We start from the raw sequence: 72089 nt of genomic DNA on the forward strand, positions 1-72089 counted from the left end.
AGTAGGCTCAGAGAGAAGCTCCCTTTAACATGCACTCGCCTAATAAGTAATAATCAAGATAATCAAGTAAGATAAGTAAGTAAGATAAGTAAAAAAAATAAGTACGATAATCAAGTAATTGTCAAAAAATGAACTGTAAAGATACAGAGGTTGAATTGGAAGTGATGGAGTCCCTAACACATGAGTATAGACAGTCCGTCTCCCTACATCTGTAAAGATGTATTAACAACTATTTATTTCTGCACAACGTATTAATCTGTACTGTAAATACAAATACCCAAATAAAGAAAATATTTTTAAAAAAGGAGCAGTTTTAGTACAATATTGCCCTGTTATTGAAGCTTTTTGAATAGCTACACATGCAATATCGCTCTAAAAGGGCACTTAACCAGCATTAATGGACTTATCGAAGGTTAGTCAATAGGCCCCTGAGTGCTCTATGGACTGGGATCTTTTTTTTGTCATATTCTGACTATCATCCCATCAGAACACCACCCTTTTATACATTATTCTTCAAGTTTATTCTACAGACAGAGCGAAGATACCTCTGTTTTGCTCTTCCTACTGTCGCCAGTGTATTGCTGGCTCATTACAGTGTAACCCCTATCCGGGTCAGACTTCCACAAAATAGAAACGTCTACATCATTAATGTATATGGCAAACATTATAATATTGGCCTCGTCAGTTGAGGTATTCCTGATTTTTGTATGTTAGATTATGATCACGTAAGGCCGCGCTTACAGTAGCGGTGACGTGCTCGCGGCCACTGATGTCACACGTCGCCGTCGCTATAGCGATTGTTGCACTTTTGTGCAGGAGACCTCGGGAGGGTGACAGGGGGCGTGGCGGAGGCGTGGCTCGTGATGTCACACAAGCAGTTCGCCATTATTGGCTGTGGCGGCTGCACCAAGACACAAAATCCACGGACTTCAGCGATTTTGGTCTCCATTACGCTCCGCAGCACCGTCGCGCCCATTATGGACACCCGCGACGGACTTCATGTCTTTGTTTACGCGCTGCGTGTCGTCGCCGATACTGTAAGTGTGGCTTAAGTATGTTGTGCTTTTGTATTTTGTACTAGTTTGCATTTGCAGTTTTGGTGTCGTCTTCATGTATTCATGTTCTTTTATTTTTTATTTCCTTAACGGCCCCACTGCCAGAGCCGGACAGCAACTAGTAAGTAAAGAGATGCTGAAAAAGCAGGGAGGAAATGATGTGTTGTATATAGACCATGCGTGTGCTCCAGTTTGAATATTGTTGGTCTATGCGCACGCTGCAGTTATTATTAGGCTTCATCCAGGGTGAGAGCGCGTGCGCTGGCGCTCGAGCTCCTTGATGTCAGGCGCTCATGTTTCAGTCAAGCTCACAGTCAAACCAATTTGATTCTGCCGCTTACTTGCGTGTCACGTGAGAGGTTCGCCTAATGAGGACGAACCAGCTCCATGTTGTCATTGTCGCACCCGACACCCCCCCCCCCATGTGCGAAACTAGCTGGGCACAAATCGCCCGAGCAAAATGAGCGCCCTACGTCAGAGCTCGAGCGCCAGCATTCACCCTGGCTGCAGCCTTGTCTTATCCACGGTAACAGCGCGCTCGCAATTAAAACAATAAAACTCAATCCCCCGTCCATACTGCGCCCGTGCTTGTGAGCTTGCAGAGGCGCGATGCTTGCACAGAAATATTTTTGTATTTGTAGCGCTTGCCGTGGTCACGTGCACGGTTCAGTCAATGAGGGCGATCCGCTCACGTGACATCACCAGCACGCTCCCCTAAGCGCACAACTAGCTGGCCAGGAATCGCCAATCAACGTCAGACGCTCGAGCGCCAGTGCGCTCGCTTGTACTCTGTGAGAGTGCACATGCTAGTGCTCATGTTGCCCTGGCCAACTAGTTGAGTGTATGCCCGTGACGTCACATGAGCGGTTTGCCCTCATTGGCTGAACCGCGCCCCTTGACCAGAGCAAGCACGACAAATAGAAAAATATTTGTCTGTGCAAGCATTGGCCTCCCCATGTTCATGTGCAGCATGGGCCCTACATTTTACTTTAATTGTTTTGATCACGCTCTCTGGCTTTCACCCTGGACAAGGCTTTACCAGTGACTGATTCACAAGACTATTACTAAAGCACGAGGACACAAGCACCCCGCGTACAGCAAGGAGAGGCGGAAACCTGAGCCGGCCCACGTGCGTATGCGTTCCCGCGCTTCCATGCAACCCGGGGAGAGCGCGAAGTTACAGCGGAGGTGAGCACGTGCGGGACACGCCCCTGTCTTGCTGATAAAAAGTGTCAGCGCGCGGGACACAGACTGCAGTGAGCGAGACGGCCGCGGGGAGAAGGCGAGAAGGCGAGAAGGCGAGAAGGCGAGAAGGCGAGAAGGCGAGATCCCTGATTGGAGGACCCGGGTGTTAGGTTCGGAGCCGGCCGGGTAAGTGACACCCTGCAGGATAACCGCAGCATTTTTTTTTTAATCACCGGAGCATTTTTTGCTGCAGATTTTCGGCCGGGAGACTGATACAATAGCTGCACGCACCAAAACATGGTGTAACGCCACCTTCTCATAGCCTGGGAAGATTTCAACTCCATTCATTTGAATTGAAATACAGTCTTCCCTGCAATGAAAATACCCTCCCCCCTTAGATACCAGAGCCTGCTATGTATGTTTGTGGGGACATAACGGGTCCTAATGCAATAAATAAATTAAAGCTCGGGGGGAAGGTGCATATTGTTACATGTGTGCGGGAGGAGACCTGATTACACACCTGTGCTAATCTCTGTCCCCCTCTTTCTGATGTCTTTGGGCCGATGTATGAAATGGAAAAATTCTGTTTTAAGTTACATTTTGCTTCATGAGGATCCAGGGATGATTCACTTCTGGTCGAGCGGCAGCACTTTAAAAGGGCCAGTATATATGATTTAATTTTATGTTTTATTATTGTGCATTTTTTTCCGACCTGATTACTATTGTGTTGTATTAGTCTGTGCAATTTTTTTGCAATAGCAACACCTATACATTTATTTAGAGAGCGCCCTAGTTACTGTGTTTTAAGTAAAATTGCAGCCAGCAAAATGCTTTTATCATCACAATCAATTTCTGTGTCCTGAACTGAAGTAACGTTTATTTCTGTAGGAGCAAGTTTCTTACAAAAAGGTGTAGTATAAATAACTGCTTATAGTGATTTGTACCCCAGTGACGTTTCATGAATGACATTAAAATGCTATTTCTTGCTATGGAAGTCCCACATTTAATTTGTGTGGCTGCCAAGGTGAAAGAAAGGACTCTGCTGATTAACATCAGGACAACAAAAGGTGAAATTATTCTGAATTTTAAGTGAAAATCCTTATGGAATTTGAAGATAATAAAATGACTCCTGGACAATTCTCACATTACGATGTTGGTTCTGTATTTATTACATTGTAATGATTTTTATTTTAGTAAATATTTGCTCCTGTGCTATTAAAGGAACAATCCAATCTGCCCCCCCCTCCCCCCCCATTTTTTTAATACAGGATTGAAGCATAGGGTCTCTGAAGCAGCACCCCATTAATTTAAGCTCTGGCACCTCCTTTTTCCAGACATACCTGCCTCCAAAGGGGATGCCACCGGTATCTCCTGCAGTTTAAAGCTCCCTTGTCACATGAGCCGCACATGGCTTTGTATTGCCCGGCAGGACAAGGGAGCTTTGAAAATCGGCCATAATGTGAACCCTGGAATGGCTGCGAGTATTTCCTGAAGCAGGACGGCCCGGAGCTGAAATTAATGAGGTTCAGCTCCTGAGACCCCCTGATTCACTACCGTATAGAAAAATAAAATGTCAAAAAACACAGTAAAACATTTAAAATAAATGTTAAACCGTAAACCCATTGACACTGAATACCTAGGCCCTCTCAAAGTGGGCTTAGATTGCAACATTAGCAATCAATGATACATTAGCGGTTAGCAATGAAGTGATCAGTCCCTCCTGCTACCTTCCGCCCCCCTCACCACCTATGTGGGGCAATAACTCCCATCATCCACTCACAACAACAGTTACGCTACACGCAGTAATGGCAATTTTACTGTAATGTATATTTTGGAATTTCCAAATGCTATCCGCTATATTTATAATATCTGTCAAGGAAATGTATGATGGGAGTTCTCTCTTATCGAGACTTCATAAGGCCACATATTGTCTCAATGTACAGGGAAGATTTATACAAAACCACCCAGTATATTAGCATCACAAGGAGGCAACAAACGTACCAATATGTACTTCGGCCGGTCAGCAAGACCCCCCCCCCCCCCCCAAATCAATGGGCACTACTACAGTATACCTTGGTGCTCTGTTTGGACATGCTATGGATGGCTGATGAGTAACGGACATTAATGTGCGAGTTTTCTCCTATTTAACAGGATCACAAAAAAGATAAGATTCTGTATACACATTTCTACAAGTTTGCCAGATATATTTCACTTAGAGGCAATCCAAGCCATCTCTTCCTTCATTTTTTAATACAGTATTTTTTTCATTTTTTAATACAGTATTTAAGAAGGGGGAATCCGGAGCTGAACATAGATGTACAGGAACGAAGCATGCACACAGACTTAAGCAGAATAGTTTTAATGTGCCATAAGATCCAACGTTGCCTTTGTGAAGGTGAGGGCTACAATTAATCACATATAAAACACATTTATACCCCTGGTACTCACCCCACCTCGCTCTGAGAGCCCGTCTCTGTCGACGCTGATGTGCCCTGATGACGTAGGCGCGTCGATATTGACGGCGCTGGCTCCAGGCAGCCATGGAAACACTGCAGACAGAGCAGGGAAGGAAGAGTTTCTGTGAAGTACCCCCACAGTGTGAAAACATGGCTAAAAAAAGTGGAATATCCAAAACACAAAAATGTGTTATAAGCCTGTACAGTGCACACAAGATCTATAATACCCTAATGAATAAAGCAAATTGTATACTGAGAACTGGGGTTTGTTTTTAAACATCAAAATGTCACACAAAGGGCATAAAGAACATGATCATACCAATCTTCTTATACTATATTAGTGAAAGCACTGTATGCCTGCCTGCCTGTCTGGATGTCCGGTGTCCCTAGGGGAAATCTCATTGGTCCCTTGGGCCGCCCGCCCCCGCACACCTCTCATTGGCCTGAGGCGGAGTGACGGGCCAAACACACACACACACACACACACTCCACCCTCCTCAACGCACACACACACCCACCCTCCACCCTCCTCAACACACACACACTCCACCCTCCTCAACACACACACACTCCACCCTCCTCAACACACAAACACACACACTCCACCCTCCTCAACACACACACACTCCACCCTCCTTAACGGCTGCCCGGCCTTGACCCCCCCCGTCCTTCCCGGCGGCTGGCCCGCAACAACGGAACCACCTCCTATCACCACTCCGCGGGACCTCAACATCACCCTCTCTCCCGGTGCTCACCCTCTCCCCCGGTGCTCACCCTCCCGGTGCTCCCTCTCTACCCCGGTGCTCCCTCTCTACCCCGGTGCTCCCTCTACCCCGGTGCTCCCTCCCACAGACCGCTCCCCCCCCCAGAGCACGCTCTCGCCGCTCTCACCTTCAGGCCTAGAGGCCGCGCCCCCAGCTCTCCATCTCCGGGAGCGCTGCTCCGGCTCTCTCAGTCAGGAGCTGTACGGGCCGGCTGCCCACACCACCTCCTGACCTGAGCGTCTCAGCTCCGCCTCGCCGGGGGGAACGGAGACCGCCGAGGAACCCGAGGAGGAGCGCGGCCCGGTGCGAGGTAAGTAACCGCAGGGGAAGGGATCTTTCACCCCCGCCCCCGGCCCTTCACCCTCCCCGGCCCGGCGCTTCACCCCCCCCCCCCCCGGCCTGGCCCTTCATCCCCCCACCCCCCCCCGGCCTGGCCCTTCACCCGGCCGCGCCCCCAGCTCTCCATCCCCGGGAGCGCTGCTCCGGCTCTCTGTCGGGAGCTGTACGGGCCGGCTGCCCACACCACCTCCTGACCTGAGCGTCTCAGCTCCGCCTCGCCGGGGGGAACGGAGACCGCCGAGGAACCCGAGGAGGAGCGCAGCCTGGTGCGAGGTAAGTAACCGCAGGGGAAGGGATCTTTCACCCCCGCCCCTTCACTCCCCCCCCCCCCCCGGCCCGGCGCTTCACCCGGCCCGGCGCTTCACCCCCCCCGGCCTGGCCCTTCATCCCCCCCCCCCCCGCCTGGCCCTTCACCCGGACCGGCCCTTCACCCCCCCCCCCCGGGCCCTGCCCTTCACCCCCCCCCCCCCCGGGCCCTGCCCTTCACCCCCCCCCCTGGCCATGCCCTTCACACCCCCCCCCCCCCGGCCATGCCCTTCACACCCCCCCCCAGCCATGCCCTTCACACCCCCCCCGGCCCTGCCCTTCACCCCCCCCCCCCGGCCATGCCCTTCACCCCCCCCCCCCCCGGCCCTGCCCTTCACCCCCTCCGGCCCCCTCGGCACCGCCTCACCTCTCCCACCCCCCCTCACAGCAAAGCCCAGCCTACACGGCGCCACCTGCAACGCTCCTCGGCACCGCCTCACCTCGAGGCGGAGGCCAGCGGGGGGGGCTCCCGCCAGCCTTGCAGGAGGGACCCCACACATGCCCCGTGCTGCTCTCCCCCCCTCCACATGCCCCGTGCTGCTCTCCCCCCCTCCACATGCCCCGTGCTGCTCTCCCCCCCTCCACATGCCCCGTGCTGCTCTCCCCCCTCCACATTCCCCGTGCTGCTCTCCCTGCAGCTTCCCCCCCCCCCTCCACATGCTCTCTGTCCGGCTCCCGTCCGATCCCTGCCCCTCCGTACCAGATGACTGCAGGGTCCGTCTCCCGGCCTGCACGAGGAAGATGCTGCCGACTGTAAGGTAATCAGCTCCCCCCCCACACATTCCTTCATCTCCAGCCTGATCCCTCCGTACACACACACACACACACACACTATATATATCTCTATACATAAGACACACACACATGTAGGCACACACACACGTACACAGACACACACACGTAGACACATACATACACACACACACACACACATAGACACAGACACCTATGCAGACACACGTATACACACAGCAGACACACGTATACACACAGCAGACACACGTATACACACAGACACATGTATACACACACACACACACACGTGTATACACACACACACGTATACACACACACGTAGGCACACGTATACACACACACACACGTATACACACACACACACACGTAGGCACACGTATACACACACACGTAGACACACGTATACACATACACGCAGGCACACGTATACACGTAGACAGGCACACACACGTACACACGCACATGTATACACACACATGTATACACACACACACATGTATACACACACACATGTATACACACACACATACACACGCACACACATGTATACACACGCACACACATGTATACACACACACACATGTATACACACACACACATGTATACACACACACACATGTATACACACACACACATGTATACACACACACACATGTATACACACACAAATGTAGACATACACACACACACACACTTATACACACACACACACACATACAATTTATACACACAAACATGTATACACACACACAAACATGTATACACACACGTGTGTGTGTGTATATACACACACACACACACACTATCCCCAGCACCACCACATTAGCACACCGGTATCCCATGCCCCCCCAGCACACTGGCATTCTCGGCTCCTCACCATTCCCAGCCCCCATCAACACCATCAGCACCCACACATTGGCACCTTCGCACCTCCCCCATCCGCACCCCCACATCCGCAACAAACCCTCCCAAATCAGCACACCGATACAATCACCATCAGTACAGCCACAGCAGCAGTACCACCGCACACCGCCATGGGCCGCGTGGACCACTCCCCACCCAAATGCCACCCCCACACCACAAACATCCCGGGCAACGCCGGGGCTCTCAGCTAGTTGTACATATACGAAACCTAGAGCCTCTGAGATGGTGCAACCTACTCCGTAACCTCTTTACAGACAATTCGGCATCCATCATTGGTACATAAAAAATTTAAGTTCAAATCCACATTCATCCCACCCTACAAAAATCAATCTGTTGGCATTTACATACGATTTGGTTAAGGCAGATATCTAGACACGCCAATAAAAGACATAGAATTTCATACAGTATGTCCATAGAAGAGAAGAAATCACTTGACACATTAGCTATTAATAATGATATCATCATTAAACGTGCTGACAAAGGGGAAGCCCTAGTCATACAAGATTATGTTAATTATAAAGCAGAAGCCATAAAACAGCTTAGACGCTGACTGCTATATGAAATTGGATAGGGACCCTTCTTTGGACAATGCGTGAGAAATTAAAAACATTATGCTGGGAATAAATAATCGGTGGATAACGAGGCTGAATCAGTTTCTTACCATTGAATAATCCAAATGTCCGGTGTTTTATACCCTTCCCAAAATTCATTAAAGCCTTAGCCTTCCACAAGGCCGGCCCATTAGAGCAGCCATTAATTCTCTACATCAACCACTTGCTATTTATGTGGATGCTTTTCTTCAACCCATAGTCCAGACATCTACATCATATGTAAAAGACACTTCAGATTTTTTTGACTAAATTTAGGAGTATTCCCCGAAATGGAATTAATCATATACTTGCTAGTTTAGAAGTGTCCAGTCTGTATACCATTATGCCTCATGAGGAAGGTCTTGACATGGTCAGGACAGCACTTACTGACCATTACGAAGATACTGTACCCATTGAATATATTATGTTTATCCTACATTTTATTCTTTATAATAATTACTTTAGATTTCAAAAGGATCATTACCTGCAAATCAAGAGAACAGCGATGGGCAGGAATATGGCACCTGCCTATGCTAATTTATTCATGACTCATTTGAACATGTTCTATGTTACTATCGGTATATACATGATCTTTTTCTGATATGGACGGGTACTGAGGGTTAATTAGTCCTATTTGATTATTTAAACAATCATCCCTCATCAGTATGTCTCACTAACGTATGGAGTTCAAGACCGCTTTCATTCCTTGATTTATTGATAACACGGGAATGGTGAGTTGCATACAAATGTGTTTAGAAAAGTTACAGACAGGAATACCATTCTCAGGGCAGACAGCCATCACCCCCCCATCCCATCCCTTATTAGGGCTTTGCCATTTTCCCCAAAAGGTTAGGGTATCGAGTATAACCCGTAGACAGGACAATTTGGTCCCGGCCATTATAGATTTACGTACTAGATTTTTGGCACGTGGGTATCCTGAGGTTTTACTGAAATCCCATGCCATATAAATGAGCCATAATAAGGTAAAGAAAAGCGAAGAGAGTCATATTTACTACAACATACAATCAAGCCAGTGGTTTTGTTAAAGCAACAATTAACAAAAACTGGCATTTACCCCAGAATAACGATATACTATCAAAGGCATGCAGTGCACCACCCATTGTAGCGTTTCAGAGAGGTAAAAATCTGTCTGACAAACTTCTTCACACTGATAACAAACAGAATTATAATGTTCCACACTTTCTGGATATGGGAAGACCAGGTCATTTTTGTTGTTTTAATTGTTCGGTGTGTAATAGTCTCACTATAGGCGATACGTTCTCCCACACACAATGGTAAGAATATCAAAATCTTGAGCCGCATTACCTGTATACATGTTGTATATACTATTAAATGCCCATGTGGTCTACTATATGTAGGAAAGACTACAAGAATGTTTAATGTGTGTTTTATTGAGCATATAAGTGTCATAAGACAGGGCACAGAACCTACAGTATTAGTACAACACTGTGGAGCATAGGCATACCGTTACTTCCTTGAGAATTATGGGGATCGAATCTGTTACGCCCAGGCGCGGATTACCTGATTAGAGACACACATTTCTCTTAAGAAGGGAAGCATGTTGGAACCACTCATTAAACACAAGTAATGGTGGAGGTTTAAATGAGCAACAGAACTTCAAATGCTTTCTTGACAGGAGAACTTTTTCTCCCTATAGGGTTGCCCATCTCTGTGGATCGCACCTGGACTACTTTCTCCATATATTTAAACCGTTTTGTATATGAGTATATGTACAATTCGTATGATCATGTTCTTTATGCCCTTTGTGTGACATTTTGATGTTTAAAAACAAACCTCAGTTCTCAGTATACAATTTGCTTTATTCGTTAGGGTATTATAGATCTTGTGTGCACTGTACAGGCTTATAACACATTTGGGTGTAGTTTTGTATATTCCACTTTATTTAGAAATAATGTTTTCACACTGGGGTGCTTCAGAGAAACTCTTCCTTCCCCGCTCTGTAGGGTTGCCATGGTGACAGGTACACAGACTGTGTGGCGTACTATGTTTCAATGGCTGCCTGGAGCCAGTGAAGTTCGACGTCAGCACGATGCTCAGCGCCGACGAACCTACGTCATCAGGGTGCGTCAGCGTCGACGTAGGTGGGCGGAGCGACTACCAGGTGTATAAATGTGTTTTATGTGTGACTAGCTGAGAGACCCGGTGTTGCCCGGAATGTAATGTGCCCGCTCCTCTCTCCTCCCCCCTCTCTCTGTTTGTCCCCCATTCACATCAATTCAGTCCCCCCCCCTCCTTTACAGCTTCATGCAGCGTGTGTGCGTCAGTCACTGTGTGCGCGCGCGTGTGTCAGTGAGTCTGAGGCAGAAACACAAACACACACAGACTGACTGAGGCACAGCACTCGCATTCAAAAAATACAATTTAATTAAGTAACACAGGCATCGGGGTAATCACAGAAAAAAGAAGCAATGTTTCGGACCTTACAGGGAGCTTGAGAAAGGACCGTAAGGTCCAAAACGTTGCTTCTTTTTTCTGTGATTACCCCCTGATACCTGTGTTACTTCATTAAATTGTATTTTTTGAATTTGTGAGTGCTCCAAATTCTTTGATACTGGGTATTTATATATATTTATATATATATATACAGTGGTCGACAAATCACCAAAAAATCTTCTCGCCAGCTAGTACCGCCCCCAACCCGCCCATGTCCCTTCCTCAGGCCTGCTTTAAAAAAAATCAAATAAAATAAATTGAATAAATTCCTAGTAAGAACAACATTCGTTTTTGACAAGTTTATTTATTGTATTACATTATACTACAATTAGTCCTTGTGGAAGAAAAACCTGTGGCGCTGAGGCAAGGATAAGATTGTTGATAAAGTTCTTCTCTTAGGTGATTACCTCAAGAAAGGAAGACAAAAAATGCAGAAAACACTGCAATGGTGCATTACCCAGGGACAACAATGGATTATATAAAAAGAGCAATTTAATATAAAACAATTAATCCAAACATAGTAAAATAACAATATAATGCAATAAAACGTTCATGTGCTTCTGCACTTGGAAGATGAATCTTGAAACTTGCTCCGCCTTAATAAAAATTGGAATCCTACTCACCAAAAGTGACTAGGACATGCGCATTTGTTTTAGGGTCTTTTCGCCAGGTAAACCGCTCGCCGTGGGTTGAAAATAAGCCAGTCACTGGAGGAGGATCACCTTCTATGCTCGGAGTTTGCTTACTGCCAGAGTCTGGTCGATCGGCTCCTCTGCTGACGTCACTACCTAGATTTCACTGCTACGGTGTCCCTGCGATGGCAAAAAACCTCCAACGCGTTTCGAAACTCCTAATAGTGGGTTTCTTCGTCAGGGAGAGAAAGAGAGAGTTGGGGAGAAAGAGAGAGTGGGGGGGATAGAGAGGGGGGGATAGAGAGTGCGGGGGAGAGAGAAAGAGTGGGGGAGAGAAAGAGAGAGTGGAGGGGAGAGGGGGTGGAGAGGGGGGGGGGGGGGAGAGAGGGGGGGGAGAGGGTGACTGACTGGGTAGGTGACTGGGTGGGTGGGTAGGTGACTGACTGGGTGGGTAGGTGACTGACTGGGTGGGTGGGTAGGTGACTGACTGGGTGGTGGGTAGGTGACTGACTGACTAGGTGGGTAGGTGACTGACTGGGTGGGTGGGTAGGTGACTGACTGGGTGGGTAGGTGACTGGGTGGGTGGGTAGGTGACTGACTGGGTGCGTGGGTAGGTGACTGATTGGGTGGGTAGGTGACTGACTGGGTGGTGGGTAGGTGACTGACTGACTAGGTGGGTAGGTGACTGACTGGGTGGGTGGGTAGGTGACTGACTGGGTGGGTAGGTGACTGACTGGGTGGGTAGGTGACTGACTACTTGTGATGTCTCTCTCCCCCTACACACACACACTCTCTCTTCTCTCTCTCCCTACACACACACACACATACTCTCTCCTCCGCCTCCCCCCCCCTCCTACACACCGTGGGACCGCTGTGGTCTCCGGTATCTCTGTGACAGCCGAGGAAGTGGCAGGCCGGGTGTCGCCTCGGCCTCGGGGTCTGTCGCTGCGGGTCACCGGGTGTCAGTGAGGGGTCCGGACACAGGGGAGAGAGGAGTGGGGGGGCTAGTGATGCGGCGGGTCACCGGGTGTCAGTGAGGGGGTCAGACACGGCGGGACATGGGGACAGCGGCAGCCTCAGCTCAGTGGCTGTCGGTGAAGGTGGAGACCATATTCTTACACACCGACCTGGCGGAGCTGTCACGCGGGGTCACGGAGGCCGGGGACACGGAGTTGGAGGTGAGATCAGGAGTGAGTGGAGAGATTTGGGGTGTCGGGGGGGAGATTGGGGTGGGGGGGTTTACGGAGGCCGGGAGAGATTGGGGTGAGGGGGGGTCACTGAGGCCGGGAGAGATTGGGGTGGGAGGGGGTGGCGGATGGCCCGATGGGAGGAGAGGCGACAGATGGCCCTGCAGGGGCCTGTGGCAAGACAGAGGCGCGGAAGGGGCTGGCTGCCGGAAGGGGGAGGAGGGAAAGTATTGCAGAGAGGCGGGGGAGGAGCAAAGGCACTGCTCAGAGAGCCGGAGGCGGGGTAATCTCCCCCAACAACATGAACCCGCCTCCGGCTTTGTTTTTTTCCCTTTTTCTCGCGCGAGCGGGGGAAATTAAAAAAAAAACACGTGTGCTGCTTGGGCCAATATTTACTCGCCCGGAGGTTAAATCCACTCGCCCCGGGCGTGTAAATGTATATGATTATCGAACTATATATATATATGGGAAGGGTGAAAGCCACAATTAATGAAAAATGGAGATTCTTGAGTGGAGTCATTGCGAAGAGAGTTAAGAGCAAACTCGGCCCAAGGAAGCAGATCCACCCAATCCTCCTGCGTATCGGTTATAAAACATCGAAGATACTGTTCCAAATTTTGGTTGGCCCTTTCCGTCTGCCCATTGGTCTGTGGGTGGTATCCTGAAGAAAATTGAAGTGAAATCCCCAATTTCCGGGAAAAGGCACGCCAAAATCTTGATATAAATTGAGATCCACGATCCGAAACAATGGTTGCTGGCACCCCGTGAAGACGAAAAATCTCCTGAATGAAGACATCCGCAAGCCTGGAAGAATTCGGAAGATCCCTCAAAGGAACCAGGTGCGTTTGTTTGGAAAAACAATCAATGACCACCAAAATCGTATTCCTCCCCTTGGACTCTGGAAGCTCCACAATGAAGTCCATAGAAATATGGTTCCAGGGACGATCTGGAATGGGTAGAGGAAGAAGAAGACCTGCTGGTTTGACCCGAGGTACCTTGTTGCGGGCGCAAGTGCCACACGCTTTGACAAACTCCTCTACATCCTTAGCCCTCTCTGGCCACCAGAAGGTGCGTTGAAGCAGGTCGTTGGTCTTCCGTATCCCCGGATGTCCTGCAGATTTAGAAGAATGGCACCTTTTTGCGGTGTTGGAATGCCGTGTAGAGTCTTCCCTCCGGAACTTTGAGCCCTATAGGAGTCTGGGATTGTTCGGATTGAATCTTGCCCATAATATCAAAGGAGTTGGCGGACAAGATACATCTAGAAGGAATGATTGTCTCTAGCTGCTCTTCAGATTTGTCCTCTGCAAGGAACTGTCGAGAGAGAGCATCCGCTTTAAGATTCTTGGAACCAGGAATGAAGGAGATAAGAAAATTTAAATCGTGAAAAAAATAATGCCCAGCGGGCTTGCCGAGAGTTCAAACGACGTGCCCCTTCTAGATAGTCTGAAAGAATGGTTATGGGTGTCTCTGTACCTTCTAAGAAATGTCTCCACTCCTCTAATGCCAATTTGATCGCCAAAAGCTCCCGGTTCCCGACATCGTAGTTCCGTTCTGCAGATGAATTTTTTTTCGAAAAGAAGGCACATGGGTGCAGTCTGGCTAAGGGAGATGTCCTCTGGGACAAAACAGCCCCAGCCCGATGTCAGAAGCATCTACCTCCAAGGTAAATGGAAGTTTAGGATCCGGGTGTGTGAGGATGGGCGCAGAGACAAAAGCCCTTTTCAGCAGATCAAATGCCTGTATTGCGGTTTCAGACCATGATGATGGATCTGCACCTTTCTTAGTGAGAGCAGTTATGGGAGATACTGTAGAGGAAAAATTGCGGATGAAACGTCGATAATAGTTTGCAAAACCCAGGAAGCGTTGCACGGCTTTGAGAGTGGTCGGGCGAGGCCAGTCCAAAATCGCCTTAAGTTTCTCTGGATCCATATTGAAACCAGAATCAGAAATAACGTAACCCAAAAACGCCACTGATTTGAGATGGAACTGACATTTCTCCAATTTCGCAAAGAGATGGTTCTCCCGAAGGCGTAACAACACCTGTTGAACGTGTTTGATGTGTTCTTGAGTGGATTGGGAAAAAATAAGGATGTCATCTAGGTAAACAATAAGAAATTTGTTAAGAATGTCCCGAAAAATCTCGTTGACAAAATCCTGGAAAACTGCTGGTGCGTTGCACAGGCCGAACGGCATCACCAGGTATTCGTAGTGGCCGTCATGGGTGTTAAAAGCAGTCTTCCACTCGTCTCCCTCTTGTATCCTTACTAAATTGTAGGCACCTCTCAGATCCAATTTAGAAAAGATAGTAGCTCCCTGGAGACGGTCAAATAATTCCGGAATCAAGGGCAGAGGGTAGCGATTCTTGCGCGTGATGTTATTCAAACCCCGGTAGTCAATACATGGACGGAGAGAACCGTCCTTCTTTTTGACGAAGAAGAAGCCTGCACCAACTGGAGAGGAAGATTTTCTGATGAAACCCCTTTCTAAATTCTCAGCGATGTAGGTGCTCATGGCTTTCGTCTCTGGGAGAGAGAGCGGATAGGATTGTCCTCTAGGAAGAGGTGCTCCAGGAAGTAGATCAATGGGACAATCGAAAGAACGGTGCGGAGGTAGTATCTCGGAACGTGCCTTGTCGAACACATCACGGAATTCCCAGTACACAGAAGGTAGAGAGTCGATCTTCTCTGGCAGGGTAGACAACCCACCAATCCTCTGGGAAATCCTGATACAGGTTTTGGCACACGAGGTGGCCCACTGAATGGGTTCCCGATCCGTCCAGTCGATGCGAGGATTATGGAGCTGAAGCCAAGGAAGACCCACAATTAGCTCAGCAGAGGGAGAGTGGATCACATCGAGAGTAAGGAACTCCGTATGGAGATCGATGAACTGCAGTAGGAGAGGCACCGTCTGTAGCGTGATAAATGCCGGTTGTAGAGGTCGACCGTCAATGGCCTCCAGACCTACTGGCGTCTTCTTGGTGATAAGTGAAATATTGTTTCCCCTAGCGAAAGTCTCATCGATGAAGTTACCAGCGGACCCGGAATCAATGAACACTCGCGCTTGAGCGTGAAACCCCTCTCCAGACAGTGTTATAGGCAACATTATCCTGGTGGGGAGTATGTCCCTGACAATAGGAGAAAGGGTAAGAATTCCCAACGAAACTCTCCGGGATTTCATTGGGAGTTGGCGTTTCCTGGCTTGTGAGGACACTGGGGTAACGTGTGACTGGAGTTGCCACAGTACATGCAGAGGCCGGCATTGCGCCGACGTTGTTTCTCGGCAGGAGACAGCTTGTTGCCCCCCAACTGCATTGGTTCCGGAATGTTCTCAGGAGGAGGTAACGGAGGAATGAAGGAAGGAGCAAGGTTTCTTGACACCCGTTGTCGGTAACGAGAACGTTCGTATCTCCGTTCCTGTAGACGCTGATCTACTCGAACCGCCAGGGCGATTAACTCCTCTAAATCAGTAGGACGGTCCCGCGCAGCGAGCTCATTCTTCAGGGACTCCGACAGAGCCTGCCAAAACGCAGAAGATAGTGCTTCATTATTCCAACCCGTCTCACCAGCAAGAGTGCGGAACTCCACGGCATACCCGGCGACGGTACGATCTCCCTGGGTTATGTGATGAAGAGCCGAAGCTGCCGTTAATTTCCGTGCCATCGAAAACTCTTCGGAACTCCTCGACGAAGAGATCGATGTCCTGTGTGAGAGGCCCTTGTTGTTCCCAGATGGGAGAAGCCCATGCCAGTGCCTGATCGGTGAGAAGAGACAGGATATAGCCGACCCTGGAGATAGAAGAGACAAAACGAGAGGGAGAGAGACAAAATTGGATGAGGCATTGGTTAAGGAAGCCCCTACATCCTTGAGGATCCCCAGCATAGTGTTTGGGAGGAGGAATACGAGGTTCCAGGGCAAACGGAGGAGTAGGAAAGGTAGTTGCAGGGGAAGCTCCGGGTGAAAGTTGCCGAGTGAGAGCTCGAACTTGAACCGTAAGGGAGTTAACACTTTGCTGCAACGTATCCGTCCGTCTATCCACTTGTCCCAGATAAGTCTCTAGCCTGGTAAAAGGTGCAGTATGGGCATTAATAGTGCGCTCCACCTCAGCAGTGTCCATCTTTGTGGGGCTGAGCATAATGTCAGGATGTGCTCACCACAAACGAGACGGGACCGCGGTGCTGAGGTGGGAAATGTTATTACGCCACCCACAGCCACAAGGACACGTCTTGATTGAAGACTGGTCTGGGTTTCCGGGATCGGGGTAGGAGAGGTACGGATGGTAGAGGGTGCGGTAGCCAAGTCCAGGGTTAGAGAGAGAGACGTTGTCTTTTACCGTAAGCCAGAATCAGGATGCCAGAGATGAGGAGAGTCGTGATGCCGTATGCCGAGTTCGGGATGCCAGAGGTGCAGGAAGACGTAGCAGAAGCCAGTCCGGTACACGAGGACATCTGTGAAACAGAACTAGGGAGGCAGAGAGTGATGAGAACAACTGGTTCTATGCTCAGCCGACGAGTTAATGAAACTGGAGGGTATATGTAGGTACGAGGAACCAATGGCCGAGTAGCAAGGTGGGGGTGTGTGAATGGGCCAGGCTGAGACAGGGATAGGTCTAAATGAGTTCCTGGAGGAGGAGCTATAAATCCTAGAAGAATTGGTGAGTTGTATTGTGGCATTGGAAAAGGGTACTGTGTCTTTAAAAGGTTGGTGCGCCCCTGTGGCCGCGCCTCCGTGTGGCAGCGCCTGTGGATGCGTGCGCGGTCCCACGCCCTGAACCGAGGGCAGAAGAGGAGACCTGACGCGCGCGCGCATGAGAGGACCGGAGCTCGGCGCCATGAAGGAGACATCCATGCGAGCCGCGGGAGCCCCAGACAGAGCCGCGGATGAGTGAGGAGCACGCCGTGGGCGGCGTGACTCCTGCCTCCTTACAGATCTCCCCTAAGCCTGAACTAAGACATACACCTGAGCTCACCCATGCCTCCTTGCCATCTCTTCCCCTGTAAATTGTGTTAACCTTCTGATTTAATACTGACTAACCTTAAAACTCACCCCACAAGTTAAGCATCCCAACATCCTGCACTCATGGTTACTGTCCCACACACAGTCACTCCTACTGTACCACCCATTGTGGCCGAGCGCTGCCATATACAGTACTTATTCCCTCACCTGCTGTCTCTGTAACTTTCCCCTCAAACCTCTTAGATTGTAAGCTCTTAGGGGCAGGGATTTCCTTTCCTATTGCCTGATTTTGCTGCGCTTAATGTATTTTAATTCCCTGTACTGTATTCTTTGTGAAGCGCTGAGTACACTTTTGGCGCTATATAAATAAAGCCATACAATACAAGGTCTGCTTTAGGTGTCTTGCATTTGGGACAGAACGTAGTGTCCTCTGTCCTTATCTTTATCTGTCTTACGTATGCTATGTAGGCCCTATGTGTTATTTTGTATTGCATTCCCCTCCATGTCTCTGATGGTATAATCTTGTGTACCCTTCTTATGCCCTTTATTAGTTGGTCCATGCTTTGTATTTCTGGGAAGTATATCCTGGTCTCTTATGATATTGCATAATTCTGACAGTTTGCTTTTTTCCTGCTCTTTCAAGTTGAAGTACAGTATTCATCTATTTTGTTCTTTTTTTAGTACTGTTGTCTTGTGGTTTTTCAATTTTTTGCAAAAGCGAATTAGCTGTGTGTGTGTGTGTGTGAAAAGGCGTGCATTACATTTTGGGGAATGTCCCATTTTTGTGCAAACTTTTGGAATGTCATGTATCCCTGTTTTTCTGTGTTGATCATATGTTCTAGGCACTTGATTCCTTTTTTTTTTTTCAGACTTGAAATGATGGTTGGGTATATCCTGGTATAACTTTGGGATTGTCTTGAATTTGTATATATCTTGAGATTGTGTAGGAAACGTCAATTTTTTTCCTAACCGTTTTCCACGTTGTTATGGTGTCTGATTAGAATATTGTTTCTTTGGGTTACTGGGATGTCTCTCCATTTTGTGTGTATTAGCTCTCTCAGGGAGGTTTCTGGTGAGAACTCTTTTTCTAGTTCTGGGGAGGAGTAATGGTTAGTCTCTTTTATCCAGTCTCCTACATGCCTCATTACGCTTGCTATATTTTTGTTCCTGATATTCAGTAGATTGATGCCTCCCATTTCTTTTGGTAGCTGTAGTTTTTTTTTAAAGCTATTCTGCTTTTATTTCCCCACAGGAATTTTGTCATTGCTCTGTTTACTTCGGTTACATCCACATGCTTAGGACCATGGGAAGGGTCTGCATGGGATATAGGAGTCTGGCAAACGATATCATTTTGATCGCGCTTGCCCTCCCGAAGAGTGATAGGGATAATGCTGTCCAGTTTTTTAGTTCTCTCACTATTCTTTTTATGATTGGTTTGAAATTGTTGTCGTATAGTCTGGAAATGTCTGCCTCCAGCATTATCCCCAGGTACCTAATGGGCTTTTTCGTTACATTTACTGGGAAGTTGTATGGTTCTTTTGTGGCGGGGGGTTCTTTAATGACATAATTTCTGTCTCAGATATATTTATTTTAAATCCGACAAACTACCCGAATGTCTCTATTTGTTGCAGTATCTTTTTGATTGATTCATCTGGGTTGGTAATAAACATTAGTATATCGTCTGCAAACATTGATTGTTTCATTTCTGTTTTATTTATCATGATTCCCTTAAATTCCTCCATTTGTCTCAGGTAGATTGCCAGGGGTTCTATTGCTAGGTTGAAAAGCAGGGGTGACAACGGGCACCCTTGTCGTGTCCCTCTATATAATTGGAATGGGTCTGATAGATGCCCTGCTGCTATTATTCTAGCCTTTGGGGTATTGTACATTGCCTTTATCATGTTGCTAAACTTTCCCCTTAGTCCAAATGTATCTAGCACGAAGAACACATGATTCCACATTATGTTGTCAAATGCCTTTTCAGCATCAATAGTCACTAGGGCTGTATTCCCTATGTTGTGTAGTCGGACCCATTCTATTGCTGCTAGGACTTTTCTGATATTTTTAACCGCGGACCGTCCTTTGACAAATCCCGAATGATCAGGATGTATCAAGGACGGGAGAATGTTCGCTAACCTATCTGCCATGATTTTGGTAAATATTTTGGCGTCCTGGTTAGTCAGGGAGATTGGTCTATACGATTCTGGTCTCAGAGGATCTTTCACCTGTTTGTGTATTATCATAATACTGTATGGGCCATTTCGCTTGTTTGCATGAATGTAGCTTAGTTGAGTGCCTTGTGATATATTTGTTGTAACGGTTCTATCAGTTCCTCTTTCAGAATTTTATAATATTCCCTTGACATCCCGTCCGGGCCTGGGGCCTTACAACTTTTAAGATTTTGGATTGTGTCCTTTATCTTTTTGGGTAATAGGGGAGTTTAGTCTATCTATGTCTTCCTGGCTTATTTTAGGTATCCTAATGGTTTTTAAAGAAAGTTTCTCTAGCTTCTATATTTACCTCTCCTTCTTTATATAATGTGCTATAGTATTCTTTGAACACCCCATTTATTTTTTTTGCCTCTGCGGTTATTTCTGTCCTATCATATATTCTAGTAATGGGTTTAGATGACCTGTGGTTTCTCATAAGATTTCCCAGGAGCCTTCCCGTCTTGTTCCCATGTCTGAAAATTTGGCTTCTCTTATTGATCTTTTTCCCAGTTCTTTTTTCTCTAGCCACATATAGATTTTTTCTGGTTATATCTTTCTTTATTTTGAGATGTTGAGTCTGTTTTGAATTCTCTAAATGCCTTGCTAAGTTCTTTACTTGCTTTGCAGAACTCCTGGGTTGACTGTTTCTTCCTTCTAGAGACAAATGCCACGATGTCTACCCTAATCACTGCTTTCGATGTTTCCCAAAAAAAGTATGGGGTTCGCCTTATGTTCCTGGTTTGTATTCTTGAATATTTCCAAGACTCCCTTTAGGTAATTTACAAAATCTCCAGGTGTTCGGGCTTGTTCTACCTAATCCCATGTCTAGATCTAGTCGTACCATCGCATGATCGAAGATAATTATCTCTCCCATTTCTATGTTCTCTATTTTGTCAAGTAGGTTAGGTGTTAAAAGGATTGCATCAGTTCTTCAAAATGAGTTATGTACATTGGAGTAGGAAGAGAAGTCCCTCTCCAATGGGTTAAGTGTTCTCCATCCATCCACTACCCCTATTGCTGTTTTAATCAGTTTCATGTTTTTGGTTTGGATATTATCTTTGGGAGTGCTTTCTTTGTGGCTTGATCTGTCCAAGAACATATCTTGGAACTGCATTCCAGTCGCCTCCCAGGACAATATTCCTGTGTTTATATTTCAGTATCTTGTTTATTATCTCCTGAAAGAACTCAGACTTGTGGTCATTTGGTCCATATACGTTACCTAGGAGGTAGTCTGTTCCCCCACTCCTGACCTCCGCCTCGCCTCGCCTCTATAAATCTTCCCTCATTGTCTCCCTCTGTGTTCATTATTTCTAGGGGGAGGTTTTTATTTATAAGGGCTGTTTTATAGTGCCGGGCGCGCGCGGAATTTTAGTTGGCTGAAGTGAGTCAGCCTTTCTATAATGGCGCCGCGCGCGCACGGCAGGGAGCGGGGAGCCGACAGACAGCGGCGAAGACGGGGAAAATCATCTTTTTGCGCCGCTACCGGCGCTGAATGTATGTATATGTGTGTGTGTATATATGTATGCATGTGTGTGTGTGTGTGTGTGTGTATGTGTCTATGTATTTGTGTGTCTACACAAATTTAATAAATATTTTATTTTTACCAATGTTTTTTTTTTTAATAAATAATAAATTACACATACATACACATACATACACACATAAACACACAAACACTGTACCTTCACAGCTCTCACAGTATACATACAAAAAGCATGCGGCACGTGCATGCGCGTTCGCATAGGCACGCACGGCCGCAACCTGTATAGAACGGGCCTAAGTATAGCTACTCCCGCTTTCTTTCCTATAACCGGGGAAAATATACTGTGTCCTACTCAATCTCTTTGGAGTTTACTACTTTCTTTTGAGTCTAAATGCGTTTCCTGTAGAAATGCTATATCTGCTTTTGTTTTTTTAAGTAATTTAGTACTTTTTTGCGTTTTATGAGATTGTTGAGTGCCTTGACATTCCATGTTATTATTCGTGTGTGCATTTTATATATGCGTGCTTTCGGTACATTCTGTGTATGTGTTCTTTATCTCTTTCATGGTTCTTGTTGATTATTGTATTCTGGGGAATTTTACTCCTTTCTGTTTGTTTCCAACACTTTTTTTTTTTTTTTTTTTTGAAACTGGCTTGTCAACATGATCTCTGCCGCTAATTGCTAAATTATAACTTCTAACTTTTTTAACTTTTAACTTGCTTATCTTTTCTGGACTTCACTTTTTTCCAGAGGTGTACTTTCTGACTTCCTGTATGTATATCAGGTGTATCTCCTTGTGTGTGCGCTTTATCCTCCGCGTCCCTGCTGGGGGATATTTTGTTCCCTAGCAATTCTCTATATTACTTTTATATTTCTTTTTACTTGCCCCTCAGATGTTCTGACCTTATTTATTAATGAATTTGTTTGTCTGTTAAGTTATCTTGGTGTCTCTTTTGCTTGACCCAGTGAACTTCCTGATAATGTTGTGAGTGCTATGTAATTTGGGTTTACACCCTCCCCAACTGTTGTCTTGGTGTCTTGGTCCCATTCTTTATGTTTGTGTGTTGGTGAATATCTGTGTACCTCTTGTCAGAAGCATAGTTTCTTGTCTCTGTCCCCATTGGGGATCGGTCTTTTTCTTGCTGTTGTGGTTTCTGTTTCTATCTGGTAGCTGTCCTTGTCTCAGCTTGTTCTATCTATATTGCTCCACTTCAGTTGCAATACAGGGAGCACATTGGAAGTATAAAACAATAAGAAAACACAGTTGGGTTAGTGCATGATATTAGCATACTAATACGGATATACATTTGCCCTTATTTTCCCTTTCTCCCCCCTCCTCCCCTCTCTCCCCCATCCTCCCCTCACTCCCCCCTCCTCCCCTCTCTCCCCCCTCCCCTTTCTTCTTCTCTTCCCCTCAACTTCTCTCTTCCCTCCCTCCCTTTCCCTTGCCCCCTCCCTCTCCATTTCCTTCTTCATGTATATCTCTTCCCCTCCTCCCCCTCTTCCCCCATCTCTTATCCTGAGGCAGCATTTGTCCCCCCTCGCTTGCTCATCCTTTCATCCCCCCCCCCCCTCCTGGTTTAATCAATGTTTCACATCGAGTCCGAGATATGTATGTTTGTTAGTAGGAAGAGTGTCTCTGTTTCTTTTTTTTTTTCCCCCGAGCAATGTATGCTTGTGGTGTGAGTTCACCGTTGTTGGGTCATTCAGCTTTGTAACAGTCAGACATCTGAGTACTTGGGTCCTTTATGGGTCTCGTCCCTCATTTCCTGCTGCACTTTTGGCGCCATCCGACGGGTCTTAGCGAGGTATTTTTCCATAAATCAATTGCCTCTTACTGTGGGGGTCCGGGCTGATATTTTTTCTAGGGCTTTTCGGTCTGGTTATGTTGCTGTACCTCCGTTCTCCCCACGGACCAGCAGAGCTGAGTGCAGTGCGACCGTACCGCCCATGCGCCATAAACGGAAGTCGTAAATTGTAATTTTTGACTGTTAAAATATCTTATTCTTTTCAGAGAATGGCAGCCAGACCACAAACACGCTACTCTCTAAGACAGTCAGCTGGCGTTCAATTGTCTTCTGTAGATTTTGAAGTGCAGCGCGGAGCAGGTTCGTATTTCTGTCAAATTCAGTTATGAGCACACATGCTTTTTGCCAGGATCCCATCGTGGCAGTGGGTGACCGTTCGTAACATGAATAGTGTCCACTTATTATGAGGTGCCTGGGCAAAGTTAGTAAGTAACTACTCGCCTATGCCTCACCTCTACTTGAAGTTGTGTTAACATTATTGGAGTCAATTTTTCCTACAGTATAACCTCATTACTTCTAGTCAGCCCTTCAAATGTTTAGATTTTCTCTCTTTTTACTGATTACTGAAATGTTTGCAGTTTTCTTCGTGGTGGAAATTTTATTTTCATAACTGGAGTATTCGTTATACAATATATATATATATTATTTTAAGTGCTTTTTCTTCCACGTTCCCAAGGCATCCATAACAAATGGGTATTGGAGATGGAGCAAAATATCTTCCAGGTCCCCTCCATAAACTGCTCTCTATTCCTCAGAACTGTCACTTTTGTTTTACTATTATAGTTTGTAGGAGGATGTAAGTTGTTTTATGGTAGGAGTGTTATGACAGATTTTTTTTTAATTGCATGTCCGGACTACCTTTATGAAACCCTTGCAAGCGCCACGCCTTACTGCAGAGCTAGATGGGAGAAGCAGGATAGAAGGGGGCTGATGCCTGAGCCTGCGTCCAGGGTGAATCCAGCCGGGCGGAGGCGCGCTGAGGGAAAGCCCTGGCCTTAGACCGCGCGGTGTCGGGGGGGGGGAGGGCTGGGACGTCACGGAGCTGGTTCGCCCTCATTGGGCGAACCGCTCACGTAACCGGCCCTACACTCCGGCGAGCGCAGAAACTAAAAATTGTATAAGACCTACGCTTCCGCACGCTTGCGGAAGCGTGCGCGAGCCCCTGCTAAAGCCGCTCTCATTGCGGCTGCAGGGGCTCACTGTCGAGCAGCAGCGCGCCTCAGCACGGGTCAGCACCTAAGTGCTGACCATGCCTGAGGCCTGATTCAGCCAACGTAATTATTCTTTGGCTTGCATGATCTGAGCCCAGGATCCAGCCCTCTTGTGTGGAAGCGGCTTTCTTTATAAATGCTAGGATTTTATGCCCTTCCTAGCTGCTGCTCACTTCCCACAAACCGGAAGTTAATAAGCATAGAAGTATGGACATGGGTCTCCACTTTACACAGATACAGATATAGCGAGCGTCATTACCTCCGTCCACATGGAATTAAGCGTAAATATTACGCAGGGGCATTAATGCCGTTACTGAGATAATAATGCTGGCTACATCGGTAACTGAAGCCATCGATATTGAAGACTACTTCCTCAGCAGGAAAATTTTGCATCCAAGAGAATGGGAATCGTTACAGAATTTTTTTTTATTCCACTGTTTATTTATTCATGACATATTTAAAGAAAATAAGAGAGGACCGGTCAAAAGCAATTTTGATTGCATCGGTCTGGCCATGAGGCACGGGTTTGCGGATCTCATAAACTTGGCAAAAGAATACTGCTTGTTGTCGCTGTTGACGAATCTATTTAAACAAGGATCCACGTATCCACTATAGCAGGAAATATTTGATTTGGTGGTATGGAGATGTTTTTCTTTTTCCCCACGTGACATTGGTATTAACTCCTCCTTCATCAGGGAGATGGTTTATAAGACCCTCCCTAAGGCTTCGCTTATAGTGCCTTGCAACGGAGCTCCAAAACAAATGAAGCGCTTATAGTAAGCGCGACGGAACGAAGTCGCGACTGAAAATTTGGAAGCCGGCTAAATTTGATTTTTTTTAGAGACAGTCGAAACATGTGACTGTCTCTAAACCAATCAAATTGTGCGGCCCGCCCCCTTTAGTGACTTCACTGGCGACAGTCACTAAAAAACAAATTATAACTTTCGCTGGTGGCGACGGGTGACGTCATCGTTCGCGTCGCCGTCGCCAGCACTATAAGCGCAGCCTTACCCTGCAGAGGTAGTCTTTTTCCTGTCCTACAGAAAAGTAGTAGTATTTATTTTCCATGGGGATTGTCACCCTCTCTCCTTGTGAAGCTCCGGCAGAAGCACTGTCTGGACCAGATAGCCATTGGCCCTGTGACCAGACAGAAAACTGCAGAACCGTCTGTGAACGCAGGCAAGCTGGAATGCATGGCTGGGATAAGAGAGTCTCGATTTCTATGTAACAGGAAGCAGAGAAACACAAATCCACCTAAAGCGGCAATGACGCTCTGGCATCAGACGCATGATGTGACTATGCGTCCGGGCCCCACCATAGTTCTTAAAGGGGCAACACCATCTAATGGTGCCTGATCTTCCTGAAGCGTTTTCTGAGGACTAAAGAGACTGCTGTTTCGCACAGAATGATTATAGAAGCTGAATAAGCAAAGGGTCACAGCCCAAGACTTTTAGGTGAGTCTTTAGATAGCAAAGGGATTGTAATACAAAAGAGTGTGACTAACAATGGAGTGAAGATTGTTTTCTATATGCTCTATCTTTGATGCAGTACCGCCTGTGGTCAGTGAGAAGAAGGTGGCTAAAAAGACAGGATATGTGCGGCCTGCAATAAGCCAGGATATGTGCGGCTTGTAGTAAGCAAGTGCTTGAAGCAAAGAAATTATGCGAAGAGTGCTTAAGTCTGTGGCCAGGGGCCCATTGACTAGATTTCTACTCTACTATCCTGGATGAAGGATATGGTCTCTCGCATTATGGCTAAATTGACCCAGAAGAGATCAAGGTCCCAAACCTGAATGGGGAGGAGAATCTTTGTTAGAGGAATCTGATAGGCAGTACCTGTAAGGAGAGTACTATAATTTATCTGGTAATGGGGACTGAGTGGAATCATCCTGATGAGAAATTCACTACACAGAGATTCTTTCCAAGATGTGTGGTTGAAGGAAGACTACCTCAATTCGCTGCTGAGGGGTTAACGGAACAGAAAAATAACAAACAAACAATTATAAACCCTCTAAAAAGCGCTAATCTACACAATGTAAATGAAAAGTGATTACAAATTAAAGTGAATAGCCCTAAAGTGATCAAAAATTGAAAAAGCAGCCTATGGAACAAAAAATCAACAGGCTATTCCAAACCTGTATGAGCATGCATGACTTCTGCCCTGACATTTATAAAGGATTGAGAAAGCAGAGCCCGTTTGATGACTGGACTGCCCATCGCATTGCCAGGGGTCTATTTCCACAATCTTTCCCCGTCTCCAACCCCCCCTCCCCCCGCATGCTATCATCTGTGGGAGTGCTGGAGTACCCCATTCCTGGTACCATCAACGCCGAGTAAGGGGATCCCTGCAGACCAGACCACGTGGATCCGTGAGACGCTGTGAGGGATGGAGACGTGAGGCACAGATTCTCTCAACTGTACTCGAGAGCCCTCATCCTGTAAGTAGGATTTCAGGGTTCTAGGCAGGGGGGTGATTGAGAAAAGCCATACCACGCCATGTGCGTGCCCTGCTGTCTTTTTTCTCTATGATTACAGAAACATCATAACATCAGATCAGACAACATCCCTGCCTGTCCACCAAACTATCAGGATCATCTATCTGGCATAGGAAGCCTTACCAAAGACTGCCCAATTGGCTCACGGTATTGGGGTTCATTGGACTTTATTCACAGCGCCTGGGACAATTTATTTGTATGTTTTTTTTTTTTTTTTTTTTTTTACCTCAATTCGCTACTGTGTGTGCACAAGCCATAAAGGACAATTGAAATTTGTCCTGGGCAGAATCGGTTTTGGAGATCCTGAAATCCATTTTCCTCCAAGAAGCAAAGGCTGTGAACAATTTCAAGAAGTAAAGCCCGAGGATAGGTTATTTTCAATGGATTAAAAGGATGCATTTCTGTACATACCAAGTGCGCAAGAGTACCAAAAATATTTGAGATTTGCGGTAAACAGAAGACATTAACAATACACCGCATTCCGTTTGGCTGGGCGATCTCTCCCAGAATCTTCACCACGGTTTTGGTTATTCTAGTCACTGAATTCAGAAAAAAGAAGGAATTCAGATCTATCCTTATATAGATGAGCGGTTGATTAAAATCTCAGCAAAGATATTCTTATACAGAACAGCATATTCAGAAAGTCATTTCCTGGAGTGGCACATATGCATAATAAACTTCCATAGAGTTACTTAATTCCATCTCGGTCCCTAATGTTCATGGGAGTCAGATTCCAAATGGAACCAGGAAGGGTCTCTCTAACCCATAGCAGAATTAAGCGATTGGCAATACAAGCCACAAAGCTAAGAAGGTAAAGCCAGGTCTCCACCAGAAGACTGCAAGATCTTGCTAGTGAAAGTAGCTTCAACGCTAAGCGCTATAGAGTGGACCAGACTCCACAAAATGCCACAGAAGTATTTGCTGGATCAATGGAACACAGATCCAAGGTCATTACACCAAGGAGTATGTAGCTATTGTCACGGTGGAACAGAGCTTATGAACACAAAATCACTGGGAACTGATTGTAGCAAGACAGCGATACAATTAAACTGTAAGTTTATTTCTTTTCAGACTAACACACACAGTAAAACGAATAACATGGGATAAAAACACTTACAGCAATCACAGGAACGAAATACCAGGTCACACTGGTAGCAATTCGTTCCTCAGGATTACTGTACCGGCAGCTTTTATTCTAACACTTCCCGCACGGCAGGATGCGTGCGGGAAGCGTGGTGACGCGGCTTGTCGCGGCGTCACTGTGACGTCACGTGCGCGCCCGTCTTCCCCGACACCCCTGGAGTTTAAAGTGAGGTAAGCGGGGGTGCGGGGAAGCAGAGGGGCAGAGCAGGGTTCGGGGTCGGGAAGGGGGGCTAAAATGCGCGTGAAGTGGAGGGGGTGCGCGGAGGAACACGCGGCGGCGCGCGGTCTAGACCGGGCGCCAGCTGGAGTAGATCCCGGAGTGCCGCCGGTAAAAGTAGCAATAAAAGCTGCCGCTACTGTAGATCTTCACAGGATTCAACAACACAGGAATGAGGGTTACACGCATCTTTATAGACCGTGGTCCCTCCACCTAACCTTCGCTCAATTCCATTGGTGTGAGATATCTTCCTCCCATCAAAACCTGCCAGGTAAAGTGGGAAACGGTCATAAGGCCAGCCCAGGTAACTGAGCATGCTCAGTGAGCAGCTTGGTAGCACTGCTTAGTAAAAAGGGCCCAGAATAACTGGAGACCGTGAATCTGGGTGGGGTGACATTTAGACCAGTAGGACTTTGTCTAAAGGTGTGACTTCTGACAAGTCAAATGGTTATCACATCTTTACTATCCCTGGCTTGCACAAAGCCACTAATTATCCCCCCTTGCATACACTTAACACATCAAAAGCCTCATATGGTCAATTCGGCCTTTCATTATAACATATAGCAAAAAGTATTACGGGTTCTAAACTATACCTTCTATTGGGAGAAATATGTTATGTGCAGCCTTTCCGATATGTGCACTGGCTTACCTCCAAAAATTAGGCTGCTATCTTATTGCGAACCCAAGATACATTTTCCAGTGAAGGAATCGCGTTTTAGGGCAGGGAACACAGGATTATACACCAAATACAGTCAACCCTTTCCCTCCCAAGATGATTTAGGGGACACACTGTTTAAAACACATTGCAGCTGGGAAATTCAGCTGCAATCTGGGACAAATACAGATGGTGAAGGGGAATGCAAGTTATTACACACAGTTTACACATTATTAACCCCTTCAGTCCCAACACGATTTAGCGGCTGCCAGCTGGGTGTAACCCCTTTATTACTGGCCTGGCCCCCCTCGATCATCACAGATATCCCTCAACAGTGTGGGATTTTAAATGGGAGAGTCCGCAGAAATTGGAGAACACATTTTCTATCTAAGAAGAAACCTCGTTTGCTGTCACCCCAGATGCCAGCAAGTCTGGTTTGGGAGCACAAACAGGACTTCATTGGCGCAAGGAATTTTGCCAAAATCCTACAGCAACCTCTTCGCAACTCTACCAGAGATACATGCGTTTAAAGAAGAAAAAAGAGAACCTCTGTACTTTCAAGACCAAGTTCAAGGCATAAATATAAGGCTAGAATCCGACAACTTCACGACAGTGCAATACGTTGTGAGGGGAAACCCAGAAGCGCATAGGTTCTAGCTCTAGCTGTATCAATTCTTTCTTTGGCAGAAGCACCTTTTCATCTACCGGATTTCCTCGATTGTAAGACTCACTATTAATTTGGCATTTACAATCGAGGAAATTTACTTCTCACTTACCAGGTTTACCGGCGGCGGCAGGACAGGTCCATGTCATCGGAGGAATTAAATTGACAGCGGGCGTGCGGCGGAAGGACAGGTCCCATGTCAGCGGACGAATGAAGTTAAGGCAGCGGGCGGCAGGAGAAGACTATCAGACCATGAGACCATGAGACCGTAGCAGGAGGAGAGTGGCATAGGAGAACGGCTTTGGAGGAGCGCCCTGTAACACCGGAAGTCAGACACTGGTCAACTTCTGGTGTTACAGTGCACTCCTCCCCAGCCGTTCTCCAATGCCGCTGTCCTCCTGCTCCAGTCTGATGGTCTTCTCCTGCTGCCGCCGCCCGTTGTCTTAAAGTCTCCACTTAACTTTATCCTCTGCAGACATAGGACCTCTCCTACCATCGCCGTAGCATGCTTCATTCCTCCAATGACATGGACCTCGTCTGCCACCGGTAAACCTGGTAAGTGAGAAGGAGTGGGTTTGCCGGTACTCCAGCAGTGTCCGTTAGCAGACACTTAAAAAAAAAAATAATTTCCAAGACGCATCCCGATTTGAGACGTGAAAATGGGAAAAAAGGTGCGTCTTAAGAATTGAGGAAATACAGTATATTTTTGGCAGGTCCCAGACACCACAATACGACGGCTGATATTCTAAGCCGAACCAACATCCATCCAGGAGAATGGGATCTGAACTTGCAAGTATTCCAACAGCTCGTACTTCGGTGTGGACAACCCCAAATAGATCTCATGGAAACACATCAAAACAAGAAGGGGGAACATTTCTGCTCAAAGTACTCCTACTATCTGTCAGGCAGTGCTCACCACAAACGAGGCGGGACCACGGTGCTGAGGTGGGATAGGATATAACGCCACCAACAGCCACGAGGGCACGTCTTGAGAGTAGAATGGCCTGAATGTCCGGGCCGGGGCAGGAGAGGTACGGATAGTAGTGGCTACTGTTAGCCAAGTCCGGGGTTAGAGAGAGAGACATTTACCGTAAGCCGAGTTCGGGGTGCCAGAGGTGCGGAGAGTCGTATTGCCGTATGCCAAGTTCGGGATGCCAGAGGTACGGAGAGTCATAGAGGAAGCCAGTTCGGTACACGAGGAAGACTGCAAGACAAGACAGGACTAGGGAGGCAGAGAGTGATGAGAACAACTGGTTCTATGCTCAGCCGACGAGTTAGTGACACCGCAGGGCATATATAGGTGAGAGGGTCCAATGGCAGGGTAGCAAGGTGGGGGGGTGTGGATAGGCCAGGCTGCGACAGGGATAGGTCCAGAAGGGCTCCCGGGGGAGGAGCTATAGAGCCCATCAGTAAGGCTGTATTTGCTTGCAGCAATGGTTTGGGGTCTTGTGCCTTTAAGAGGCTGGTGCGACTCTGTGTGGCCGCGCCTCCGCGTGGCTGTACTTGTGTGACCGGGCATGCCCGCAGGACCGGCACTAGAAGAGGAAACCCGGCGTGCGCGCCCACGTGGAGCTGTAATCGGCGTCCTGGAGGGAGGCTGCCTGCGTGCCTCGGGAGGACCCGGCGGAGCTGCAGGTGAGTGGGGAGCACGCCGAGGGCGGCGTGACTCCCCGGTTGTCACACTATCTCACCAGTCAATAGATGCTTTAAGTTCAATTGGAACTTGGATCTAACATGTATTTTCCTACTGATAACTCCTATGACAAAGTTCCTAAGAAAGATAAGAGATGAGGTAGTAGCAATAAAACCTTCCTGGCCAAGGATGATATGGATTCCCCATCTGGTGAGTATTGCACTAGATCTGTCTTGGCATCATCTCCCACTGTCTCAAATTTCTGAAATAATGACAAGTAGAACACCCAGGACCAAAGAAAATGGCCCAAGCGGCATGGAGGCTGAGCGTTAAGCGTTAAAGTAAAAGCGCTGTTCTGACAGAGGAACAGAAATGCTAAGCCAGGAAAATAGTCAACCTCATCTATTTATTGTGTCCGGCTCTGTTTTCAGGAATGAGTACAATTTCAAGTACAAATTGCAGGATACCTTAAAGGCTTCCCCTAGTGCGCGCCCACAACGGAGCGCGATGGCGTGGCCACGATTTGAAAATACCAAAAAATGTGTCTTTTCAAACGACAGCAGCGTCACGGCCACGCGACGTGAGCAGTTCAGCCAATCACAGCGAACCAGCTCCGTGGCGTCAGCCACGCCTCCCTATCTCCTACAACAGTATGTGCAGATATCGCTTGTGCTACAGCTGTGCAGCACAGTTAGCGCTTGCACTCTTGCAAGCAAGCCGAGTGTAGATTCCCAGCAGTAGGCAGGAGACATCGGGAGGCGTTGCCTGTGACGTCAAGACGGTTCGCCATCATTGGCTGAACCGCTTCACGTGATTGTAGACGGACGTTCACAGAGGTACACAACTGGAGACTTTGTAAGGAGAAATTATAACGGCTTTATTGTGCCTTTTCCTTTTCATCAGGAAACCATCCGAACACAGGGGGGGGAACAAAGCTTCTATTCACTTGGGAGTATTTCTAGTGAAACACTATGCAATTAATTCACATCTCCCTTAGTCAAGCATTTCTCCCAGCCCAAAACACATAGCATGAAATAAGCATATATAAGAAGAAGTCTCTTAAGAATGAAAGTCTTATCTGTTAGCTGCTGTAGAGTAAGCTTCTCTGCTCTCCTGGAACCGCACCCGTGTGTGCACAGAAAATGTCAGCATCCAGGTTTAGAAGTCTTATTTGTCAGCTCCAGAGATCTGTGTTCTCTTGGTCAGTCTCTCCTGGGAGACTCAAGAACCACTGCTCTGTCTCCAAAGTTCAGCTCACAAGTGAGCTAAGGAGTCACTTCCTGTCTCACAAGACAGGCTTTTCTAAGCAATCAGGTAGGTGGGGTTAGTTAATTGCCTACCAGCAGTTAACTACCACACTGCTGGATTAGAGGCACATTTGTGAACAGGGATAAGTACCCTGTTACATACCTCCCCTGTTTGTGGGAAGCTCGGGCTTACCACGGCCAAAGCCCATCCTTCCACTCTCATTCGAGATCTTTCTGTGACTTGAATGAGAGTGGATGGAGGAAGAGAACCCTCTGTCCCGCTGGGATTGGAGCCCTTTCTCCAGTTTATTTTTGTCTCCTCCCGAAGGTGCTTGAGATCAGCACTCCTCAGTCGCTCGAGGAGGACTTTTTCCATTTCTGTTGCGTCGGGCACTCCTCTTTTTGTAGACAAACTGTATGGCAACAGTTGTAGAGCAGTTAGGACTAGCCCTTAGAGTTTTCCGCCTTTGAAGCGGTCTTTCTGCACCTGCTCCACACAACGGAGTCGCCAGTTCAGCTTCTTTGGGACTGAGTTGCACCTCCACCGCCCTTTCCAGAGAATGTCCTATCTTTTCAGCTTCCTCAGCTAAGGATTCGTCTGGCTTTGATTCTGCACTCCTACCTCTGTTTGTTGCCTGTTGGGCAGCTGTAGGTTTGGCTAGTGCTTTCTTAGGTGGCTCAAACTTCATAATCTTGTTTTGAAGGTGCGTTGAGTCCCCAACTCTCACTGTACCCATGTCCTCACGGGCATTAGTTACTGTGGGATACTGGTGCTTGGGCAGAGCCAATACCTTTTTCCGTATTGGAGGAATCTGTAAGTTACTGGTCTGCAGAGTCTCAACCTGTTTGAGTGCGTCTTGCAAGTCTCTTCTCAGGGAATTTATCTGCGCACTTTGCTTTCTTTGAGTCTGTATCAGTGTCTCCTTCATATTCTGGAGCTCTGTAATTTTTGTCGTTAAGGTTGCTGCTGCGTCTGTTTTCTCCTTGGTATGCGGACTCAAGGGAATGGAACAGTCGCTCTGTCTCTCCAGCTCTTGCTCCAGTTTCTGAGCCTTCTCACGCTCCCTCTCATACAGAGTCACCTGGTATCGATGCTCCGCCTCCAATGATGCTCTGAAGACATGCAGCGTGGCCTTTAGCTCCTCATACTGTTCTGTGGGGACGTACTGGGTATTCAGACCTTCCTGCAGCGCTTGTACCTCTTTAGCAGCCTGCAGCTTTTCTTCCTGCAGCGTTTGCTGCTTCTCCTCCGCATACTGGAGGTGTGTACGCAGACCTTGCAGTTGGTTCTGCAGTCGGTGCTCTGCTTCAAACTTTTCCTTGACTTCTTCTGTCAACTGAAAATTTTCTTCTTTCAGTTTTAAGTTTTCTCTTTTTAATCTTGAATTTTCTCCTTTTTCAGTCTCTGTATTCTTCAGGGCCTCTTTGCAGTCCTCCTTCCATTTACGCACATCTGCTTTGAGAATGACAATCTCCTGGCGTGAGACTTCCTTCTCTAGGTTGAGGGTCTGAAGCTCTTTCTGAGAGACTTTGAGATCTGTATCAGGATTGACAGTAGTTTCTTTAGCAATGTCCAGCTCCTCAGTGAGACTGTGTAGTTCCTTTCTGGAAACTTCCAGGTCTGTGCGGCAGCTGTTGGTCTCATGATGTGAGGCATCAAGTGCTCTGCGGAGTGTCTGAACCTCTTTCTGAGATACGTCCACCTCTATCCGGACACTGTTGACCTCCTGTTGTGAGGCATTCAGCTCTATGCGAAGAGTGTGAACCTCTTGCTGGAAGACTGTCATCTGCTTCAATGCCTCCTCATACTTCCGCTTTAGCGTAGCCACCATTTCATCAGATTGGCTCTGCTTTTCATCCATGGCGGAAATAGTAGCCTTTGCAGTATCTAGCTCAGTCTTGAGATCGTCCAATTCTGTCCTGGCTAAAGAGTACATTGCGAGCACATATTCCTGTAGCTTCACGTTATTTTTCTGTAGCTCTGTGTAACCATCTTCCTTTTTTTTCAATTGTTCACGGAGCATATCACAGTCATGCCTGGCATTTTTCAGGGCATCTTCAGGGCTGGTCAAGGGATCGTCACTCACTGGTTCCGGCTCCACTTCCCTGGGATGGTTGGTTGAGGGTTCCTCACTGTTGGCACCGGACCGACACTTCTTTGGGGTACACGACTTCTGCCTTTGGGCCCTCTGGATATTCGGTTAACCGCGGGACGAATTCTCCATTTTCTCTAGGCTGCATGGCAACTCGGTCCCCCTTTTCCTCCACAGGATCTGCGGACGTGTTTGTTCCTTCCACGGTAAGTGAAGAACCGCTTTTCTTTTTCTTTTTCCGCCTTTTTGATTTGGATGACACCGTCCCTTCAGGGATATTGGGCTCTCCATCTTCATTTGAAATTTTAGCAGCGTCACTGGATCCACCCGGCTTTTCTTGCAACTGTAATAGCTGACGGAAATATTCGGTGATCCACTGCTCCTGCTCTGTCTCCTGCTGATCATATTCGTCATCAAAGGGAGCGGTCTTTTCTGTTCGTGCCGAGTTCAGGCACCCCCACCATTCTTGGGTTGTTTTGTGGGTGTGACTCGGTTCGGGTTCCCCGTAAGAGATGTCTTCCTCTTTATTGGACTGGAAGTGCCACTCTTCCGTGGGGTAGGGTTCATTACAGGAACGCTGCATCTTGTCCTCCATTTTGGGGCTATCAGGTGTAATTTTCTTCCTGACCTCAGGAGGCGCTATTGCAGCTGTTGCCACTGTATTTGCTAGAACCCCCAATTGTGGTAGGTCTACAGATGGGCATATTTTGCTTGTAGAGGTCGTAGCTCTCACAGGCATCTCTGCAGACTTTACTTTCTTGGGTAATTTTTTTCCCCCCCAATATCAGCAGTACTGTGCATGCATTTTCTCCCATACAAGATGTGCAGTTGCTAGGTAAAAAAAGTATATTTGCTTTACACCATTTACTTGCTAGGTGCAATCTCTCCGCTTCAGCAACAGAATTTGGTTTTCTGCCTGAGTTCAGTAATTTTCAGTCTCATCTTTGGGTATTATGGCATTCACACTTCACACTTTGGGTTTTGCTCCCAAGATATATATAGGCAGACTTTTTTACTTGCAGAAAAAAAAAACATTCTTTGCAGTGGACTATTTCTTTCATTCCCGGCAGGGTGACTCAACACTCAGCAATTGGCTTTGAAATACCTTTTTCCCCTATAGGGCAATTTTACACTCAGCATTTGTTTGCTAAAAATTCCCCTGCTTCAGCACAGTCTTGTATCAATTTTCACACGTTTCTGTATATACTCCATTCACAGCTGGTAGCCCTATGCGGTGTGGCAACCTTTATTTGCAAAATCAGTACCACTCGTGGGTCACCATCTGTATTCACTGCTTCAGCGAAACTTTTGAAAACAACAAACACCTATCCCTTTTTAAGGGCTGACTCACTTCTTGAACCCTGACTATGGCTGGAAGGCAAAACCCCTATTTCAATGACCATATTACCCTTTGTGATAGGCAAATAAGGTTTAGCTGTTTAAGCAGTCTCTCTCCTCTTGGGATTGGGCAAAGAGTCCATCTGTGGTTTTGTAAGTTTCAGTGGTGTGTATCCCTTTAACTCTGATCTCTGCTGCATGAGGTTTTTTTTTTCTAAGTTGCTCAGACTTGTTTGTAGGCAAAAAGCATAACAAAAAAAATTTCACATAAAAATCTCCGGTCCTTTTTAACTTCAAAGACACCTCTCATCTCACTTCGGACAACATATGTAGACGGACGTTCACAGAGGTACACAATTGGAGACTTTTTATAAGGTGAAATTATAAAAAGGCTTTATTGTGCCTTTTCCTTTTCATCAGGAAACCATCCAAACACAGGGGGGGGAACAAAGCTTCTATTCACTTGGGAGTATTTCTAGTGAAACACTATGCAATTAATTCACATCTCCCTTAGTCAAGCATTTCTCCCAGCCCAAAACACATAGCATGAAATAAGCATATATAAGAAGAAGTCTCTTAAGAATGAAAGTCTTATCTGTTAGCTGCTGTAGAGTAAGCTTCTCTGCTCTCCTGGAACCGCACTCGTGTGTGCACATAAAATGTCAGCATCCAGGTTTAGAAGTCTTATTTGTCAGCTCCAGAGATCTGTGTTCTCTTGGTCAGTCTCTCCTGGGAGACTCAAGAACCACTGCTCTGTCTCCAAAGTCCAGCTCACAAGTGAGCTAAGGAGTCACTTCCTGTCTCACAAGACAGGCTTTTCTAAGCAATCAGGTAGGTGGGGTTAGTTAATTGCCTACCAGCAGTTAACCACCACACTGCTGGATTAGAGGCACATTTGTGAACAGGTATAAGTCTCCTGTTACAGTGATGCTGCCGTCACGCTGCCGTCACATGGAGAGACATTAATTTGTCTCTCTTGGATTCTGTCTCTCCATCGCGCCTCCGCACGCATTATGTTCCCCTTCGCGGAATTCAAGTATTTGGGCGGCATGTGCCGTCGCGACCACTATAATCGCGGCCTTAGGCTGTTACCTGGTGCTGTGCTCCTCCTTCGTGCCGCCCTCCTCCTCCAGCATCAAATGACGTGATGCCATGGTAATGAGACATCGTGGTGTCATTTGACCCTGAAGGAGGAGGGCAGAACGAAAGAGAAGATAAGAACTGTAGAGGCCCCGTGCTATGGCTCCCCCGGCAATCGGTGGGGAAGAGAGTGAACGGGAAAGAAAAGGAGGTAACTTGCCACCCTAGGTCCGGGCCTAATGGGAAAACCGCCACCGTGTATATGGTTTTATTAATCCCATATTGTGTATTATTTCTCTCCTCTGACTATCTTTGTGACCACATAAAAAAAACCTGTGACCACAGACAGCAAGTCAGCGACCCTATAGGATTAACGTTGTGCTGTGCCATACTTTTGACTGGAACCTGCAGCGTTAATCTTTTGCATGAACGGGCCATCTCCAGGGAGAGAAATACCGGTATCCACCTCTCAGATGCGCTGCGCACCCGTCTGCATCGGTCTCTCCGTTGGAATCAATGTCTCCGCGCGCTGAAGTTAAGTAGGGCTGTATTTCCTTACCTCTGGATAATGAAGATGTCCGTATATGGGTCTCTACACGAGGAAGAGCTATATGACCATATTTGGTCATCTACATCATCAAGGTGGCAGGGCAGTGTTACTTATCTTGTCCAGCCCGCTTCATTATATAGAGGATCAAATTTGACCTCTTCCCCCCTCTCGTGATGTACAGCCCCATATAATGGCATCTACGTCATCTAGTGGAAAAGAAATACAACTTGCCTTCAGCAAGTGGGGACACTGATGCAGAGATGGCTCATCTGAAAGGTGAGTGTCTTTTCTCTCTCCATGCAGAAAACCCAGGAGGATCAGCACTGCTGGGTTCAATTCGGAAGCATTGAATCCCGCAGAGTTAATCCTCCTGGGCCAGTTTCCTGGCCTCAGGGCCGCGAGACCTGAAGCCACAGTGCAGCCGCTCCAGAACAGGGAAAATCGTTACAGTGAAGAGGACAAGTCTGGCTACATATACACATACACATACAGTATATTTTCACACAGAAGTAGATATAGCACAGATCCAATTTGTAAAAGAATAAAATAATAAAGCAAAATAGCTTATTAGTACGATTAAAAAAAATAAAATAAAAAATCATTAATTGTTTCTGATTTAAACAATAATCCCCAAAGGACATAGCATTACCTGGCCATTAATGCCCAGCCTGTAACCTGCCCAAGTAATGCTCTTTCTTGAGGGGATTATTCCTATTTTATACTAAAAATATGTATTTGTTTATAATCCAAAAATTACCAACGGCCCACTTACCGGTGTACCAATGGCACACTCCAAATCCACCCCTGTTTTACGTTTTACCAAGTACCACACCTTGCTCCCTCCTGCTCCTCCACTGGTAGCTTGCGGAACCCCGGGATTCCTCGGAACCCTGGTTGAAAATCATTAGTCTAGGTGCAGAATCAGGATTGCATAAGTGTTTTAAGGATGCTGACATACATTTGTCAATCTGTCATACCAAATTTTCTTCTTTTTTTTTTATATAATATTTTAGTTAAAAAGGACAACCATCCAATCCATGCTACAAGGATGAAAAAACAGAAGATAACGCGTTTAAAAGAGAAAACTCGGTCAAAGTTTTCAGATTCACAGACCTGTGAAGGTGTAGCTAAATGTGACTCGCCTGAAAAAAGCAGAACTGCAGTCGTAAACAAAGAGCCCGGTTCTATGAGCAAGCAGCGATGGTCACGGCAAATAGCATCTGATGATGATGATGATGATGATGAAGATTGCTGTACAGAGGCACATTCTTCAGTAGCTAAAGATGTTCAGGGATTGTCAATAGAAAAACAAGCAATGAAACAAAAAGTCCCTGAGGATATGGCTACCCAAGACTCTGATAGGCATCAGATACCACAAAAGTTGAAAAAATCTATTCGTAAAAAAGGTAGTCTGAGAAAAAAAAAGACCAATTCCATTAGGAGAGCCTGAGAAAGAAAGCGCAGAGCAAAGGGAAGATAATTGGAGAACAGAGGAACGCTATGTTGTGCCACAAATGCGTGAATCTCTATTACCCCTCTCTTTCTTTCTTACCACTCACCCCTGTCGTTCGCCCCCTCTGCCCTCTTTTTGCTCGTTCCTCTTTTTGCTTGCCCCCGCGTCTTTTTTTGCTTGCCTTCTCTCAGCCCTTTTCGCTCTGTAAATGAAAAAACAGATACATAAGGAGATTGTTTCCCAGCAGTTTTGGCTACGCGTGTGTGTGTGTGTGTGTGTGTGTGTGTGTGTGTGTGTGTGTGTGTGTGTGTGTGTGTGTGTGTGTGTGTGTGTGTGTGTGTGTGTGTGTGTGTGTGTGTGTGTGTGTGTGTGTGTGTAAATAAAACTTTTTTTTCCAATAATCAAAAGTAGAACTAGCACAGACCTAATTTGTATGTTTTAAGTTGTTATAATGGTAATAAGGCAGGGTTAAAGAGTTAAGCAAAATAACTTATTTGTATGATTAAATAATAAACAGTGATTTTTTTATTTATTTTTTTACATAATCCCCAAAGGACATAGCATTACCTGGCCATTAATGCCCAACCTGTAACCTGCCAAGTAATGCTCTTTCTTGAGGGGATTATTTCTATTTTAGACTAAATGTGTATTTGTTTATAATCCAAAAATTACCATTGGGCCACTTACTGGTCTACCAATGGCATACTCCAAATCCACTCCTGTTCTACCAACTGTACCCCGCCCTGCTCCTACAGATGCCCCCCCCTTAATATCTCCTGCCCATTGCTCACTAATTCGGTGCCCAATTTCCATGGCCCGCATCGGCTCACTCCCCAGCCCACGTTGTGCCTGCAATTTTTTCATCCCCTTTGTTGGGAAGCGGCACTAGTGACCTGAACAATGAGCAATGAGTCTTTTTTTAATGTTTGTATAGGTTAGAATCAGGATTGCATAAGTGTATAAGGATGCTGGCATACATTTGTCAATCTGTCATACCAAATTTTCTTCTTTTTTATATATAATATTTTAGTTAAAAAGGACAACCATCCAATCCATGCTACAAGGATGAAAAAACAGAAGATAAAGCGTTTAAAAGAGAAAACTCGGTCAAAGTTTTCAGATTCACAGACCTGTGAAGGTGTAGCTAAATGTGACTCGCCTGAAAAAAGCAGCACTGCAGTCATTGTAAACAAAGAGCCCGGTTCTATGAGCAAGCAGCGATGGTCACGGCAGATTGCATATGATGATGATGATGAAGATTGCTGTACAGAGGCACATTCTTCAGTAGTTAAAGATGTTCAGGGATTGTCAATAGAAAAACAAGCAATGAAACGAAAAGTCCCTGAGGATATGGCTACCCAAGACTCTGATAGGCATCAGATACCACAAAAGTTGAAAAAATCTATTCGTAAAAAAGGTAGTCTGAGAAAAAAAAGACCAATTCCATTAGGAGAGCCTGAGAAAGAAAGCGCAGAGCAAAGGGAAGATAATTGGAGAACAGAGGAACGCTATGTTGTGCCACAAATGCGTGAATCTCTATTACCCCTCTCTTTCTTTCTTACCACTCACCCCTGTCGTTCGCCCCCTCTGCCCTCTTTTTGCTCGTTCCTCTTTTCGCTTGCCCCCGCGTCTTTTTTTGCTTGCCTTGCCTTCTCTCAGCCCTTTTCGCTCTCTGTAAATGAAAAAACAGATACATAAGGAGATTGTTTCCCAGCAGTTTTGGCTACACGTGTGTGTGTGTGTGTGTGTGTATGTACTGCTGCGGCCAAGTTTATTCGAGCATTTGCCCGTTCTTGGCCGCAGCAGTAGCCTGGCGCGCGCCCGAGAGTGACGGGCGCGCGCCGAAGCAGCGGAAGAGCGCCCTCCGATCGGGGCGCTCTCCCTACCGCTGCCGGGTCCGCCGGGTCCCCCGGAACCCCCTGCCGCTGTCCCGCGATCGCGGGACACCAGGGCTCCCTCGGGGAGCGCAGGGGGCGCACGCTCCCGAAGACGCGTGACGCGCGGCACGCCGAGGGGCGGCCACTAGCAAGCCGGGAAATCTCCCGGCTTGCGGATCTGGCCGCAGTGTGATAAAGTGTGTCGGTAGTGTATGTATGTGTATAATTAAAACATTTTTTTTTCCAATAATCAAAAGTAGAACTAGCACAGACCTAATTTGTATGTTTTTAGTTGTTATAAAGGTATTAAGGCAGGGTTAAAGAGTAAAGCAAAATAGCTTATTTGTATGATTAAATAATAAACAGTGTTTTTTTTTGTTTTTTTTTACATAATCCCCAAAGGACATAGCATTACCTGGCCATTAATGCCCAACCTGTAACCTGCCAAGTAATGCTCTTTCTTGAGGGGATTATTCCTATTTTAGACTAAATGTGTATTTGTTTATAATCCAAAAATTACCATTGGGCCACTTACTGGTCAACCAATGGCATACTCCAAATCCACTCCTGTTCTACCAACTGTACCCCACCCTGCTCCCTCCTGCTCCTACAGATGCCCCCCCCCTAATATCTCCTGCCCATTGCTCACTAATTCGGTGCCCAATTTCTATGGGCCGCATCGGCTCACTCACCAGCCCACGTTGTGCCTGCATTTTTTTCATCCCCTTTGTTGGGAAGCGGCACTAGTGACCTGAACAATGAGCCATGAGTCTTTTTTTAATGTTTGTATAGGTTAGAATCAGGATTGCATAAGTGTATAAGGATGCTGGCATACATTTGGCAATCTGTTGTACCAATTTCCCCCCCCAATATTTCAGGAAAAAAGGACAATAAACCAATCCGTGCTACAAGGATGAAAAAACAGAAGCTAAAACATTTAAGAAAGAAAACTCGGTCAAAGTTTTCAGATTCACAGACCTGTGAAGGTGTAGCCAAATGTGACTCGCCTAAAAAAAGCACAACTACAGTCATTATACACGAAGAACCCAGTCCTAGCAAGCAGACACGGCTATGGCAGATTGCATATGATGATGATGATGATGATGAAGATTGCTGTACAGAGCCACAGTCTTCAGTAGTAAAAGATGTTCAGGGATTGTCTCTAGAAAAACAAGCAAGGGAAAGAAAAGTCCCCGAGGATATGACTATCCAAGACTTTGAGATGCATCAGATAGAGCAAAAGTTGAAAAAATCTATATGTATAAAAGATAGTCTGAGAACCAGAAGACCAATTCCATCAGGAGAGCCTGAGAAAGAAAGGTAAGATGACTGGACCACAGAGGAACTCTTTGTTGTGCCACTAATGCGTAAATCTCATGTGTAAGCACTGTAGCGTTCACTTGTGCCACACGGCCACGGGCAAAGGGCAAAAAAATGTAGAGGTTCATTAGCCTCTTTTTGGACACCCCTAAAGTTTTCTAAAAATCTAAGTCTACGGCCAGCCCAAAATCAATTTGGGACACCATCTAAAGTCCCCAAGGAAGTATGTTATTTTGGACGGCCCTATAAAAAGTAAATTTTTGGCATTTTATGGGATTGGGGGAGGGGGTTGTGATCGCGATCCCTGATGTTGTACAACAGGGGAGAGCAAACTTTTGGTGCTGCGCCCCCTGTCTCTCTGCCCCCGGCTCTTGCGCCTCCTGCCTTCCTTCAGCCACGTCAGTTGACACTGCGTGGGCGTGGGACGTCAGGTCACATGGTGCCGCGGCGTCTATTGACGCCGCGTTGCCATGGCGATGCAACACAGATGGCTGAATCCCGGTAAGTAAACAGTTGCAGGGGCCTCACGAGATCCCCCGGCATTTAATTTAAATGCCTGGGGGAAGAGCGCGGGGCCTCTGCAACTGCCCGCACCCCTCCAGGACAATCTCCTGCCCCCCCCCCCCCTGGGGGTTGTGCCCCCCACTTTGCGCACCTCTGTTGTACAAGACACAAATAGTAAAGAAAATGCAGCCTGCAGTTGGTTTAAAAATCCAAGGAACAGCAAGAAAAGACCTCGCCACCTCGGTAACGTAAGGGCTTTGAGATATTGGCAACCTTATCAGTTATTTCTATTTTAGGTGGTGGAAGGTAACGGCTTTTTTGGTGTTACTCATTTGTGGTTTAGGATTCATTGTTTTTATTTTGTGATCTGTTAAAGTCCAACATACTCTTTGGACCATTTAACTAAAGGAAGATTATGAAGTCTCCTCTAAGTAGTTGGCGATAGGGAGATAGAATGTATTTATACTCTTTCTCCTGCCCCCTTCCCCCCCTCGCCCTCTGAGATCAACCATGTCAGTGTAGTTAAGGTAAACATAGCCAAAGATTTCAGTAAAAATGGTACTGCTGCTGCTGCTGCTGCTTTATGAATTCTTTCTCGTGTGTGCTAAAGGCGACCGTTTTCAGCCTTTTTTTGCTTTCTTTTTCTATGTAGTGAATGTTTGATGAACCATTGTGTAATTTGGTAGACCGCTTTTTTGTTTGGTAATTTAATTTGTGTGCTGTCTAATTAGTAAAGCACTTGACCATTTGGTTTTTGGTTCTAAAAATCTTTGGTGTACAGTATATATGAAAATGGCTGCTCCCGATTGCTAGTGCTAAAGATCAATTTTATGTAAATTATCTCCTAAAGACAATGTTTAGTTATGGCAATTTTTTGTGTGGACAATATTGATGCAGAAACATCACATACAGCTATTAATGATTTTACTCACTAGTCTTAACACATGTGTTGTGTTTATGCTAAGATTTCCTAGAGGGACTAGCTCACTTAAGTGACCTGTATAAATAAAAAATTGTGTAGCTGTCATTTTTTTAAACACCCCCCCGCCCCTTTTTTGATATGTGTCTCCTTCTGGACCTACGTCGCGGGATGACATCAGCCCTGGATGCTCTGATAGGTAGTTAACCTCTTGTGGACCGGACCCTACCTGTGCAAAAGCAGAGATTGGGACCCGCGTGGGGGCGGGTGCGTAGGGGAAATGAGGATTTAGGAGGAAATTCTTGTAAAATTTCTTTGATTTGGGGCTCATTAGGTCCAGAACCATGGGAGTCGAGGAGTATCGTATTATCCCCACACAATCGCTCTCATCTATAGTATTGTGCTTCACGTATACACCATCCATTAACATACAATTTTTCCTATAATCACCTATGTGAGCTCTAAAATATTGCCCAGTGATCTCTGTGTGGTGGTGCCGATATATAACACATGCTATAATTGTTCTTTAAAGATCTATACGGCAAAGATATGAGCCAGAAGACATAGCAAGTGATGAAGACTCCTTTTCTTCTGGAGTGACCAGTTATACTGGATTCAACGTTCCTCATGGAGCCGGTGTTCATGGTAATAAATCCAGCGTATGCTTCCAAAGGCAAGTCATTTGATAAGTTGATCAAAACTAAAAATGAACATCCACTCACGTTTTGTAGTTTAAAATGGCAATCCCACGTAAAATTGAAGTTCATGTTTATTACATAAAAAAAAATAATACTGTAATTTAACGGCATTTGAGCAAGGAGAGCGACTAAGGACTCCTGGTTCCAATACTGTAATAAATAAAATAAACAAGCTGAATTGCTGCTTTTAGCTATACATTTTATTAGATCACAGAAGTACATCACCTTGTTTGTGTTGCTATATGAATGTTTGTCTTATTTTTCATTACATGTAATGTATTTATTCCAAGTGAGTCCTTTTTAATTTCTGAAAACTTTTTTACTTTAAAAGAAATGTATAGGGTGGATTTAGAAAGCTCGCTCAAAAGCCCGGTCGTGCTGCCCTCTTTACTATGGTCAGGCGCAGGGACTGGATCTGGGAGACAATCGGAACCGGCAGTAATTGGGTTTACTTTGAAACTTTGGCAGATGGCCAAAAAAAAGTATAGGGTTATGTCGGCTTCATCTTGGCCAGCTTCCCAGTTTGGTAACCTGGTGGTTCTCCCAGATTTTCGGGGACAGAGTTTCGAAATTGTGAGACAAAGAGGGATTCTGGAGGCATGAGATTTGATAGGAAAAGATAAGCTAATGTCATTTGAGGAAATGATGAGAAAGTATGTTCTCCCCCAAATTGAGTTGTTTAGTTATATGCATGTCACGGGAGACCAAGTCAACACCTTTTTATACTGGGATCATTGATTGAGCAAAGCAAGGAGGTAAAATAAATTGTAATTTATTTCAGGAAAAGACATACACACAATGTAACACAATTTACAAGGTTAACACACTTACTGGGAACGGGGCTAACGAATAAATCTATCCTTTAAACGAAATTCACAAAAATGACCTCTGTAGGAGCCCTTTCCAATGACCGGGAGATACTCACGAAAGTCCTGGAACTGATTTTGGCATGCAATGCCAGCCGTGACCACTACGTTCTTCAGAAGTGGGACTTAGAAGAATTCTTGAGTCATAATCTTTGAGCCGGCTCGCTTCTATTCATTACTGAGCATCTTTGAATTTGCCGCTGTTGGTTTGGCGCTTGGAATCTGCGCTCCTGATTGGCTGCAAGGCTCTTTATGGGTTTCAGTGCCCCATTCGCCAACCTCTAATGCCGATTTGCTGGTATTGTAAAGCTGGGTGGGCACCTTTTGTCATTCTGCAAAGAGGCATGTGCCAACCTGACACCTCTGCCTCTTTGCATACTGAGCCCCTCGTGGCTCCAGGCTCCACAGAGTCTGGGATCTGGCAAATGGTGGCCGGATAGCCCTGTGTTAGCCCAGGATGCAGATACTCAAGCAGAACTGTAGTAGCCCTCCTGTTCTAACGCCTAGGCATCCCTGAGGCTTTCAAGTCCGGACTACGAACAGACCCATAGGCACTAAGCTTGGTAGCCATCTGATCTCTCGGAATCCATGACTTGGAAATCCCACAGTTCATTCACAGGTTATCGGTACATATACCTATTAAACATAATTCTTTTATAAAATATACTGTGTCCTGTATGATAAAATGTGTAAGTCCCTATTCTGGTGTCAGTGATGGAGTATGGGGCTATACTGCCTACACTGACTACCCTTCTTTCTTGACACAGTTTAGAAATAACTTTTAAAACTTTTTACACACAAGAAATCTCTCTCAGCTTTATCACATAGCTGGAGCACCCCCTGCACCCCTATACCATGTACAGTGTACCTTGGCATGTATCTGGGCACCCCTCCTTATCCTAGGGACCCCTCTTTATAATAGGAACCCTGTGTATGGCTCCAGGTATAGATTAACCCCTTCATGGCAATTTACCTTGTCTGGAAGATGCTGCAGCAGGAATCCTGGCTATGAGTCGTAACAGCGCTTTCAGAGTCCGAGTTTGCCCGGAGCAATGTGCTTGGCTGTATCCGAGAATCTCACTCGATTCCCGGATCCAACTTTTGGGGTATCCCATAACTCTGGAACCCTGATACATAGACACATTCTGTAAAGACTTTCTCCGGCAAACCCACCCTGAAACTTACAGCCTAGAAATCTCCCGCTCTCAGCACCCCAGGAAAGGCACACACAAATAAATCTTTAGTGTCGCAAAATTTGCACACAGTCACAGTAATGCATTTCTTACAACTGGGTCCAAGAGCTGATACTCTAGGATATCAACACGCGGATCAGGGGTAACCAAGTGGGCTTAACCTTTATTAGTGAGCTTTGTTAACCTTTTCACCGTCACAATGCAGGTTCGTCATTTTATCTGTCAGGGTTTGTATGAGGAGGCATTTCCTAACTACACCCGATTTGAAGACCTATGTAAAACAAAAACATATCAAAGGGGTTTGATATCGTCTCTTTACTAGGGTTTAGTCTCAAAACAGGATACCTCATATATATATATATATATATATATATATATATATATATATATATATATATATATATATATATATATATATATATATATATATATATATATATATATATATATATATATAGACCTGTAGGCCTTGGATTTTCAGACTGAAATATCGAGGGAGTACTGGGAAGATATCTGGAACAATGCGGGTAAAACCTCTATCTGTACGGTAACAAAAGAGAATATCTATAAAATTTTGTTACGCTGATATTACACCCCCAAAAGATTACAACTGATGTTACTGGGGACCTGATAGGTGTTGGAGAGGATGAGGACAGTTAGGAGATCTATATATATATATAAACGGATAAAATCTGCAAATTGTGGTATAGCAGATATACCCTGCTCAAGCGAATGGAGAGGGACTAATACACCAAACAGTATGGAGGAGGGGTGGTGCTCACAGGGAATAGATAGTGGACTGAGTGAGAGGAAAGACAGAATCCCTATATTGTGGCACTAAAGATATACACCCTAGTTAAAACTTCATATTTATTGTGTAATCTTAAAATAAAACTGTTTGGAGTAACCATAAATGCAGGACGAAAAGTTAAATAAAATAATTAAAAGACCGGAGAGGTGGGGCGGTGAATAGGGTAATTATATACAAACCCGTCCCATGCGGCGTGCCTCTGGAGCAGGCGCAGCGGTACGCCGAGCGGCGGCTGGTAAGAGGTGAACCCTCTTTGGGAGAGGTGTTCCCCGACTCCTTATACTGTAGCAGCAGCAGCGTGGAAAAAAACACTCCCGACCTCCAGAAGAGAAGTTATTAGAAGGTTTAATGATGTCCAATTGATGGAGAAACTTACTTCGTTCCTGAATCATACTACTGAGAAGTATGATAAGGTCTGGGTTGCCGTATAGGAGGGTGCCCCGGGAGGAAGAGATTTTTTGGGAGTAGTTTGGGCGGAATGTGTTATGTTGTTTATAAGATATTGTATGATATGTAATGTGATTGTTGCTGCTTGTTAGGAATTCTGATCAAAATTGTTGTTTCCCCCCCCCCCCACTCCTTTTTTATTTTTTATACCCTTTCCTCTCCCATTTAAGTTTGAAAACTTTAATAGAAATATAAGTTACAAAAAAGAAATGTATAATAGAAAGTATATTTTTCATGTTGAAGGTCTTGAAACACTATTGTGCCTCCTCATGCATTTGAGAAATGTATTAGAAATGTAGAATTAAAAGGTAGATGAGAACTATTTGGCCCCACTAGTCTGCCCTAGTTTCTGTAAAACCTCACACAATATTTGATCCGTTGCTTTCTTTAATATTTAGTATAGCCTTATGTAATCCCCAAGCATTTCTTTACTTTCCTTACTGTGTTAGCCTTTACCACCTTTTGTTGAAAGGCTATTCCACTTATACAACACCCTTTCCTTGAGGTATTTCCTTACTTTTCCCCTGAGCTTCCCACCTTCCAAAGTCCGGGTATGATAAAGAAAATGAGGCTCGCCCTCATCAGGTGGCCTAAAGTCCTAGTGCTATTTGAACTATGGGGTATCAAAGCAGAATTACATGCTACATTGCATGTTTTATTTTTTTTTAAATGCAGGGTTGAAGAAGGGAGTCGCTGCAGCTGAACCCCTTTAATTTTAGCTCCGGGGTCCCCCTGCTTTTGTAGATACAGACCTCTCTGTAGGGTGTGCCGGTATCTCTGGAGTTTAAATGTCCTGGTTGCGTGTGCCAATAGGAAGGCACACTGGATGACGTCACGACTTCCTTTTGACATGCGTGACGTGGGACATTTAAACGCCACCATTTCGTTCGGCACACAGACTGCAGAGATAGAAGCACCGCTATGGAGGTAAGTATCTCTGGAATCTGGGTCCCCAGAGCTAAAATAATGGGGTTCAGCTCCGGAGCCCCCCACTTAATCCTGTAATTATTATTTTTTGTGTGTGTAACAAATGCAGCTTGTAATGCTGCTTTAAGGTGTTTGTACGCTTCAAAAAACATTCTCTTTGTATACAGTATGTACTTGGGAGGCCAAGTATTAAATGACTGAGGAATGGAATGGGGCAGTTGTTTAAAAAATAGTAATAAATAAAAAAAGTGCATTGATGTAATTGATTTCCTTACAAGGATGCAATCACCTTTAACCCTTTGATGGCTGTGGCACCAGAGTGCCACGCCCCCTCCGACATAACGTGGTCACCACAATTTCCCTATACTTAAAATTGTGTCCTGTTCTCAATGGGAACACAGAACGGGATCTAAGCTTGGGAGGAAAAAAGCTGTTATGGGGTCCCTGGAGTGCTAGATCCCATGACATAGCGACTGTCTTGGAGCACCCACAGGGTTAAAGTGAAATTTTCAATTACTTGCGCTTCTTGTATAAATAGTAATGTTTCTTTTTTGTTTGGTTCTGTGAAATTTGGAGCATATTTAATTACCAACTAGGAGAGTCATTCAGAATGCTCCGAAGCGTGACTTGAATGGAGTTCTCGCTGTCTCTCACACTGGCCTCATATTTAGATGTGTACTTACTGTATCAATAGTTTACTTGTATGCACAACATGCGGGCCGCATCTGGCCTGCCGGGACTCCCTGTGCGGCCCGGTACAAGGCTGACGCTCTAACGCGCAGTTCCACCCCCCCCCCCCCCCCCTGAGCCTGCTCCAGTAAAGGGCTAATGCGCTCTTCCCCAACCCGCTCCAGTACAGGGCTGATGTGCTAACGCGCTCCCTCTCAAGCCTGCTCCAGTACAGGGATGATGCGCTAACGCGCTCTCCCCCCCCCCCCCCGAGCCCGCTCCGGTACAGGGCTAATGTGCTATCGCGCTCCCCCCGAGCCCGCTCCAGCACCAGCAGTTACCGCACTGATGAGCTCCCCTCCCTCCTGGCTTAGGCCCGCCAGTGCTTTTGCCGCTGCCATGATCAGGTAGATATGGGGGGTGGGGGGGTTGATGATGAGGGGGACTGCTGAAAGGGACTGGGGGAGATGACAAAGGGTGGTGGGGGAGATGAAGGGTGCTGAGGGAGATGAGGGGTGCAGGGGGGGGGTGAAAGGTGCTGGGGAGATTATGAAGGGTGTGGGAGATGATGATGAGGGGTGATGGGAGAGATATGCATTGTGCATTTTTTGTATGTCTGCTGTCTCACCATAAAAAAACATTTTATTCAACAATTTTGTCCTGCCTAGAGAATTGATCCAAGAAGTTATAAAGGTGGTAAAAGTGCTGGTTTTCCGTGACAGGCTTTTAAAAAAAGAAATGTATAATTTTGAATATTAAATGCTGTTTTACTTGTGCGGCCCAAATCTGTTTTCCTTGGAGCATTTCGGCCCTTCTCACTTTACAAGTTGTGCAGGCCTGCACAACACCTTAGAAACAGCCCGATCTCAAGTGTTTAGATCAGGCCTCTTCAAATTGCAACCCAAGGAACCGTGAAGTGACCTTTGAACTGTCTGCTCCAGCTCATTTTACTGCCATTGCTCAGGCAGTTAAGTGCAAATGTTCACATTCAACTTCCCTATAAAGCCACGGTGATAAAAATTACCATACGTCAACATTTTGTAATCATTTATGTAGCATCGGTAGGACATTTTAAGTGTTATTTTAATTTTTTTAGATTTATATAAAATTACATTGCAGTACTCTTCTTTCCCTTCCAAGGTTTAAGCACTCTTTTAGATAAAGGTTTTAAAGACACTTCAAAGCATTTGGTTATTATGTGTAATTTTAAAATGTATCTAAAAATACCCGTCAATTTTTTTTCTGTCGGTTTACTTTATTTAACGTCTTAAACATTCTAGTGGTTGTGTCTTTACCGATACCGGGGATTTGTATACTCGTTAAAAGCATTAAAAAATGCTGAACAGAAACTTATCCTGTTGCTCTATTCCAAAATCCCTTTTCCCCCTTTAAATTGGTACATATTTAATGCAAATTACATTCAATTACCCTCCATGCCATTGGTTTTAACTACTAGATCTATTCTGCAGAGGGAGCGGTCCTACAGTTTCACGGGCTAGCCAATTTACCTGTCCTGATTTGAGGCCAATCGTATTTGGGATGTATACATCTTCAGGTATGAGTTTCTTAAACAACTAAAAATATACCATCAACGTATTTAAGTTAAATGTATTTTTTGCCCAATTAATGAATGTGCCTGCATAAAAATTATTACACACTATTTTACAATGTGTGTATGTGTGTTCACATAATAAAAATGTGGCTCAAAAACTACACGTGAGAGCGAGAAAAAGAAAGTAGGGGGAATGTGGGTGGGTGGGTGGGAGGAGGATTGGGATCTGGATGAAAAGTCTCAAAGTAAATAGTTGATTGAAGCTTCCAAATGGATAATCCTCTGGTCTGCCACTATAATCACATCTAGTTTATACATTGGGATGTGGGGTGTTTTATTTTACATCGTACCTATTTGTATGCTCCTTGTAGTGCTAGTTAGTACACAGAAATAAAATAAATACATTTATCGCATGAATTTAGGCAATAATAATTGATTGTGGTAGATGAATGAAAGTGGTTTGCAGAATGTTAACCCATTCCTAATCCATTCTGTCTGCTTCTTTTGGAACACAAACCTTACAGTTTCTTTTCCCCATCCCACCCCCCCCCCCTTTTATTAAACACCTGATTTTAATGGCAAAACCAACAACACAGAAAAGACGGAGACAAAAAACTGAACTTAATAAAGGAGTAAGAGATAATGAATCTCAATGCTCTTGAACCCTGCAGTTGGCTCAGGATAAAAGAGCAATACATTTACTTCATAAGACCAAATTCAACACTGCCTTTGTTCAGACAAACATTTGCATGCAGAAATGTCAACTTTTGTTTCCTTATAGGAACCGATGAAGAAGAAACAGGAAATTGGGACAAGGATATTCGCCAGAACAAAATTGGTGATTATAATTTTTTTTTGTGTAATTGTATCTTTTAATCTAGCACATAATGATAACTAGCTGATATACCCGGCGTTGCCCGGGATAGACGGACCAATCAAATTGTCTACAGGGACGCACAAACAACACTTTCAGTTTTATATATATAGATGTAGAATATATTATACTTAGCTTAGAATATATATATATATTCTAATTATAATATATTGTTATATAATATAGTATATCATATATATATTCTGTGTGTATATGTTTTAATCTCTATACCACTAAAGTATGTGTATATATCTGTCATAACGTCCATATATATTGGAATATATACACACCCCCAGCTCGCCCATGTGTGTGCAGTACAGTGTATATATATCCCTCCCCCTGCGGTTCTTCACCTCACACCCGGCCGCGCTCCTCTTTGGCCTGCCCCCGGGGCTCTCCTCCCTCCTTCCCTCCGCCGGCTCCCGGGCTGACCCTGGGGATGAGACAGAGGAGCTAGGCCGCGGCCCCACCTCCCCGCCGCCCTCCTCCTCTGGGTACCAGCTGCACTCCACATCCACCTCGGGCTCCTCGGCGGTGTCCGGTCCCCCCGGCGAGGCGGACCGGTAAGTCGACTTATCGCTGAGCCGCTACGGTGAGGAGTTGCTGTGCCCCGCCGGGCCGTACAGCTGCCGGCTCCCGTACAGCTTGGCCAGGCTCTCCGCGGCCTTCACCACCGGCCGGAAAGCAGAGATATACCGGAGCTTCCGCGGGGTCAGCGGCTCCTCGGGCCTCTCCCCCCTTCCCCTCTGCTCCCCCGAGGCCTGTGCCAGCCCCGGGTAGGACTACACCGGTAACCCTCCCCTCGCCGGCCAGAACACGGGGAAAGGCGTGTACACTGAGGAGTGGGAGGGGGGGAGGGGTTGTGTCCCGGAGCAGTGGTGGCAGCAAGGTGGTGAGTATGTGTGATTATATGTGTGTGTGTGTGTGTGTGTATATATATATATATATATATATGTGTGTGTGTGTATATATGTGTGTGTGTCTTTATGTGTGTGTGTGTGTGTGTGTGTATATATGTGTGTGTGTGTGTATATATCTTATACTATATTAGTGAAAGCACTGTATGCCTGCCTGCCTGTCTGGATGTCCGGTGTCCCTAGGGGAAATCTCATTGGTCCCTTGGGCCGCCCGCCCCCGCACACCTCTCATTGGCCTGAGGCGGAGTGACGGGCCAAACACACACACACACACACACACACTCCACCCTCCTCAACGCACACACACACCCACCCTCCACCCTCCTCAACACACCCACCCTCCACCCTCCTCAACACACACACACTCCACCCTCCTCAACACACACACACTCCACCCTCCTCAACAGACACACACACTCCACCCTCCTCAACACACACACTCCACCCTCCTTAACGGCTGCCCGGCCTTGACCCCCCCGCCCTTCCCGGCGGCTGGCCAGCAACAACGGAACCACCCCATATCACCACTCTGTCCGGCTCCCGTCCGATCCCTGCCCCTCCGTACCAGATGACTGCAGGGTCCGTCTCCCGGCCTGCACGAAGAAGATGCTGCCGACTGTAAGGTAATCAGCTCCCCCCCCACACATATTCCTTCATCTCCAGCCTGATCCCTCCGTACACACACACACACACACACACACACTATATATATCTCTATACATAAGACACACACACACACAGATGTAGACACACACATGTAGGCACACACACACACACACACGTACACAGACACACACACACACACACCTATACAGACACCTATACAGACACACGTATACACACCTATACACAGCAGACACGTATACACACAGCAGACACACGTATACACACAGCAGACACACCTATACACACAGCAGACACACCTATACACACAGCAGACACACGTATACACACAGCAGACACACGTATACACACAGACACACGTATACACATGTATACACACACACACATATACACACACGTAGGCACACGTATACACACACACACACGTAGGCACACGTATACACACACGTAGGCACACGTATACACACACGTAGGCACACGTATACACACACACACGTAGACACACGTATACACACACGTACACACACACACGTAGACACACGTAGACACGCAGACGCACGTAGACACACACACACGTAGACACGCACACGCACGTAGACACACACACGCACGTAGACACACACGTACACACACACATGTACACGTATACTCACACACATGTACACGTACACACACACATGGAGTCATACACACACACATGTAGACATACACACACACAAACACGTATACACACACACACATCCTGTATACACACACATGTATACACACACACACACAGGTATACACACACACATGTATACACACAAATGTACACACACACGTAGACATACACACACGTAGACATACACACACACACACACTTATACACACAAACATGTATACACACACACAAACATGTATACACACACACGTGTGTGTATACACACACGTATACACACACACGTATACACACACACACACACTATCCCCAGCACCACCACATCAGCACACCGGTATCCCATGCCCCCCCAGCACACTGGCATTCTCGGCTCCCCACCATTCCCAGCCCCCATCAACACCATCAGCACCCACACATTGGCACCTTCGCACCTCCCCCATCGGCACACCCACATCAGCAACAAACCCTCCCAAATCAGCACACCGATACAATCACCATCAGTACAGCCACAGCAGCAGTACCACCGCACACCGCCATGGGCCGCGTGGACCACTCCCCACCCAAATGCCACCCCCACACCACAAATATCCCGGGCAACGCCGGGGCTCTCAGCTAGTATATATATATATATATGTGTGTGTGTGTGTGTGTGTGTGTGTGTGTGTGTGTATATGTGTGTGTGTGTGTGTGTGTGTGTGTGTGTATATATATATATATATATACTGTATGTATATATGTATATGTATGTATGGATATATAGCGAAGGTCAGCAGCCGGCAGCGGAGGGAGAGAAGGACGGCATCCTGCAGCGAAGCTCGGCAGCGGCAGAGGACAGCAGTGGTGGCGGAGGGAGAAGAGGACCATGTGAATGGGACAGGAGCGGGACAGGAGGGCGGTAGGGAGGAGTTAGAGGGTGAGTGGGTGGGTGGGCGGGAGAGGGTGAGTGGGCGGGTGACTGGGTACTTGTGGTGACACACTAATACACACACACACACATATATACACACATATATACACACACATATATATATATATATGTGTGTGTATATATGTGTGTGTGTGTGTGTGTATTAGTGTGTCACCACAAGTACCCAGTCACCCACCCACTCACCCTCTCCCGCCCACCCACCCACTCACCCTCTCCCGCCCACCCACCCACTCACCCTCTAACTCCTCCCTACCGCCCTCCTGTCCCGCTCCTGTCCCATTCACATGGTCCTCTTCTCCCTCCGCCACCACTGCTGTCCTCTGCCGCTGACGAGCTTCGCTGCAGGATGCCGTCCTTCTCTCCCTCCGCTGCCGGCTGCTGACCTTCGCTATATATCCATACATACATATACTGTACATATTGTGACAGAAACCAGGGGATGGTAATAAATTCCGTATATAGGGCTCCCAGGATACTAGACAGTTTCTATCCTGTTTGGCCTGGGAGTGCAGCCTTATAATACATACACTCCATCCCACAGTTTGGCAAGCGCTGGAACGGAGGGATGAGAGATCCAGACCAGAGTTTGTCTGCTGCCTGATTTCTGTCACCTGTCATGCTAATTAGGAATCAGGTATGAAAGACTGATTTCCTGTTTGCTCTGGTCTCCCCACAAGAGCCAGGAGGCTGGAAGGCTGCTGAACTACAGAGGGGAGAAGCCTCTTCCCCAAACAGGTTCAATCTTTCTGTTCATTTGTGTAAGACTGCAAAAGTACCGTGTTTTGATGTTGGAAGTGGAAAAGCCACTTCCAACCCTGAGTCAGGGATATCTAAGTTAAGTTATCGCTCAGGTGAGCAGCTTTTGTTTTGATCTGTTTTCTGTTGTATGCACTGTGGCAGTCTCAGTGCCTGGGACTGAATAAACCAGGCATAGCCTGTTTAAAGGAACAGTACGTGACGCCTCATCATTTAACCTACCCTAAAAGACCGTGTTCTAAACAGTCCCGGACAAACGACGGAGCCCCGGAGTAAGCCGTTTGTCACATATGGTGGAGAATGCGGGCAGAGCACTAGGGGGTCTGCGGGTTGAAGAACTTTGAAAAAAAAAAAAAAGTTTTTTCATCCTCTGCAAAGAAGATGGAAGACGTGGTGGGTGCGCTGGTACGCAATGTCGCTGCCCAGAAAGACGTGAATGAAACCCAGCAACAGCTGTTAATAGCCCAGCAAGAAACTAATGCAAACCAGCAGCAGACGAATGCAGCCCAGCAACAGCTGCTAATAGCCCAGCAAGAGATTAATGCCAACCAGCAACAGGCGAATGCCAACCAGCAACAGGCGAATGCAAACCAGCAACAGACGAATGAAGCCCTGCAAAACGCGAATGCAAACCAGCAAGAGACAAACCGCTTGCTGAGAGAGGAGCAACAGCGGTTCGCTCAGGGCTTACAGCAGGAACTCGAGATCCTGAGGGGGACTATCAGTAACCTTCCACTGGCAGCGGCAGCCCCAGTTCCGAAAATGACCAGGGCAAGCCACTACCTTCAGAAGATGGGACCCTCGGATGATGTGGAAGCCTATCTTCTCACGTTTGAACGCACGGCACAGAGAGAGGGATGGCCAGAAGCTGAGTGGGCTGGTCTAATCGCACCCTTCCTAAGCGGCGAACCCCAGAAGGCTTACTTTGATCTAGAGCCAGCCGAAGCTAACGTCTATGCAAAATTGAAGTTCGAGATCCTCGCCCGCCTCGGCGTAACCACGGCTGTTCGCGCCCAAAGGTTTCACGCATGGTCCTTCACGATGGATAAAGCCACCCGAAGCCAGATGTATGACCTCATCCACCTCGCCCGGAAGTGGCTACAACCCGAGATCAACTCAGCCAGCCACATCGTGGAACGGTTGGTCATGGACCAGTTCTTGAGGAAACTTCCCTCTGCCTTACGCCGTTGGGTCAGTCGGAGTGACCCCCACAATGCGGATGAGCTTGTGGCCCTCGTAGAAAGGTACAATGCAGCAGAAGAGCACCCGCAACCCACAGTCGTGGAGCAACCCCACTACCCGAGGTTCCAGGACTCTTCCAGAGACGGTAAAAGGGTACCGGGGTTAAGGGGCGCTGAAGAGCGGCGACCACCTTCACGCAGCACCAGCAACAGTGGTTCGCACACTAAGGGCAATAGCCAACATGGGGAGCCGGGAAAAGGCTCTAAGTGGGACACAGACTATGTACCTAAATGTGTAAATTGTCATGAGAGGGGCCACACAGCAAAAATCTGCCCACTAAATGATGAGCCCATGCAATGCAACAGCGTGGAACCTTATTCGCTGTTGTCCCAATGTATGGGCCCTAGCCCAGAGGACCCCTTGAATAACCATCTGTGGGCATTTGTAAAGGTTAATGGTAAGAGGGTTCGGGCACTTCTTGACTCTGGGAGCATGGTCACACTAGTGTCCGAATACCTCTTGCCCATTAAGAAGAAACAGGGAAACAGTTCACAAAGAGTGGCAATTTGTTGTATACATGGGGATAATCATGAATATTCCACTGTTGATGTTTTTTTTGAAACAGAGTTTGGTTCTTTAGATTTCAAGGTGGGTATTGTACCCAAACTGGCACATGATGTGTTAATAGGGACTGACTTTCCCCATTTTCTAAAAATGTGGTCCCCCGCTCAGAATAGCGCCCAGAGTTCAATAGCGGACCATAACGAAGTATTAGAAGAAACAAATCCTTTCCCTTTTTCAGAAATGGAGGTTGACGAGGTCCCAAATAAGAAGGGGGAAAAGGAGGAGTGCTGTAAAATTCCCTTCCCCATCACTACTTTGGTAGGGAATACCCCAAATCAAGATGTTGAGCAGACACTTACCACCCCAGAACCGGATAAGACCCTCGCTGACCTAGAGGTCAGTCCTGGGAGTTTTAAGAAGGCCCAGTGGGAGGACCCCACATTAGCGGTAGCAAGGGGAAATATACGGGACCAGAATAGTACTCCTGGCCAACCAGATAGGTCACTTGCTTACCCCTACTTCGAGGTAGAGAACGACCTAGTATATCGGGTTGATAAAAGGAAATCAGTTACAACTAAACAATTGTTGGTACCACGGACATTCCGTAACGTAGTATTACACCTCGCACATAGTCATCCATTGGGGGGACACCTAGGGGTGGAAAAGACAAAAGAAAAGGTTCTCCGAAGCTTCTATTGGCCTGGGGTTCTGGCAGAAATTACGAATTATTGTTCCTCATGCCCAGAATGTCAGATCACCGCCCCGTTCAAGGCGTACCGCAGCCCATTGGTACCCCTTCCCATAATAGAGGTACCATTTGACCGGATTGCTATGGATCTAGTAGGACCCCTAATAAAGTCTGCTAGGGGACATCAGCATATATTGGTAATATTAGATTATGCCACCCGATATCCGGAGGCAGTTCCCCTACGTAGCACCTCAGCTAAAAACATAGCAAAAGAGTTAGTAGTTCTGTTTTCCCGGGTCGGGATTCCTAAAGAGATTCTATCTGACCAGGGAACACCATTTATGTCCCAAGTAACGAAAGAGCTATGTAAACTCCTAAAAATCAAGCATCTCAGAACCTCAGTCTATCATCCACAAACAGATGGTTTAGTGGAAAGGTTCAATAAAACCTTAAAGAGCATGTTACGGCGGGCGGTTGATAAAGATGGGAAAAACTGGGATTGTTTGTTACCGTACCTGTTATTTGCCATTAGGGAAGTTCCCCAATCATCCACAGGCTTCTCCCCGTTTGAACTATTGTATGGCCGACACCCAAGGGGCTTACTGGATATAGCCAAAGAGACTTGGGAACATGAGGTTACCCCTTACAGAAGTGTAATAGAGCATGTTGCCCAGATGCAGGACCGCATTGCTGCAGTCCTACCCATAGTGAGGGAACACATGGAGAAAGCTCAAGAAGCACAGAGGAATACATATAATAAGGGTGCTAGGGTCAGAATTTTTTCTCCAGGTGATAGGGTACTAGTTCTGGTTCCCACCGTGGAGAGTAAATTCCTTGCTAAATGGCATGGGCCATATGAGGTCTTGGAAAGAGTGGGAGAAGTAAATTATAGGGTAAGGCAGCCAGGTAGGAGGAAACCTGAGCAAATTTACCATATAAACCTACTCAAGCCCTGGAAAGATAGAGAAGTCTTGTTAACCCTAGTACCCCCAGGTCCGTCAGAGAATCAAGAAACTGACCCAGAGGTTAGCATAGCTGAAACCCTGTCTGTTCATCAGAAACGAGAGGTTCAGAATTTAGTGAAAAGAAACAAAGAAATCTTCTCTATACGGCCAGGTAGAACTAGCGTAATTGAACATGACCTAGTCTCTGAACCGGGGGTCCGAGTTAACCTTAAACCGTACCGAATCCCAGAGGCCAAAAGAAAGGCTATAAGTTTAGAGGTTAAAAAAATGCTAAAACTAGGTGTAATTGAGGAATCCCAAAGTGGGTGGAACAGCCCTATAGTCTTAGTCCCAAAGCCAGATGGTACAACAAGGTTTTGTAATGACTACCGGAAACTAAACGCGGTGTCAAAATTTGATACTTATCCTATGCCCAGGGTAGATGAACTTGTAGAGAGACTGGGCAAAGCCCGATATCTCACAACCCTAGACCTAACAAAAGGGTACTGGCAGGTTCCCCTCACAGAAAGGGCAAAAGAAAAGACAGCCTTCTCAACCCCAGACGGCCTCTTTCAGTATAAGGTGTTGCCTTTTGGCTTACATGGAGCTCCCGCCACATTCCAAAGAATGATGGATAAAATTTTAAAACCACATGCTCGGTATGCTGCCGCCTACCTGGATGATGTGGTAATCCATAGTGAAGATTGGCAATCCCACCTTCCAAAGGTCCAAGCTGTGCTTGACGCAGTCCGGTCTGCTGGACTAACTGCTAACCCCGCTAAATGCACTATTGGTCTGGAGGAGGCCAAGTATCTGGGATATTCTATTGGCAGAGGTTTACTCAAACCCCAAACACTCAAAGTGGAGGCGATACAAAATTGGCCAAGGCCAGTTACAAAAAAACAAGTAAGGACCTTTTTGGGGTTAATTGGGTACTATAGAAGGTTTATTCCCAATTTTGCAACTAAGGCAACCCCACTAACTGACCTCACAAAAGCAAGAGGACCGCTAATGGTAAAGTGGTCCCCCGAAACCGAACAGGCCTTTAGAAGCCTGAAAGAAGCTCTCTGTGCCCAACCAGTGTTGGTCACACCTGACTTCTCCAAAGAGTTCGTAGTCCAAACCGACGCATCTGAGGTAGGGCTGGGGGCGGTACTCTCCCAGGAGTCTCAAGGTGAGGAGCACCCCATCCTTTATTTAAGTAGGAAACTAAATCCCCAGGAGAAAAATTACTCCATAGTAGAGAAAGAGTGTCTCGCAATAAAGTGGGCTGTAGAGACGCTCAAATACTACCTGTTGGGGAGAAAATTCCGGTTGGTCACAGATCATGCACCCCTTACCTGGATGTGTCAAAACAGGGAAAAGAATGCTAGAGTGACCAGGTGGTTCCTAAGCCTACAACCCTTTAAATTTTCTGTGGAACACAGGTCAGGGCACAAACATGGCAATGCTGACGGGTTGTCAAGGATGCACTCCCTAATATCCATGGTCGCTCATCCCTCGAGGTCTGAGCTGGGGGGGAGGATATGTGACAGAAACCAGGGGATGGTAATAAATTCCGTATATAGGGCTCCCAGGATACTAGACAGTTTCTATCCTGTTTGGCCTGGGAGTGCAGCCTTATAATACATACACTCCATCCCACAGTTTGGCAAGCGCTGGAACTGAGGGATGAGAGATCCAGACCAGAGTTTGTCTGCTGCCTGATTTCTGTCACCTGTCATGCTAATTAGGAATCAGGTATGAAAGACTGATTTCCTGTTTGCTCTGGTCTCCCCACAAGAGCCAGGAGGCTGGAAGGCTGCTGAACTACAGAGGGGAGAAGCCTCTTCCCCAAACAGGTTCAATCTTTCTGTTCATTTGTGTAAGACTGCAAAAGTACCGTGTTTTGATGTTGGAAGTGGAAAAGCCACTTCCAACCCTGAGTCAGGGATATCTAAGTTAAGTTATCGCTCAGGTGAGCAGCTTTTGTTTTGATCTGTTTTCTGTTGTATGCACTGTGGCAGTCTCAGTGCCTGGGACTGAATAAACCAGGCATAGCCTGTTTAAAGGAACAGTACGTGACGCCTCATCATTTAACCTACCCTAAAAGACCGTGTTCTAAACAGTCCCGGACAAACGACGGAGCCCCGGAGTAAGCCGTTTGTCACAATATATACATTCAGTATATATATATATATATATATATATATATATATATATATATATATATATATATATATATATATATATATATATATATATAATAGAGAGAGAGAGAGTTCTTCAGTATTTATTGATACCTTTTTTTTTATTTGGACCAACAATTTGTGTCATGGGACAAGCTTTCAAGAGTTTTCCTCTTCCTCAGGTCAAGCAATACCATAAATATATACGCACATAAACATGCGCACACACAGTGTGTATGTGTGCGTGTGCGCATGTTTATGTATACGTGTGTGCATGTATATGTGCGCATGTTTGTGTGCGTGTGCGTGTGCGCATGTTTGTGTGCGTGTGCGCATGTATGTGCGTGTGTATATGTGTGCGTGTGCGCATGTACTGTATGTGTGCATGTATACGTGTGTGCATGTTTGTGTGTGTATATATGTGCGTTTGCGCATGTTTATGTGCGCGTGTGCGCATGTTTGTGTGTGCGCATGTATACGTGTGTGCATGTTTGTGCGTGTGCGCATGTTTGTGTGCGTGTATATGTGTGCATGTATGTGTGCGTGTGCGCATGTATGTGTGCGTGTGCGCATGTATGTGTGCGTGAGCGCATGTATACGTGTGTGCATGTATATGTGTGCGTGTGCACGTGTATGTGTGCGCGTGCGCATGTATATGCGTGCGTGTGCATATATATCTATATCATACAAACACATACATACATACACACCTAAGCTCTGCAGGGTCCTGTGCCTGCAAAATGTCTCTGTAAAGTGCTATGTAAAACTAGCAGCGCTATACAAGAACAAGCCATTATTAATTTTAATAACACATTGAATTGTACAAACACATAAAATTAAATATACATATTGTTTACAGTATTATATATACAGATTTGATTTTAAATGAGTTGTTAATATTTAACATTAACTAGACACGTGCAATGGAATAAGGTTTAATTAATTAATTCTGAGCTACTCTCCTTTTCTGCTGCTTCTCTGTCAGTTCTGTGGGGAAGATCATGTGACCAGGCAATGACTGATACATTTGTGCTCATGCACGTGCACGGCTGTGGTGGGGGCAGGACTCACAAAGGGGTGTGCCAGAGCCTGTTACATTAAAGGAAGGGGTTGTGCCTTTCTAAAGGGTTGCTATAGAAACAAAAATGCTCGTTACATTAGAATACATAAAAAATTGTCTTTCAAAGTTGTTTTTAAAAAAAAAAGAAAATGCTACAAGTATTTTCTCACAGTACAGATCTGATTTATTAAAAAAAACACATGCAGGATATTGACTGAACTGCAGCTTTAATGTACATTTTATATTATTTCTTAAATTAGTGTATTGCTGATACTTTTAGTTTACCCTAGATAACTGGGGAGAGTCACTATATTATATATCACAACGAATACTATTATGGTTTATATACAAGTTCTGAGAAACCCCAAACATTCCCACATAATATATATATATATGCATATAAGTGTCAAAAGGAGTGCTAGTGAGCGTGGCTAAATGTATACAACAAAAAATAATGCCCAAAGCTACTTCCAATGTGACAAAAATACACAGTGTAATATCTATATATCTCTTGTAAAAGGGGAATTTAGTTTAACCCTTTGCGGTTTCTCAGCTTGTTGGGAATCTTGTGTATTTTGTTAACTGTATGCAGCTGTCTCAGCTGCTTATGGGAGTGTAGTGGCCCCTCCCCCCCCCCCCCCCCCCCAAGGTTTAAACTTGCCCCACCCCACTTTCCAAGATGGCAGGTTAGTTTCATTTTGCCAGGTTACGACAGATCCTATGTGATCATTCTTCCTGTAATTATACAGGTAAATAAGAATTTTAACCCAGGTGAGTGTTAGAACCTGCTACGGTCATGCCTTGTAAGTGGCAGCAGGCTTAAGACGCTTTGGCCAAAGGGTTAAACTAAATGACCCTTTTACAAGAGATATATAGGTATTGCACTGTGTATTTTTGTCACATTGGAAGTAGCTTTGGGCATTTTTGTTTTCAGGTCTGTAAGAAAGCAGTACAGGTTATTTATTTCGGTGTAGGTATAGGGCAGTTACGATTTATAATGTAAATAAGATATCCAGAGTGTGAGAGAGTGTGTGGCAGAGAGACACAGGGAGAGTTTGACACAGAGCGAATGTGACAGAGAAAGAGTTTGACACAGAGAAAGATGGTGACAGAGAGAGAGAAGGTGACAGAGAAAGAGAGGGGGTGACAGAGAGAAGGTGTTGGTGAGGTGGTGGGTGACAGGATGAGTGGGGTATGACTGACTGGGTGGGTTGGTGACTGTGGATATCTGTATTCACACACACTCTGTCTCACTGTAACACACTCACACACACCCGCACGCAGTGGGGCCTCGGCACAGCAGAGGGTGGCTGCCACATGTGAGCGGGGTTCGCCGCACGGCAGTGGGGTTTGCCGCTGGGGGGGGGCGGTGGGGTTCTCAGCACGGCAGGGAGGCATGGAAGGGAATAGAGGCAGGGCATGGAGGCATGGGATGGGAAGGGAGGCATGGGAAGGGAGGCATGGGGCTTACCTTGCTCCTTGCAGCAGGATCCAAAGGGAGGGGCCAACATCACAGTGCGGGCTCACATACAGTGTTTGTTTTGGCCCGAGCAGGGGAATTAATTAAAAACCGTTTGGCTGCTTTGCAAGTCGCCAGCCGCCAATATCCTGTAGCCCGGGGCGACCGGATGTGTCGATCACTGCACATAAGCAACAAGTAGGTACCAAATCCATGTTTTCTAACCGGTTCATAAACTTTGATTAGGGGAAGATTATTGATAAAACTGCAGTTGGTTCCTAATCTTTTGTTTGTTGGTTTAATTTCCATACAGTATGAAAGTCCAGGCTTCTCTCTTACCAAACCACTCCCAGCACCAAATGTATTTTTTCACTGGGTGGTGGTATGTAGTAGACTGGATAATTCCGCACATGTGTAACATTGCAAATTGTTATTTATTCATGAGTTCAACACAGACCTCTCTATACTGCAGTGGCATTATATATTCATTGCAGTGACAAGCCTTGTAAACCACTGTGACAAAACGGTTCATTCTATTAGTAGGCAATGTTGGCAAGCGAAAACGGGAATAAAGCATAAAAGCAAAGTTAAAAGGAGAAATAAAGCCGGAGTAATATGAATATTGGTCTCACTCTAATACTTAGCTTTCACATTTAAAAGATGTTAGTCAAAATTCAGGCTCATTATGAGATACTATTCGGTCTCACACTCCAATTTATGACTGATTTTGTTAGATTAAACTTTTTATAGAAATGTCTAACATGTATCAATCAGCTTAACTGTAATGCCGCTATAAAATGGTTTTAGGCACTTTAATGGTCATTTGCTCATCAAAGTCAATATGCAAACAAATATGAGAATACACTCTTAATCTAAGACTTCCAAAGTCGAACTGGATGTAAATAAATAGGAATAGCATTTCATTTTTATATATTTTTTTACATTTCTTTTATAGCGGAAATCCCTTATGTTGAAAATAAGAACATACTTCCTGCAAAACCTACCTTTGTAGATCAAACTGAAAGGACAGAAGTACTTGTTGAGTGTATCAAAACTGCTGAGAATTGCACATTTCATGGATCAAGGGAATCGATCTGTATCTGCAAAAGCTTTGACCTGTCTACATTTTCTACTGGTAAATGGACTATTGGCCCATCCCAGGAAACAAAATACAGGTTTAACGGCCTAGACACAATTGTAAGTACAAGGCAAACAAAAAGCTAAAATAAAACTGTCGAAAATGTGTATAGATTATCTTTTAATTTAACAATTTCAAGTTGGGATCTTTTTGGTACATCCAGTAACTCGATGTCCTTTATAAGGATTATTGGTTTCATGTATTTTTTCGTCCATATATCTAGTTATGTTTTACTCATTTAAGTTGGGATGCCACTTCAAAATAGTGTTGGGAGCACTTCAATAAATGGCCATTCATATTTAGCAACCCCCCCCAAAAAAAATTGTAGGCAACTTTTCAATCTTGGCTTTGTTTGAAAGAATTAAAGTTTTTTTTTTTTTTTTGTTTTTTTTGCTCATTGTAAAATATGAAGTTCTGAACAGACCTTGTGAAGCTATCTTTATAAGATTATTATGGTCTGCCACTTATAGGTGCTTGTCTAATGATGGCAACAATACTTTAAGATCAAACTGGGTGAGAGGTTAGCAAGGTTGTCAATTTGCCTGAAAACGAAAAGTTCTCAAATATTAAATGAAAGGGTGTAAAGCCGGTGCTCAAACAAGTGAATGTCCCATAAGTAAATACCATATAGTTTTCTTGACTCCTTATTATATCTGATATGATGGTGCCGAGTGTCTCCCGTGGATTGAACACATATTGCATGAATGACACCTAAATAAATCTCCTTAATAACACACAGCAATGCAATTTGTGGGATGGCAAATAGCAAAGAAATATCTCACTTCGGAGTCCTATTGAATCCTGGAGGAGGTCCTGGGACGTGCATCCGTTGAATGGGGATAACAGGAACATGAAAATAAACGGAGCCCCATCCAATCCACAAAAATAAAGATCCAGAGGGGGCTACCTCATAAAGCAGACTATATTGCACATACAAAAAGGTGAACCCCTGAAGAAGATTCCCCTACTTCTTTAGGGGTTCACATTTTTGTATGTTCAATAAAGTCTGCTTTATGAGGTAGCCCCCTCTGGATCTTAATTTTTGTGGATTGGATGGTGCTCTGTTTTTTTACCTTTGCTTAAATATTAAATGAAGTCTGGCCTCCTGTCTAGATTGCTTGGTTTTAGTTAATTATTAATTTGTGTTTTAATTTATTCATATTTAAAATTGGTTCAAAATTTTGATAAGAGCTCAAGTAGATTGTATGTTGGCTACATTGTTAGCATGATGTAACTTCTACTCTTATTTTAACCCGGCCATTTTGTTTGGAACATTACACGGGGAAAGTTCATGGAAACCTGTTTCCTCAATATGACCCCAAGGTATCCTGGTGTTTTGATTCCATTTCTTTTATTGTCCTATTAAGTTTCTCAATATCTTTGTGTTGTAGGTGTTCTACATTTTACATGGTTCTGTGATGGTAACAGTCCACCTAACATCTTACCATCTGAAAACAGGAGATTATTTTTTTGTTCCACCTGGTAAGTCGTGTTTGTGGAATTTCCAGCAATCCAAAAAGAATAGTAAACTCTTCAAGATGGTGATTATTGGGCTTACTGCCCACAGTAGAGCTATATTATGACTTTGTGAATAATGCCCACAGATTGCTATCGAAATGATCTATGTACTTGTATAGTATGAATATGTTGTTTATGGTCAGCACTTACAAAGATAAAAACACACACCTTAGGTAAATCTTTCACTCTTGCAAGTAGAGATACAGTGTTTTGGGGAAATGACAATATAATATAAGTGCAATGATACTCACACGGCCATGTGTGAGCCAAATCACATCAAAGAAATCTTTATGGTCATGGATATAGACCCTCCTTCTGCTCAATCCAGCAATCGGATCAAACACTAGTGCTGAGTAGCTACCAGCTTTCCCGGAATCCCAGAGAGGAGATAGGCAGATCCACAGTCAAAAACATATATAATTTATTAACGGCACAGTTGATAGCAATAACTCACACATAAGAAAACACAGCTCTGCTCCAGACACCACCTCGAGTCCTCCGTTCGTGGTTTAACCCTGCAGCCGCGTCCGACATCAGGACCGCTTGCAGAGGGCTCATCTTTGGTACGGAAGCTGGCAGTGACCAAAAATCCAAGCATGCACCGGCAGGGAACTACGCGTTTCGCGATATTACTCGCTTCCTCAGGTTCCTGTTGGTCGCATGTCTACCCTGTCATGCTTATACCCATATCACTGATTGGCAATTCAAATTAAATGGACAGTCATTTGCCAAAATAGATGGGTATATAACACAGTTAACAAATAATTTTATATGAGTAGCATCACCCTTAAAAATAGAGGATAAAGAGTTACTTGTATAGTATGGTTGATACTTAAAGGGGATATTTCCATGAATGAACAGTTTACTTTGTATTTTTGAAGTGAAACTTCCTTAGTGGCACCTCATTCAAACTGGGGCAAAAAAGAATTGTGGAGACAGAAATGAAACGGATGTGACGTCAGTGCTTGCAGTTGAGGCCGGGCTGTGTTCTGGCTCAGCCCGACCCCAACACTGACATCACACCCGCTCCACAAATCAGATGCGGCTACTAATGGCCCCCGCTCCCCCCACATGGCCGCAGACATATGCGGCGGCGATAGCCGCCGGCGCCGCTCCTAACGCTACTATACGTCCCAGTGACGTCAGGCGCTGGTGGGGGAACTCCGTCAGCTGTCTGAAGCTGCTCCGGTCCCACCGCTGTTATTCCTCTTATGTCAGAAGCATACAGACTCCTCTGTCACCCTGCAAGTCCCCCTGCCCCCGGAGCAAACATTGTTTGCTCCTAACTGCCACGGCGCCGCTGTTCCGCCGCCCGCTGCCATGCCGCGCGCCACGCATGCGCAGAAGTGGCTGGCAGCGGCGCCGTTCCCCGGCCACTGCCATGCCGCGCGCCACGCATGCGCAGAAGCGGCTTTCAGCAGCGCCTGGGAATAGGGTGGTTTGAGCGCGCCGCCGGGGGGGTGGGGAAGGGGGGAGCTTGAGCGCGCCGCCGGGGGGGGAGCTTGAGCGCGCCGCCGGGTTGTGGGGAAGGGGGGAGCTTGAGCGCGCCGCCGGGTTGTGGGGAAGGGGGGAGCTTGAGCGCGCCACCGGGTTGTGGGGAAGGGGGGAGCTTGAGCGTGCCGCCGGGGGGTGGGGAAGGGAGGAGCTTGAGCGCGCCGCCGGGGGGTGGGGGGGGTATCTGCTCAGAAGACTCAGACTGAGCCCCCCGGGTCCGCAGCTCCGTCGGGGGTGGGGGGAGTCAGGAGAGAGGGGGCAGGACACAGACAGAGAGACATACGGTACACACAGAGAGATACACATACACTGACAGACACACACACACTGACAGACACGCACACACTGACATACACACTGACTGACACACACATTGACTGACACATACACACACACACTTACTCTGACGCACACACACACACACTTACTCTGACGCACGCACACACTCTGACGCACGCGCACACACACTGACGCACGCACGCGCACACTCTGACACACGCACGCACACCCCAGTGATGTACCGAACACCGCCCCTGAATGATGTGCCTATTCCTTCCCCCCCACTGTGAGCTCCCCCACCCGCTCAACATTCATGATGCTGGTACTGCTGCCAATAAACACATACACACACACACTGACGCATGCACACTTTGACGCACGCGCACGCACACTGACTGTCACACATACGCACACACACTGACTGACACACATACGCACGCACACTGACTGACACACATACACTCACTGACCGGCACAGAGAGACATTCACACAACACAGAGAGAGAGAGACATACACTCACACACACACACACAAAATGACTGACACAAATACACACACTGACCGGTACAGATACATACACTGACTGACACACACACACAAACAAACACATACATACTCACTGAATGACACACTGACACATGTGTGCCGAGCACGCGTGTTATAAGTCAATTTCTGTGACAAAAGTCAAAGAAGTTTCACTTACTATGCGCGTGCACAGCACACACAGCTTTTTTTTAAAACTCTGCGTACTCTGACATTTAACATTTGAGTTGCATATTGGTACCCTGACATGAAAAACCTATGCAAAACTAGGTGTACTTTATAGGAACAAATCCTCTGTAAGCCCGCTGGTCCGAAAGTGCATCGCACAGCAGATACTAATACCAACTATAGACTATGGGGATATACTATATGGCACAGCACCCCCAAACTCACCTTGGCAAACTAGACACCCTCTACAATTCAATATGCCGCTTTGTAATCCAATGTAACAACAACACATATCACTGTGAAATGCTCAAAGAACTAGATAGGCCATCACTTGAGTCTAGGCATAAAGTTAATCTTTCCTTCAAATACTTCTGGGCAAGCTACCCCCGTATCTGTACAAGCTCCTCGCTCCTACAAACACACAACGCTTATCACCTGAGATCTGACTCCAAGGGACTGTTCACGGTCTCAGGGTTCAACAAAGTATCCAGCCGCACCTCCTCTTATCGTGCACCCCACACCTGGAACAATCTACCCGAGACTCTGAAAGCCGCCACCAGTCTAAATTCTTTCAAAACTAAAGCTGTCTCACATTTAATCTGGTCTGTAACTGTTACATACGCCTATTACATATTTTATCTTTAACTGTTCAAGCAATGTCTTTATACATAATGTTTAACCCTGTTCACTTAATGTAACCGTGTATTTGTAACCATGTCTGTCATCATAACTCTGTGCCCAGGTCATACTTAAAAAATGAGATAACTCTCAATATGTTACTTCCTGGTAAAACCTTTTATAAATAAACAAAGAACCCAAAGTTTAAACTTAAAAGGCATCACAGCCCATGACGATTACACTTTTCCTTGACCAACAAAAGAAGTAGAATTTTTAGTTTTTGTTTGTTGGCTGTTACCCCATATACTGTGCAACACCCTTTTCACTGATATCTGTACATCAAATCAAGCAATGGCCCTTGTGGCAGCAAAAGCATTAACTGCAGTTTTTATACTTCTAATGGCTCGGTCATTTTTCATTTATTCAGACAATTTGAATTGCAAATGTGACAAAATATTTTTATTTAAATGAGGAAAGGTAATCTTTTTATTTTTTTTTAATCTACAGGTAATAAGTACGGTATAAAGAATATTCTGAGTGAGGAAGCAATTCTTCATTTTACTCAAATTAAAGGCAGGCCAAGCGAAGATTCCTTTTGATTTCAAATTGTTGAGCAGCCCTGGGTTTGACTAAACGTGTGTTTTGTTTACAAGAAAATTTACACTTTAAGAAAATTTACTTTGTCCTGTTTACAGATAAAAGTTTCCAAAAACAAACTGCCTTTTGTTTAAATTTGTTTTCAAAAGGGCTGACAGAATTGGCTTTGGGTATTGACATTTCTGACTGTAGCGGAAGCTCCTCATATTAATCCTTAAATTGAAAATTCATTTTTAGCCAAGATTTAGTAGCAAATACAGGCATATCCCGCTTTACGTACACTCGCAAGTACGTACATTTATTTTTAGTTGCACCATACCCCTGTGTACGTACGCATGCTTCGCGAGTACGGACACCAGGGGGCGGCGTGCGTGCGCACCTCATCAATACTGCAACCTCCTTCATTGTCCCTAACTGAGCCGGAGTGCGGGTAAGGGGGAACGGGACCAGATGGCAGGGGGAACGGGGAGATCAGGCCATCAATCAGCAGCTATAGCAGTGATTCCGCCCGCACTGTAGCTCCTGGCTCTTCTCCCTCCGATCTCCTCCTCCCTCCTCCTCAGAGCTCGCTCTAGCCTGTTGCTGCTGCTGCTGTAGAACGGAACATTGCATGTGACTTACGGGGGGGAGGAGGTGCTCTTCTACTGCATTTTGTGCTTGTGTGTCTGAGTGTGTGTGTGTGTGTGTGTCGGGTGAGTGTGTGCGTGACTGAGTGCGTGCGTGACTGTGTGTGTGCATGACTGAGTGAGTTTGCGTGCATGACTGAGTGAGAGATTGTGTGACTGAGGGAGTGCGTGAGAGATTGTGTGACTGAGGGAGTGCGTGCGTGACTGAGGGAGTGCGTGCGTGTAAGCCAAGCTGATCAAGGACCTGAGTAAGGCCGTGTGTATAGTGCCGGCGATGCCGCCCAAAAACAAACACATTGCCGCCGCCGCCGCATGCGCTTATAGTAAGCGCGACAGCTGCAATGCGACGGAGCAGACTTTTTCAGCCGGGAATATTTGATTTTTCAAGGGCTGTCACCTCATGTGACAGCCCCTGAACAAATCAAATGCCCGGGAGCCCGCGACGGGATGGGTGACGTCGCCGGTCGCGGGCACTATACGCGCGGCCTAAGGAAGCACAGCATTGTAAAACACTGTACTGTATTGTTTTCACCAAAGTCACAAATCAAAGTCCCAAAAATATATCAGTCAGTCAAATAAATGCACCTCACCTTCATGCTTTTTCAGTAAAAATAATGTACAGTAGAAGATATGCCCTTCATCCTTCCTACATAATTTTAAAATAATTTTCCATTCATCCATGTTGTATTTGTCAGCACTTATAAGAAAAATCAGCTGACATTAAAGATTTTATTTCAATAAAGCCTACTGTATTTTGGTTACAAATGCATTATTTACATCAGGTTTGCATGTATATGATGGTTGCAGTACAGTACATGCATTGTAAAGTGGAAAAAAGGTAGTGCTTCACTTTAAGTACATTTTCGCTTTACATACATTCTCCGGTCCCATTGCGTATGTTAAAGCGGGGTATGGCTGTTGCTAACTGTAAGCAGTACAACAAAATTCTATTGCAGTAGTTGATCTCTACTGCTTTAAATATATTGTATAAGGAGAGCAAGTGACTAGTAGTTGGGTTGAGTGCTTCCAGATGACTAGAAGTTGTATGCAACAAAAGGGTGGCAGCTGAAAGGAAAGTAATTCTTATTAGGTGCATACCCTATTTAAATCATCAATATAATAAATAACATGCAGAGGTATAAGGGGGGGAGAGAGGGTAGAAAAGGCTCTTGCTACACTCTGTAAAAATGACAGTGCCAGGGGCAGTAATATGAGCATCAGAACAGATATCTTGCCGAGGCAAGACAAAAAGAGCCCCTGTGTTGTAGCACTTGTTCACAAAATTAGGATAATGTATGTGCATTAACTTAAAACATAACCTTTAAGGCCGCGGCCAAGGTGTAGGGACGTGCGTTCGTGCTCAGTGTGTTTAAATACCTTCATCGTGATGGACACGTCCAAAGTGCTGTTGCGTGTGCTTGCACCGACACTGCTTATGAGACAGAAATTTGTTTTTTTCTGCGCGGTTGCATGTCACGTGACCAGGTAAGAGCCAATGACAGAACAGCAGCCACAAACACCAATCAGATGGAGCTGAGGCTGTGACGTCACACCCCACTCCAGTCATTGATATGCCCCCACCCATCTGTGACACGCGCCCCC

General features: G+C 45.9%; 1 protein-coding gene and 2 long non-coding RNA genes across 3 annotated transcripts; all 3 read left to right on the plus strand.

Annotated features, from left to right (window-relative positions):
* Nucleotides 1-2325: 2325 nt before the first annotated feature.
* LOC142492354 (uncharacterized) lies at nucleotides 2326-42101 on the plus strand. The gene is made up of 5 exons (XM_075595001.1): nucleotides 2326-2426; nucleotides 23329-23422; nucleotides 38461-38853; nucleotides 39931-40317; nucleotides 41656-42101. Exons 2-5 carry the CDS (start codon nucleotides 23332-23334, stop codon nucleotides 42099-42101), a joined length of 1317 nt encoding a protein of 438 aa, XP_075451116.1. The 5' UTR covers nucleotides 2326-2426; nucleotides 23329-23331.
* Nucleotides 42102-44057: 1956 nt separating this feature from the next.
* On the plus strand, nucleotides 44058-51520 carry LOC142492047 (uncharacterized). Its single transcript, XR_012800692.1, has 3 exons — nucleotides 44058-44193; nucleotides 50601-50686; nucleotides 51465-51520. It is a non-coding gene; the product is annotated as an uncharacterized LOC142492047 (long non-coding RNA).
* Nucleotides 51521-64462: 12942 nt separating this feature from the next.
* Nucleotides 64463-69909, plus strand: LOC142492048 (uncharacterized). Its single transcript, XR_012800693.1, has 3 exons — nucleotides 64463-64702; nucleotides 66035-66125; nucleotides 69772-69909. It is a non-coding gene; the product is annotated as an uncharacterized LOC142492048 (long non-coding RNA).
* Nucleotides 69910-72089: the final 2180 nt, after the last annotated feature.

This window comes from Ascaphus truei, chromosome 4 (genome assembly GCF_040206685.1).
Source record: "Ascaphus truei isolate aAscTru1 chromosome 4, aAscTru1.hap1, whole genome shotgun sequence".
NCBI lineage: Eukaryota > Metazoa > Chordata > Amphibia > Anura > Ascaphidae > Ascaphus > Ascaphus truei.

Bases quoted from the DNA above. Each gene is read 5' to 3' on its own strand.
- LOC142492354 (XM_075595001.1), top strand. From the start codon at position 23,332: ATGGCAGCCAGACCACAAACACGCTACTCTCTAAGACAGTCAGCTGGC. The intron at 23,423-38,460 runs GTTCGTATTTCT...ATAATATTTTAG, and splicing joins TGAAGTGCAGCGCGGAGCAG to TTAAAAAGGACAACCATCCA. The intron at 40,318-41,655 runs GTAGTCTGAGAA...CCAATATTTCAG, and splicing joins AAAATCTATTCGTAAAAAAG to GAAAAAAGGACAATAAACCA.